Raw genomic sequence first — 69,785 nt, forward strand, 5'->3', positions numbered from 1 at the left:
TGCGGTGGGAGGGAGCTGTGGGAATAGAGCCATGCTGCCATCTGACTGGCCTCTGGGTCCCTCCCCCCGCACTCAGGATCTGGGGAACCAGAGCCATGCTGTGATGGGACCAGACCCTACCTGAGGGGTCCTGGATTGTGAGAGGGTGCAGGCTGGGCTGAGAGACACCTCCCGCCCCCAAGTGCATGAATTTCATGCACCAGGCCTCTAATATTGCATATTTCTTACTCATTTATTGTATCTGTCACCACCAGAATGGAAGTTCTATGAGGGCAGGACCACTTTTAACTGTTCATAGTTCACACTGTTCTCCCTTTGCCTAAAACTAGGGTGAGTGTCTGGGAGGGAAAATCCTGTGTACCAGCCCTTTAAAAAAGGGGCTTTGGCCCTGGGCTGTTCAGGTCTACTAGAAGCACAGATGCTGGTTGGTGCATGGTGGCTATTGCCAGTTCTGGCTGTCCAGGTTGGTGTGCCCTGCCTGGTGTCCAGGCCTCTCTCCTCTCTGGGGGAACCCTCTGCTCCCTTGGACTGCAGCTCCTGGTGCTGGGCCAGTGCCCATTGGCTCCCTGCCTTTCCTACCAGTTTTGAGGAGGTCTCTGCCCTTCCTAGTTCAAAAGTCTCCTCTTCAGCCAGTCTTCAGCTGGTATTTTAGGGTGACTATTCCCCAATTTCATTCAGTTCTAGTTAAATTCTGGGAGGAGGTGGGAGAAAGATCCACCTACTCCACTGCTATTGGTTCTGTGAGAACTGAATGGTTAATGTGATGCTCAATCAAAGTTTGTTCATGTCCCCAGATCCTCCTGTCCCAATCTGGACAGGGATCCTACTGTCCTTCACCCTCTTCCCTCCTACTGGGAAGAGTGAGCAGAGCTAGGCCAGAGCTGTGGGAGCTTGGTGGCTCAGGCCCCAGAGGAAGCACAGATGCCAGGGACTTGGGTTACGATTGAGGAAGAACTGAGAAAAGGCTCCTCTGGATCTGGGTGTGCAATGGTGGAGGCACTATCAATAATGGAAAATTCTGATGCAGGAAGTGAAAGGTTGGGTGGGGCAAAGAAGAAGCAACAAACTGTACCTATGGACCCCTCTAGGAGGGGTTCCTCTCCACAATGGCAACAATGAGGAAGTCAAGGGAGCTCAACAGAAGCTGAAAAGGACACACCCGGACGCAGATGGGGGGCGGGGGGTGGTAGTGGTGAAGTGGGGAGCAAAGCTGGCCCTATATATAGCTTCTTCACTTGCACAATCTCTGCCTGGGTTCCAATTATCATTTACTGCCAAAGTTGAGGAAAAGGGAGATCCCAGGTTACAGAATCCTGGGCTTTTAGACACAGAGACCAGCAGGACTCCAGCCACAAACCTGACTCCTCCCTCGCTCACCTCTACCCCACTCTCCAGGATTTCATTTTATCCAACTCTGCTCATTGCTGCAAGGCAAACCCAAGAATCACAGCCTCTAGACTTTGCACAGGTAACTGGGCTGGGGATGCAGGTGAGACCAAGGGGACAGGGAGGGAGTTAGAGAAAGCAGGGAGAGGGGCTGTGGGTCTCAACTGGGACTGAAAAGGAAGAGATATAAAAGGGCAGCTTGGAGATTCAATGACCTGGTGGAGATTTCAGACTCTATTCATGTAACTGGATTTGGGTTGCCCCATCTCTAGCACAGTTCCAGCCTCATCTTCAGCCTCCAGGCTAAATGCAGCCCTAACCCCATTACAAACACCAGCACCAACCCAACTCTCTTCAATTTCCAACATCAACACCAAACTTAGGCCCCACTGCATTCATGGCATCAACATCAGTATTGACCCCATTCCTAGGAGGAGACACAACCTTACTTCATCCCCAATGTAAGACCCAGTCCTAGTAATACCTTTAGCTCCAACTCTACCTTTACCTTCAATCTCACATTCAACCCATCCCTAGCCCAAAAACCAATCCTGACCTCACTTCCAACCTCTGCTGCAAATCCAGGCCCATTCCCATTCATATCCCTAACCCTGGTTCATCCTCAACCTGAAATTCTTCTCTTACCTCAACTCCAGCCCTGACTTCAGCTCCAACCTAGTCCCAGCCTTCCTTGTCTCCTATTTCCAGCCCCAGCCTGGTCACTGGCCCTGCCTCCATTTCAGCTTGGACAGCCTCAGAGTTGGTCCAAGGATGTCAATGAAGTATGAAGACCTCCAGTCCTTGGAGAGTGAGAAGAAAAGCCAGGGTTCTAGAAAGGGTAAGAGGAAAGGAATAATGGTGTCTCCTAAAATACTCTCTTAATATGTTTAGAAGGATTTCTGCTGTCAGTGTATCTGCACCTCTACCATGTGCACTGCTAGGGTCCCCCACACTGTGGGTATCAGGCTCTAGCTCCTGGTGGTTGCAATATGAAGAGGATTCGAGAAGGACAGGATCAGGGTGGACCAAAGCAGTCCTGGATGCCTATACTCTGGGGAAGGGTCTGAGCATTTGCACTGGGGGAATGAATAGTCATGCTTGGAAAGGAAACATTTGTTGACTGGACAATACAGATAAGCACAAGCCTGCTGAGGGCCTGGCTGCCCCGGCTCACTCTGTGTCCTCCTGCCCCCCCCCCCCCCGTCCCAGCCCTGATGATAAGACCTTACATATTGCCATCGTGTTGACATAGGGATGAGGGGCCCAGGTGACTGAGAACTTGTGCTGGTCCATGAGGGGTCATTAGCCTGGGCATCTCCTGCACCACAACCTCTCCCCAGCATCACTCTTCATCCCTGACAGGTCCCTGTGGCCCTCTGCTCCTCCCCCGTGTCTCTCCTGTCTTCAACCTCCATGTCCTGATGTCCTCTCCTCTTGCAGGGCTGCCTCCTCCCCCAGCCTTCCTGCAGCATCTCTGCTCTGGCCCCTGGCCCCTTCTGCTCTCTCTGGGCCTCATCCTTCTCCTGATGATTGGCATCTGCGTGATTGGATCCAAAAGTGAGTGTCCCAGGATGGGCAGGGAAGGGGGTGATAGTGGGGTACAGTAACCCAGGCACTGATGATGATCATGGTGGGTAAAGACGGCTGCTGGCTCTGTTGCTTACTCATGGGTAATGTAGTCCAAGTGCCTAACCTCTGGAAGCCTGAGTTTCCTCTCTGCAAGCTTGGATAACAACAGTGCCTGTCCCTTGAAGTGGGGTGGCTGTGAGGACCCAAAGAGCCAGTGTATGTCAAGTGCCCTGCTCAGTGCCAGCACAGAGAAGACTGAGCAATCTTAGCTCTCATTGTCCCACCTGCCTGGTCAGATGCCAGGATTCAGAGTGATGTGGAGACCCTGAGAGCAACTTTCAGCAACTTCACTTCCAACACGATGGCTGAGGTCCAGGCACTGCACTCCCAGGGTGAGCCTGGCTGGAAGGGGCTCTGGATGGGAGGGGTTGTGGTGGAGCAGGAAAGAGCTGAATCCTGAGCACTGAGTCCCCATGTCCTCCAGGTGGCAGTTTGCAAACAACAATAACATCTCTGAAAGCTGTGGTGGAAAAGCAGGAGCAGGAACTGCAAGCAGGTGAGAGGCCCTCCAGGAGTGAGAGTGCAAGGGTGGGGGCCGGGCTCTCAGGACAGAGGTGGGGTGGGCGCAGCCTGGGGTGCTGAGTGCCCTCCCCTCCAGCCCGTAGCCTGAATGACAAGGTGTTTTCTCTGAAGAGCAAGCTGGAGAAAGAGCAGCAGGAACTCAAAGCAGGTCAGGCCCCTTGTCCTCTCCCCTGGGCCTGGGGAGGGTATGGAGAGCCCTCAGTTGGGCCCCCTGCATTGTCCCCACTGCCCCTCTGTTTGTCTCAGATTATTCTGAAATGCTCCTGGGAGTCCAGCAACTGGTCAAAGACCTGAACACCCTGCATTGTCAGATGGCTGCGCTCAAGAGCAATGGTGAGTGGTGTGTAGGGTAGCGCCTTGCCCCATATCCTGCCCATGTCCCACTGGGCAGCATCTCAGAACCTCCCCACTCCCACCTCAGACTCTCAAAATACCTGCTGCCCCATTGGCTGGCTGGAGTATGAAGGCAGCTGCTACTGGTTTTCTCGCTCTGGATTGACCTGGCCCCAGGCTGAGAAGCACTGCCAGCTGGAGGACGCCCACCTGGTGGTTGTGGGCTCCTGGAAGGAGCAGGTGAGGACTGGGAGAGCTTATTTGGGAGGCTGGTTGGCCTACTTGAAGTCACTGCCCTCATCATCTCTCCCCAGAAGTTTCTTCAGCAACACATGTACCCTGTGGACACCTGGATTGGCCTTAATGACCAAAATGGTCCCTGGACATGGGTGGACGGGACAGACTATAAGACCGGCTTCCAGTGAGTGTGTGTGCTCTGTACTCTGTTCCTTTAGTCTGGATCCTTCTATCCCTACTGTGTTTTTTTGAGGCAAGAGGGACTCCTCAGCTTGGCTGAGGGTCCGGCTTCCAGGACCCACATCTTTCTGCTTTCCTTAGGAACTGGAGTCCAAGACAGCCAGACAATTGGTACCATGGGCAAGAGGACTGTGCCCACTTCAGGGCCAATGGCCAATGGAATGATAACCTGTGCGTGATGCCCTTCCACTGGATCTGCGAGACAGAGCTGAACAGATCCAGCTCCTAGCCTCCTCTCCCCTAATCTATTTCGGGAATGCTTTCACCTGCTGAGGGAACCTGGGTGGGGATTCTTTTTCTGGGGGGCCTCCTGCATCACCCCAGGGGTTTTCATCTGGGATTTGAAGGGAAGGGGGAGGACGATGTGTGAGGAATGCAGAATGATGTTCGATGGGGTGGGTAGGTGAAAAACCACGCCACTCTCTGCAATTTGCAGGTTATTATTGTCAACTTTTTTTAGAATAAAAAGAAGAGAAAGATACTAAACACTTTGTGTTGTCTGGTGATTGGGGGTTAGGAATGTGCTGCGGCTTGTTGGCACTAGGAAGCCTTGCGCAGGCAGCAGGGCATTGGGAAAACTGTGTGAGTTTTGGGTCAGGTGGTGGGATTGGTTACTTACAGGGCAAGTAGCTCTGCTCTCTGAGTCTCAGCTGTAAAACAGTATTGTTGCTGGGACCATCCTCTTTCCAGAGCCTCTCAGAACAGAGCCACCCCTGTGTGCCGGAAGCCAATTCCAGGGTGTCAGCAGGGCTGAATCAGCTGGGAATGGCTGAGGGCATTTCCCCAAACCTGAAAAGGATGCATAAATGATTGCTTGCTGCCAGACAGCTGAGGGCATTGCAATCTACATGTTATTGCCTCCTGCTGGCCAAACACCTGATCAGCCGTAGGCAGTTCCCCGAGTCTGACAATGGATTCTGTATACCAAACCTTGGCCTTTGATATGCATATCTACCTTGCTTTAGGATAATTTGTGTTAAGAAAAAGCAAGGGGTCCAGAGAGACAGGAGAACTTGATTCCTACAGCCAAGCTCCTCTGGCCCCCCAAAATGCCTTCCAAATTTATGTTTCGTCTCTGGACTGTTGATTAATTTACACACAGCGCCTTCTCCAGATTCCTGAACCCTTCTAGATGCTGGATCAAGACCCCTGGCATTACCTGTGTGTCGAGTGCTTTCAAAGCTCCAGATGAAACTTCTTGGTGTCAGTTGCTTGCATTACAGTGAAGAGAAGCAGCATCCACAGGCAACAAGTACAGCGGGGCCTTGACTTACAAGTGTCCCGACTAACGAGTTTTTTGAGATACCAGCTGTCTCTCTGCTGATTTTTTGCATTGAGTTGATAGAGTAATTTGAGTTAACGAGCTCCTTAACGAGCTCGGTCTCGGAACGAATTAAACTCTTAAGTCAAGGCCCCACTGTACAATGAATCAAAGCTGAGGCCAGTGTTGGCTCATGCTGTGGACTTTCCTAAAATCTCTCAAAGGTTACAAACCTTGAACATGCAGATCTGACCTTGGCATGCTCCATATTCTTGCTAAACAGCCCTAGTCCCAGCATTAGCAGCAGCTGGCCTTATCTTTACTAAATCTACTCTTTGCTCTGGAGGCAGACACTATTTCTATTTTCCAAGGCTGTTTGCTATACAAATATCCTTGAAAAGACAGTTGAGAATGTAGGCGGTCAGTGACTCTGCTCTTAAGATATTCACAAATGTGAGAATTTTCTTCCCAAACCCTAAAGATACAGTTCTCCTACAATTGATATATATACTAGAGGCCTGGTGCACCAAATTTGTGCGGTGGAGGGGGGTTGTCCCTCAGCCCAGCCTGCACCTTCTCCAATCTGGGACCCCTTGAGGGATGTTCGACTGCCCAGGCAGTCGGACATTTTTCTCACAATCCAGGACTGCTGGCTCCCAACCGCTTGCCTGCCTACCTGATTGTCCCCTAACCACTCCCTTGCCAGCCTGATCGACGCCTAACTGCTCCGCTGCTGGCCCAATTGCCCCAACCTGCCCTCCCCTGCTGGCCTGGTCACCCCCAACTGCCCTCCCCTGCAGGCCTGATTTCCCCCAACTGCCCTCCCCTGCAGGCCTCATTGTCCCCTAACCACTCCCCTGCCAGCCTGATTGATGCCTAACTGCTCCCCTGCTGGCCCGATTGCCCCAACCTGCCCTCCCCTACTGGCCTGGTCAGAGAGAATCATTGATTGGCTGCCTCCTGCACAACCCCTACCAGGGACTGAGCCCAAAACTCAGGCAGGTGCCCTGACTGGGAATTTAACGGTGACCTCCTGGTTCATAGGTCAACACTCACCATGGAGTCACATCAGCCGGGCTTGCTTTGATTCAGGTCTTAAAGTTAGCTAAGGATCTTGAAAATTATGTTTCAGCTGACACACCATAGAATTAAATTGTTATCAACAGAATATTTTAAAGATTATAATTCAATTTAGCTTAATACTTTTTTCAAATATTAAATGCTTATATTATACTCCACACTGATCAAATTAGGAAAAAGACATATAGCTGTTTATGAGCCAAAATATTTATTAAACCAATTTGATCTTGTGGACTTAGATTTTTATGGAGAAATGCTTTTAAGCAAATGATTTCTGTGAGAGTGATGTTTCTACAAGTTTGAACATTCAGCATATTGAAAGTTGTTTCTCTTAGAAGATTTCTAGGACAATTAGATTTATGCAAGTGTGTTAGTAATCCAGAACATCTTTTATTCTCACACAATGAGAAATAATGACTTCTCTTAATTTCAGTCGCACAAAGACTCTGTAGCTGCCTGGCCAGCAAAGCTCAGTGGTTGAGTGTTGACCTATGAACCATGAGGTCATGGCCCCATTCCCAGTCAGGTGATGTGACCAGGTTGCAGGCTCAATCTCCAGAGTGGGGGGTGCAGGAGGCAGCCTATCAATGGTTCTCTCTCATCTTTGATGTTTCTATCTCCCTCTTCCTCTCCCTTCCTCTCTGAAATCAATAAAAAAATATTTTTTATAAAGTCTGCAGCTTCCATTCTACAACTTCAGCCTTGGGTCCAAAGTAAACACAGAAATACAAGGACTCATTAATCCAAGAAAGCGAGGCAGGAACTGGTAGGAAAGTGAGGCAGGAACTGGGAGGAAAGTGAGGCAGGGACTGGGAGGAGGGCACAATGGCAGTTCAAGGTGGCACAGTAATACATAAACCAGGGTCCTGCACCTCTTGTGACTTTAAGGCTCGCTTACTATCTCGCAAGAGTACTTCATTAAGAAGTCTGTTGCTTAATTTTTGGAAACCTCCCAAACTGGCCCTCAAATTATGCAAATGAACCCTCTATAATGCAAAGGCCCTCTTCTGAAAAAAAAAAAAGGATTTGGGGCCCAAGAAGAAAGACAGCTCTGTGGGTGAGCATGTTAAAGTGTGTCTAAGTTGTCTTTGGGAAAAATGAATCTTAGCTAAGGATGAAATGAGACTGTGGAAGGAATGGTGTGGTATTTTATCTGTTTTTGTTTGAGTCTTTTACTGGTAGGGCTCCTCAGCTATAAAGTACAGACAAAACTGGAGCAAGGTTATGAATAAAAGAGCATTTGTTATAAGAATACAGAGGTGTCTCACAGAACCCAAGAGCGGGGTAGCATCTGAGGCCCTGAACAGAGTGGAAACAGGAGCGGGAACCCTTTTCTGGCTTTTTTTTTTTTTACATTATTTACTTGATTTTAATTGCTTCAAATTCATTAATGCAAAAATAGTAATAACATGCTATAGGGTTCATACAGTATTTAGAATTATAATTAGTCCTTAATTGACAACAATAACAAATAATGGGAGAGCAGAAAAGAATACATTTTTTAAAATAATTCAATGCTTTTAAATTTTTATTTATTTATTTAACTGTATCTTTATTGTTGAAGGTATTGCAGATGTCCTCTTTCCCCCCCAGTGGACGCCCTCCCTCTGCTCCACCTCCACTTCCCCCCTCGCCCCCTCCCAGGCCTTCGTGCACTATAGTCTGTGTGCATGGGCCCTGCACACATGCACATATGTTCTTTGGTTAGTCTCTTGTGGGAGCACTTCCTCCTGAGACTTTCTTGCTTTCTTGCAGTTGGTCACCACTCTGCTTCATTCTTTGCTTCACTGCGGCCATCTTTGTTTCCATGTCAATTTTTTAGTCATTTTAAAATTTTCTACGATTTTATGATGCTTTGACATCTGGCAGATAACCCCAATCTATATGAATTCTTTTCTTTTTTAAAAAAATATTTTTTTTATTGATTTCAGAGAGGAAGGGAGAGGGAGTGAGAGATAGAAATATCAATGATGAGTGAGAAATATTGATCGACTGCCTCCTGCACACAGCTTACTGGGGATCGAGCCCGCAACCCGGGCATGTGTCCTTGACCAGAATCGAACCTGAGACCCTTCAGTCTGCAGACTGACGCTCTATCTGCTGAGCCAAACTGCCTAAGGCTGAGTGCTCTTCTTGAGTGCCCCTTCACCTGGCTGGTGAAAAACCACCATGGGACCAATGCAAAAACAGAGGTAAAAATTATCTTTGAAAGAAATTTTACTTTAGAAAAATTTATTTGTATAGTCTGTCCTCAAGAAAAATGAAATAGGAGTTGGAAGACACAAAAGAAAATAGCAAAGAGTAAAACATACCTCAGTCAAAAAAAGAAATAAATAAAGAAGAAACCACAGAGAAAACTGAAGCTATAAAAATAACTTAAAATCACATAAACCCACATCTGAAGTTTGGAGTAGGGACTTGAGAAAATATACATAATGCAGAGAGAAAAGGGTGGGGGATATAAACTTAAATAACAGGAAGGTGGAGACTCTGTATGACAGAGAGTTGGAAATACAGAATTTGGGTAATAGTCTCCAACTAGAAGAAAATAACAAATGTAGTAGAAAAAGCCCCATTCAATCATATGACATAAGCCTATTAAAATGGAAATGGAAATATATGTTAGTCACGATATTTAGAAAACCTGAAATAGAGGCATTAGACATATTCGAAGAAAACCATAACCCTAGTGAAGGACATAAAGAACGATCTAAACACATAGATAATTATATTCTACTATTGGGTAGGAAGATTTAATTTAATAAAACTGTCAATTCTCCCAGTATGTAAGTATAATGCCATCCCAACTAGAACACAAACTGGGTTCTCTTTTTTAAACTTCCATTTTGAAATATAGACTCACATAGAGGTTGAAAAAACAGTAGAAAGAGTTCCCTAGCACCCTTCCCCCAGTTTCCTCCAATAGTGACACATGACATAGTCTTAGTATAATGACTGGAACCAGAAAAGTGAGATTGGCATAATAAGACTATTAACTAGAGACCTTATTTGGATTTCACCAGTTTTGAAATGCACTCTTTTGTTTGTTTGCTTGCTTTTCATGTATAGTTCTAGACATGTTATCACAGGTATAGACTAAAGTAACCACAGTCAGGGTACAGAACGCAGACCACAGGAGACCCCCTCTCCTTCCCATTTTAGTCATATGCTCCCCGCCACTCTAGCCTCTGGAAACACTGGCCTGTTGTCTATCACTGGAGTTTTGTCAGGTGGAGATGGTTATATAAGAGGAATCGCACAGGTTTAAACTTGGGATTGGCTTTCTTTTTTCACTTGGTTGGAATGTCACTACTGGCTGGATGTTGGTTGAACTCCAGAGACTCTTGGATCCACACCCAGCTGCCCTCTGAGTGGCCAGCGGCATAAGACAGTGATGAAGATGCAAGAAGCATGTTTGCTGTAGACCAGTTCCAGCATGTCATAATTTCAAGAGTTTCATCAAAAGGTTGATGAGACTTAGGGACTCAACAGGGTTGAGTCACACATGTAGTCACCTGTTGGGAATGGCTAAAGGCATTTCCCCAAACCTGAATAGGATACATTAAATTGTGGCTGCCAGACAGCTAAAAGGCATCTTAATCTACATGTTATTGCTTCCTACTGGCCAAACACCTGAACAGCCGTAGGCTAATTCCCCCATTCTGACAATGGGCTCTGTACCAAACCCTGACCCTTGGAAGTGTATATCTCTGCCTTTCCTCAGGACAAGTTGTGTTAATAAAAAGCATGTGGTCCTGGGGACAAAGAGAGAACCTAAGACCTTAGACTTAAGATCTTAGAACTTAGCTCCTTTAGCTAAGCTCCTCTGACCCCTAATGCCTTTCAAAATTATATTTTGTCTCCAGACTCCTTATTAGTCCCCGGATTCCTATGTCATCTACGCACGGCCTTCTCCAGATTCCTGAACCCTTCTCGATGCTGGGACAAGAACCCCGGCACATTTTCCAATTGGACACAGTGGATTGTTTCTCATCAGGCATCTGTTTGAAACCCCAAAGCACGAGGAGTAACTTTAAGGGTAAAGTGTGAATTTTATAATGTGAATTTAGATGATCATGCGAAGAAGAAACTTATTAAACTTGTGGGAGAGCAATACTGTAAGGCCACAGATGTGCATACTGTTAAAACAAGTACCCTTTAAGAGACAGAATCATGATTGTGCAATGTATCTGCTAATAGTTTTATACCAAGAGTCTTGGAAAACTGAAGAATGGGAGAAAAATAAGACTGAAGTAGACATGGAAGAGTATATATGGGAAAATAGCTCCTCAGAAAAAAGTATCTTGGAAACACTTCTCCAAATGAAAGCCACAGAGAAAAACCTGGGAGCAAGTAAAGAAGGTAAAGATTACAAAAAGTCTGTTGTGAGTCATAAGAACGAGGGAGACAATGAAAATACCCTTTCTCAGTTCAAAGACATCAGTGAAGAGTTAAATCTGACATGGATTATGTAGGGAAAAGATGGACAACATATGTGATGAGATCATGTGAAATGCAGATGGATTTTAAACATATAGGCAGTGAGGCCGTGGATAAAAGGGGCTTACTGTAATGAGAATTCGTTAATGTGTCTGGATACACAATAATGATGTAAAGGAGCTACGTTACACCAAGGGTTCTCGGTCTGCAGTTCATGGGATACTGAACTTGCCGGAGGCCTTTTTGGAAAAGCTATTTTCATCATAATACAAAGATGACATTTGATTTTCCACTGTGTTAAAACGGACACAGATGGTGCAAAATGCATGGTGTCGAAAACGGCTCGCAAATCGGCATGAGCCAAGACAGTGGCACCAAACTGTAGTAGTCGTTCTATTCTTTAGTGCCGTGTACTCCCAGAAAAAGCATGCCGGTTTCAATAAAGAATGTTCTTACTAAAATAGCAAATATGTTCACATGATATTATAGAACTGTAATATGTGCTCCAGAGAACATATTGGTTACAGAGAAGGGAGAAACATTTCACTTTAGCCCGACTGCCGTGGCTCAGCGGCTGAGCATCAACCTATGAACCAGGAGGTCACGGTTTGATTTCAGGTCAGGGCACATGCCCAGGTTGCGGGCTCATGGGACGTACAGGAGACAGCCGATCAATGAGTCTCTCATCGCTGATGTTTCTGTCTCTCTCTCCCTCTGCCTTCCTCTCTGAAATCAGTAAAAAATATATTTTTAAAAATAATTTCATTTTAGATGTCTGATTCCTGTGACTGCGAAACATCGAGTCTGATTCCTGTGAATAGGAGTCTGATTCCTCCTATTCCCAGACGTCACACAGTAAATTAAAAGGAGAATTAATTGGGATTGGGCACAGGCAGAGGGCTACATAGGTGGCAGTGGTTATTCTGTCAACCTCACACTCCTCCAGGGTGTGTCTCCTTCCTTTCTGCTTTTTTTGCATTCCCCCCACTTCCTCATTTTTACCATTTGGGAGAGGGGAGTTTTCCCAGCAGGGTTCACTGGTGTAGTCTTTACTTCTCCTCTGCCCCACACCCCCTTTCACTTCCTGCACCAGAATTCCCCAGTATTGTTGGTGTTGCCATCATTGTAAACCCAGGGCCAGAGAAACCTTTTTCTCTGCTCTTGCTCGGTTATGACCCAAGTCCCAGGCATCTGAGCTTCCTCTGGGGCCTGCGTATTTGATCAGTTTTTTTAAAAAATGCCTCAGTGTATTTGAAAAGCATGCATATTATGTGGGTAATGAATGCAGTGTATTAAATACGTCAATTGGATCATAATAGTACAACCTGGAGGTCAACACATCTGTTTCCTTGGTGATTTTTTTTTTGTCTGTTCAATCTGTCAATGATTAGAGAGATGTACTGTAATCTCCTACTATACATATGGATTTGTCTATTTGTTCTAGTACTTCCAGATCCAGGCAAGAGAGGATCCAATCCAAGAGAAAGGACCAGGAATTTCTCAGGATGAGTAGGAAGTTCCAAGATAACGGCTCTGCCACAGGCTTAGAAACAGCCTCTCTGGTGGGGTCTGAGGACACGAGACTGGCTGTGGGGCAGAGGGGCTGGGAGGAGGGAAGACATGGATTGACAGCGAGCCTAAGGGAGCTTGAACTCAAGGGCCTCTCTCGGGCCCCTTCAAGGGCCCTAGTGGTGTCTTTACATAATTGTAAGTTTTTGTAAATGATGAAAACAAAAGTTATTTTGACTACAATCGGTTCAGATGACCACTGCCACTTTCCACTCCAACTCCCCCTTCTTCACACGTTCCTCCGTGTCACATGGCTTTTGTTCACCTGAGTAAGAAGTTGGCTTGAGCGAGAGGGTTCCTATGTGGTCTGCAGTCACATTGTGTATTCTTAGGGTTGTCCCGCCAGCTCTGGAATGGCTTTCAGGGGCACTTCTGTCACCCACGGTGCAGGTTCCTTTAGGTGACATGAAGGTGGCACATGCGCATGCCCGAAGGACCTGACAGCAGTAACATAGAAGAACCGCATCAGAGAAAACACTCGACAATCTCTTCTCTCTGTGGACACTCACCTTACACTTGTCACATGTAAACAATGTGTGCGCAGCAAAGAAGTACAGGGAAAACAGAGTTTAGACGCGTGTTGTCAGATGATTTAAAATACTATGTCATGTTTGGGATGCTGTGACAGCTTCAGCTTTTTAAATTTGTGAGTTTTTAACTTAAGTAAATATTAAATTTTATGCTTAATTTTGTATTCTTTTGTGAGGACAGCTCCCCAAAACTGTGTACACTTCAAACTTCATAAAATCTCCATTCACCCCTGTGACTCTAGGAAAAAGGTGCAACTGAAATACCAGTTGTTCTGTGACTAGTTTACAGGAGTAGATGATTCTATTGCCAGGCTTTTTACAGGTAAGGAAGACTTGGCAATGGGTTCAGAGAACATGGAGCATCTTCTTAAATGAAATAATTATGAACTTCAGAAGAAACAAAAGTTGTGCAAGAAAGGAAATGTAATCGGATGATCCTACTGGGCTCAGCATTTACCACTGTTGACGCAGCCATACCTGACACATTCTGAATTACGATTTAAATAGAAATTGTTGTAGACTCAGTTGGAAGATTGTACCTCATGTACAGGGTAGTGACTAAATAATGTCAACAATTGGTAAGGTTTATTCGTTTATGTGCATTATCTAGAAATTCAGATGTCAGTACTGGAAGAAACAGCTAATAAACAGAGAGTGGTTTCTCTAAAGAGCAGGAGTGGCTTTTCCTAGCCTCACAAGACTTTAAGTTGCATGTATTATTGCTTCTGTAATTTATTTTACTTCATGTCAATCATGCACATTTAGAAGGAGAAATCCCAGAAAATTTTGCAACTGATAATCAGGAAGTCTTTACCGATCACAGGCTTAGAAGAAAATTCGCTTGAAATATTATGTGTGAAAATATACAAAAATCCCAACTCCTTATATACCACAGGGAGTGATTAACTAACATAGGGCCCATCTATATTTTGGAATTCTCCACCCTTGCTAAGTTCCATGGAATAGCAAAGATTGGATCAAAGTCCGCAAGGCACGGGAGAGCGGGAAAAGCTGCTGCGTAGTGAAGGGCAGTGTTGCAAATGTGCACGTACGCAGGGCACACCCACAGGAAACCTTTCATGTCCACTTGACTGGGCCACAGGAGCCTGGAATCGGGTCAGTCCTATTCTGGGTGCGCCGGGGAGGGTGTTTCCATGAGAGGAACGTTTGAGTTGGGAAAGCAGATTGCTCTCCCCAAGGGGTGGGCCTCCTCCCACCGTTGGAGCCCTGCATGGAACCAGAGGCTGAGCCTCCGGGATCCCAGAGCGGTCCTCCTGCCTGACCCACTCCGAATGGGGACATTGGCTTTTCCTGCCTTTGGACTCAGGGGAGACATCACCCCCTGGGTGTTCGGGCTGCTGCCTTTGTCATCCCACCATCGGCTCCCCTGGGCCTCCAGCTGGTCTGCTCACCGCAGGACTTGGGCCTGTCAACCTCCATAATCACAGGATCCTATTCCTTGTAATAAATCTGTGTGTGTGTGTGTGTGTGTGTGTGTGTGTGTGTGTCTTTAAAACATTTTTCACTAATTGTATATGTTACTTTTGTAATAAGAATAAAAGAGAAATGGAATTGCTTGAAGACCCTTCTAAGATTGGTTTTGGATGATCTTGGAGGATGAGGTCTGCCCGCTGTGGACATGTCGGTGGCACCCTGTGCTGGACATCCGTCTAGACCTGTTTGGGTCACAAAGAGGCCGCCACTGAAAACAGCAGGACAGGGTGCCACCAGTCCTCCCTCTCTTAGCAACATTCTTCACCGGCCTTGCGGCCCAGGCCACAGCTCCCAGGCTGAAGGGAGTGGGGTGCCCCTGCAGCCTCTTCTGGAGGAGACCCCAGCTGCAGGGAAAGTGCTTCCCCCAGGAGCCCCTCAGGCTGTGGGCAGCCCCTCTCGCTGGCCCAGCCCAGTCAGCTCCTCCCGCACCCCAGCCCCAGTGCCTTCCACTGAATGCTTCTGCTCCAAGCTCTTCCCTCCCCTCCCTGGTCCATGTCCCTCAGGATTGGGGACCCAGGAGAAGCTGTCTGGAACTAAACTTCCTCCCAGACCCTCTGCGCCCCCTCTTCTTTGCACCCTGCATTCCCAGTTCCCAATAACCAGTCCACACAGAGTGTCAATGTTGGTTTCTTCTTTTCCTTCTCCACCGAGGAGGCTGGAAATGGTAACCCTCACAGTGAGTAGCAGGAGGAGGCGGGATCTGTGTCCCGGGGTCTGAGATTCTTAAGCCATTTTGTTCCATCTTCCCTCAACTCCTCCCAATGCCTCTGCCTGTTCTTCCTTTCTTCCAAATCCCCAGTAGAGAAGCTGGGAGCAGGGTAGGAGTGGGTGCAGGTGGAGATCTGCTGGGGTCAGGGCTCCTAGCCGGTGATGTTCTGTGTCATCTCACATGCCCAGCGCTGCACCTGCAGGCAGAAATCGTCGTTCCAGCGCCCATCATCCTGGATTTCGGCACAGTCTTCATTTCCGCCCGCCTCATGCCACTGCCAGTTGTTTGGTTCACCAATGGCCCAGTTCCTAGGAATGCAGGACAGAGCTCAGACTCTGACCACCCCATCCCAGCAACCCTCACCCACTTCAGAAAAGCACAGCCTTGGAGAGTTCAGGGAGCAGAGGCTGCAGCCTGGGAGGCTGGGAGTCTGCAGGGGAGAGGGTTGGGGAATTTGGTCCCTAAGGATGGGTGAGGCGGGGAGGGGGCACTTACTTGTAGCTGTTCCCATAGTCTGTGCCGTCCACCCACTTCCAGGAGCCATCGCTCTCAGTGAGTCCTATCCAGGTGTGAAAGGGGCTCGAGTGCTGTGCAATGAATCTCTGGAAAACAGGTGGAATGGAGTGTCTAGTCCCCTGTGCTCCGTGCAGGCATTAGCTGTGGGCCCTCAGCCTGCCCAGCCTGATCTGCCCCAAGGTGAAGCATCAGCCCCCAGCAAAACTAGGTCCATCTTTTTCCTTTGTAACCTTAGCTATTGTTCCGAGATCATTTACTATGTGCTTCATGGGTATTATTTTATCTAACCCTCAGAAGCCCTCTAATGCTTCTGATTTAAGGACCTCGCGGTGGTTGGTAGAGCCCCCAAAGTCAATGCAGTGCTAAGTTTGTGACGCCCCACTTTATCCTCAACCCCTGGCTGCTACCTGGACTCTAGTCCTCTCGGGACCCTGACTCTGCCTCTGTGCCTGCTGCCCCAACGGAGCCGTCAGTGTCACTGCCCCTCAGGGGCTTCTGCCCTGCTCCTGCTTCTGTGTAGCTTCATCTCCAGAGGCTCACCAGGTCCTGGGGCTTCCATTTGGACCCACTGCCCAGAGCCCAGGATACCTTAGCTACAAGGGGACTGGCTGTCGGTGCTGAAAATAGGAGGCTGCCCTGGTATGAGGGAGAGTGTGGAGAAAGCAGATGGATGGTTGACCAACATACACACCCCACAGTTAGTTCCCTTTGGCAGCGTGTAAAGGGTCTCCAACTGCAGCTGGGGGGAAGTTCCTAACTCCACTCTCACCTCCTGGAGACACAACTAAGGTGACAGTCAGTCACCTCCTCAGAGGGCAGACACAGGAGCATCCTGGAATCCTAGAATCCTGCACATAGGACACTGTCCTGTGCAGGATGGAGCGTCCTGAGAGGCTGCGGGGGCTCTTCCCCAAATTCCGAGGAGTCAGCGGAGGTGGAGGGAAAGTGCCTGGAGACAAGACCTTCTAGTTCAGGGGTGGGCAAACTTTTTGACTCGAGGGCCACGATGGGTTCTTAAACTGGACCGGAGGGCCGGAACAAAAGCATGGATGGAGTGTTTGTGTGAACTAATATAAATTCAAAGTAAACATCATTACATAAAAGGGTACGGTCTTTTTTTTTCAAGCGGGCCGGATCCAGCCCGCGGGCCGTAGTTTGCCCACGGTTGTTCTAGTTGCTGCTGCCTGCTGGCCTAGTCCCCGCTTCCCATCACTCCAAGAAGCTAAAGAATGGAACTAAGAGAGCAAATCATCAAAACCCAAGCCTCTGTGTCAAAGACTGATGGGAGGAATCAAATAGTGCCAGGTGATCAGAGAAAACAGTCCAGGAGAATTCACCTCCCAATTCATGGTAAATAACAGGCAAGAAAGAACGGTGCCCATCCATAGAAGTGGCAGAGGTGAAAATGATCATGGAACTTATGCAAAAATAAAGAGGGGGAAGAGGAGGAGGAAAAAAGAACGGTGATATCAAAAAGAGAGGTGAAAACTATACTTTGAATGAAAGGCATGTTTTAGGACGGAGGGCGATGTTGGAGAGCAACTCCTTTACAGCCTCAAAAAAATTAAAGAGGAGATGAATGCCATGAAATATCAAGGAGGACATTTAAAAAGAAAGATCACACAATACAATAAGCAAAGAGAATAAATGCAAGAGGAAATTTTAGATTTATAAAACAACCCAGGACCTCAGCAGGAAACCAAGTCGAGAAAGGAAATACGGGCCTGAGAAAGGGACCCAGATGCAGAGGGAAGAGCAAGATGGGAAGAACGGCAGCAAGATGGGGGCCGTGGAGGCGGACAATGGGCATCCTTTTGGGTGACGTGTTCCCGAGAAAAAGAGAACAAATGGACAAGGAAAAAAATGTTCACATACATGACTCAAGAAAATCTTCTCAAAAGTGAGAAAACCTAAGTTTACACATTAAAAGGACTCTCCTGGCCTCAGAGCAAAAGTATAGAATGAGCAACCAAGTTACATATCTGGATATTTACAAAATTTAAAGATAGAAAACAGTCCAACTCTTCAGGCAGAACACTTAAGGAATCGAGGAGAGAAAAGAATGAGCATTATAAACGTCCAAGTAGCTAAGAGGCTAGATCTTCACTGTTCTCAACACAGAAAAGAAATGATAATTATGTGACAAGAGAAAGGTGATAGCTAACTCTAGTATAGTCATCATATCGCGATATGTAAACGTACCAGACCAACATGTGTAACCTCAAATTTATACAATGTTATATGTCGGTTAAATCTCAATTTTAAAAGGAAAGAATGAGGTGTGTGAATAAGTGTGCTGGTTTTCTCATCTTTCATATGGAAAGTTACATAAACTCCTTGTTTCTTTTGAAGCCAATCATTTTCAGCCCATCATTGAAAGTTATAAAAGGAATCACTTGTATAACAAAGAATAAGCTACATCTAGTTCAAAATACCACGGGGAGAGAAGACAAGAAGAACACATCTCACACAACAAATGTAAACAGAAAAACCACAGATTAAGATTAAGCATAGCTATTAGAAATTAATGAGATACACACCTGTTAAAAGACTCATTCAATTTTTTTTAATAAAAAACAAAACTTAAGCACAACGTATAGGAAAAATACCTTAAAGTTGGCTGCACAGAGGCATCAGTTGGGGTAACTTTTAAAAATCTGAATGCTCCAGAGGAACCCAATGTTAATGAAATCAGAATCTTTAAACTCGTCAAGTATAAAGGCTTATAATACAGAGCCAAGGCTGAGAAGCCTTAATCCCAAACAGAGCATTATAAGCGTCCTGAGAGGCTGCTGGGGCTCTTCCCCAAATTCAGAGTCAGCAGAGGTGGAGGGAAAGTGCCTGGAGATAAGACCTTCTAGTTGCTGCTGCCTGCTGGCCTAGTCCCCTCTTCCAATCACCCCCAGAAGCTGAAGAATGGAACTAAGAGTGCAAATCATCAAAACCCAGGCCTCTGTGTCAAAGACTGATGGGAGGAATCAAATAGTGCCAGATGAACAAAGAGAACAGTCCAGGAGAATTCACCTCCCAATTCATGGTAAATAACAGGTTGGAAATGAAAAGATGGGCAGAGATACATTCAGCCAATGCGAGGGAACAGAGATCAAGGTCCGTTCTATTTGTGTTGCATACAGATGAATTCAAGGCAAAAGCATTAAAGCCTACACTGGCATTCACTTCAGAATGATGAAGGGACAGGTCCGCCATGAAGTTGTATCATCAAGAACTTGGGCGCCAGCTCACAGAGCACTGACATCTTGGGTTGGCCCACATGAAACTGACATTTGTGTAGGTCCAAATGGATTGAAACAGGCTGCTTCAACCTGGTTGGTAAAGCCAAATGTGCTTGTAATTATTCAGGCAACATGTGGTAGTGAAAACACTGGCAGAGGAGGCAGAGTGGCTCTGAATTCGGGCTCCATCCCGACTTGCTAGCTGCCTGGCAAGTCCCTTAGCTCCCCTGTTCCTCAGTTCCCTCCTTTCTCCCTTCCTCCGAGTGGGGATGGTAAGAGTACCTACCTTGTAGGGTTGTGAGGATTAAGGGAGTGAATATATATGAAAGTGCCTGTCACATAGTAAGGACTCGGTAAATGTTACCATGAATATCCTGCGTGTGTGTGTGTGTGTGTGTGTGTGTGTGTGTGTGTTAAAGCCCCGCCTATTCTAACAGGTTGGCTCTTCCCTGTGAACGTTGGTGTTTGGGGTTGTGGTGTGGAGGTGGCAGTGGGCAGGTGAGACCTGGAGGGCCTTGGAGGGACCCAGTAACCCCATGTCCCTGGGAATCCTGCCCTCTCTGCTCCTTTCACCCAACTGCCCGCCACATCCCAGGCCGGCACACAGCGAGAAGGACTCTCAGTGCCCCTGCGCTCTGCACCCAAGTCCTGCCTTTAATTAGTTCGTCTATGTGTTCTGTCTCCTGACCTGGCCCTCACCCCCTGCTCACCTGGCTCCTGCCTCTTTGCCGGAGCTCCTGGCTGTAACCTTCCATCTCTTAGATCAGTGGCTGCTCCACTATGAACCGCCCAGCGTTCTGCCAGCCTGCTGCTTCTGGACTCTTCCCCAGGTTAAAAAATGATAAAGCACCCGATCCAGCCGCCCAGGGTTCGCATTCCAGAGGCGCCTCCTGCTGGGGAGGTGCGGCCTCACCTGCTCCTCTCTGGAGTTGATGACTACAAGGTGGGCGTTCCGCAGCTGGCAGTACTTCTCAGCCTGGGGCCAGGTCAATCGAGAGCGAGAAAACCAGTAGCAGCTGCCTTCATACTCCAGCCAGCCCATGGGGCAGCAGGTATTTTGAGAGTCTGAGGTGGGAGTGGGGAGGTTCTGAGATGCTGCCCAGTGGGACATGGGCAGGATATGGGGCTAGGCGCTGCCCTACACCACTCACCATTGCTCTTGAGCGCAGCCATCTGACAATGCAGGGAGTTCAGGGCTTTGACGAGTTGCTGGACTCCCAGGAGAATTTCAGAATAACCTGGGACACACAGAAGGGCAGTGGGGACAATGCAGGGGGCCCAGCTGAGGGCTCTCCATACCCTCCCCAGGCCCAGGGGCAGGGGACAAGGGGCCTGACCTGCTTTGAGTTCCTGCTGCTCTTTCTCCAGCTTGCTCTCCAGAGAAAACACCGTGTCATTCAGGCTACGGGCTGGAGGGGAGGGACTCAGCACCACAAGCTGTGCCCACCCCCCACCCTTGCACACTCACTCCTGGAGGGCCTCTCACCTGCTTGCAGTTTCTGCTCCTGGTTTTCCACCACAGCTTTCAGAGATGTTATTGCTGCTTGCAAACTGCCACCTGGAGGACATGGGGACTCAGTGCTCAGGATTTAGCCTCCCTCCCCCACCACGACCCCTATCATCCTGAGCCCCTTCCAGCCAGGCTCACCCTGGGAGTGCAGTGCCTGGACCTCAGCCATCGTGTTGGAAGTGAAGTTGCTGAAAGTTGCTCTCAGGGTCTCCACATCACTCTGAATCCTGGCATCTGATCAGGCAGGTGGGACAATGAGAGCTAAGATTGCTCAGTCCTCTCTGTGCTGACACTCAGCAGGGCACTTGACATACATTGGCTCATTGGGTCCTCACAGCCACCCCACTTCAAGGGACAGGCACTGTTGTTATCCAAGCTTGCAGAGGAGGAAACTCAGGCTTCCAGAGTTTAGGCACTTGGACTACATTACCCATGAGTAAGCAACAGAGCCAGCAGCCGCCTTTACCCACCATGATCATCATCAGTGCCTGGGTTACTGTACCCCACTATCGCCCCCTTCCCTGCCCATCCTGGGACACTCACTTTTGGATCCAATCACGCAGATACCAATCATCAGGAGAAGGATGAGGCCCAGAGAGAGCAGAAGGGGCCAGGGGCCAGAGCAGAGATGCTGCAGGAAGGCTGGGGGAGGAGGCAGTCCTGCAAGAGGAGAGGACATCAGGACATGGAGGTTGAGGACAGGAGAGACACGGGGGAGGGGCAGAGGACCACAAGGACCTGTCAGGGATGAAGAGTGATGCTGGGGAGAGGTTTTGGTGCAGGAGATGCCCAGACTAATGACCCCACATGGACCAGCACAAGCCCTCAGTCACCTGGGCCCCTCATCCCTATGTCAACATGATGGCAATATGTAAGGTCTTATCATCAGGGCTGGGACGGGGAGGGGGTGGGGAGGGGCAGGAGGACACAGAGTGAGCTGGGGCAGCCAGGCCCTCATCAGGCTCGTGCTTGCTGTATTGTCCAGTCAACAAATGTTTCCTTTCCAAGCATGACTATTCATTCCCCCAGTGCAAATGCTCAGACCCTTCCCCAGAGTATAGGCATCCAGGACTGCTTTGGTCCACCCTGATCCTGTTCTTCTTGAATTCTCTTCATATTGCAACCACCAGGAGCTAGAGCCTAACACCCGCAGTGTGGGGGACCCCAGCAATGCACATGGTAGAGGTGCAGATACACTGACAGCAGAAATCCTTCTAAACATATTAAGAGAGTATTTTAGGAGACACCATTTCTCCTTTCCTCTTACCCTTTCTAGAACCATGGCTTTTCTTCTCACTCTCCAAGGACTGGAGGTCTTCATACTTCATTGACATCCTTGGACCAACTCTGAGGCTGTCCGAGCTGAAATGGAGGCAGGGCCAGTGACCAGGCTGGGGCTGGAGATAGAAGACAGGGAAGGCTGGGACTAGGTTGGAGCTGAAGTCAGGGCTGGAGTTGAGGTAAGAGAAGAATTTCAGGTTGAGGATGAACCAGGGGCTAGGGCTAGGGATATGAATGGGAATGGGCCTGGATTTGCAGCAGAGGTTGGAAGTGAGGTCAGGATTGGTTTTGGGGCTGGGGTTGGGTTGAATGTGAGATTGAAGGTAAAGGTAGAGTTGGAGCTAAAGGTATTACTAGGACTGGGTCTTACATTGGGGATGCAAGTAAGGTTGTGTCTCCTCCTAGGACTGGAGTCAATACTGATGTTGATGCCATGAATGGAGTGGGGCCTCAGTTTGGTGTTGATGTTGGAAATTGAAGAGAGTTGGGTTGGTGCTGGTGTTTGTAATGGGGTTAGGGCTGCATTTAGGCTGGAACTGTGCTAGAGATGGGGCAACCCAAATCCAGTTACGTGAATAGAGTCTAAAATCTCCACCAGGTCATTGAATCTCCAAGCTGCCCTTTTATATCTCTTCCTATTCAGTCCCAGTTGAGACCCACAGCCCCTCTCCCTGCTTTCTCTAACTCCCTCCCTATCCCCCTGGTCTCACCTGCATCCCCAGCCCAGTTACCTGTGCAAAGTCTGGAGGCTGTGATTCTTGGGTTTGCCTTGCAGCAATGAGCAGAGTTGGATAAAATGAAATCCTGGAGAGTGGGGTAGAGGTGAGCGAGGGAGGAGTCAGGTCAGTGGCTGGAGTCCTGCTGGTCTCTGTGTCTAAAAGCCCAGGATTCTGTAACCTGGGATCTCCCTTTTCCTCAACTTTGGCAGTAAATGATAATTGGAACCCAGGCAGAGATTGTGCAAGTGAAGAAGCTATATATAGGGCCAGCTTTGCTCCCCCTTCACACACCGAGCCCCTCCTCCCCCCTCCCCCCCAACCCCATCTGCCTCCGGGGTGTGTCCTTTTCAGCTTCTGTTGAGCTCCCTTGACTTCCTCATTGTTGCCATTGTGGAGAGGAACCCTTCCCAGAGTGGTCCATAGGTACAGTATCTTGCTTCTTCTTTGCCCCACACCCCATTTTACTTCCTGCATCTGCATTTCCCAGAGATGATGCTGTCTCCACCATTGCACACCCAGATCCAGAGGAGCCTTTTCTCAGTTCTTCCTCAATCGTAACCCAAGTGTCTAGAACAGGAATGGGCAACTTTTTTGTGAGTGCGTGCCAAAACCAGCAAAATCTCTGACTCAAAATTCTTCTGCTTGCCAGCCCTAATTTTTTGAGAACATGTTATGCCTAGTTGATATCTCTTAAGGTGTACGTATGTGAAGAACCTTGAAAAAATAATAAAATTCATTCGAGTGACAAAAACACAGTATATGATGATGAAAAATACATTTATTTTTAAATGTATACATGTACACTGATAATCCAACAGAAAACTTTATGACTCCGTTTGATATTATCAGTGGGACTTTTGCTGCTGCATCACTGATGACAGAGATTTTACCTCAGGTTTATATTTCGTGACCTTCAGAGATATGCACGAGCTACTACTTTCATCTGTCAGGCTACTCCTATTAGGAGACTTAACAAAATTCATCACTGAGAACAAAGATTCACAAGCGTATGTGGATGAAAACATGGAGAGTAATGCTGTTGCAAAATTTTTTAAACAGAAAAAATTTTCTGGAATGGCATTCCAAGTCCTCAATAGTTAGTTTTCGACACTTCTCTCTGGTACTCCTGTCTCTAATCGCTTTTTTTTCAATGTTTTCCAAGTCAACTCTAAGGTCAATAAATTTCTGCTTCCAAATTGAGCTACTCTGAAATTCAATCAACTGCATTTCAAAGTCAGCCATGTCTAGCCATGAAAACATTTGTAAGTTTAGTTCCTCCAGTTTCATGCTGTCTGGAAACTTCATGAATTTTGCTGTCTCTTCCAGTTCTCTGAATTTCACAAATCTTGAGAAGAACTGCTCAATAGTTGACTCGATGGTGTTTAAAAACAGCTTTTGAAGGCTTTGAAAGTCTTTTCTGTCATCTTTTGGGAGGTCTTTGATGTGCCTCTTGAGGTTTAGGAAATATCTAAATCTCTCACATCCACATCCCTCTTAAAGACTTCCAGTTTCTTTTCAAAAGCCTTTATGTAACCAAACATAACATCAAGTTTCTTGCCAGTTCCTTATAATTTAACATTTAAGTCATTCAAATGTTTACAAAAATTGTAAATGGAAGATTATAAGAGAGGTTTTCGCGTGCCAGCAAAAGTTACTGGCGTGCCATATTTGGCACGCATGCCAGGGGTTGCCCACCCATAGTCTAGAATCTGAGCTTCCTCTGGGGCCTGAGCCACCAAGCTCTCCCAGCTCTGGCCTAGCTCTGCTCACTCTTCCCAGTAGGAGGGAAGAGGGTGAAGGACAGTAGGATACCTGTCCAGTTTGGAACAAGAGGATCTGGGGACATGAACAAACTTTGAGCATCACATTAACCATTCAGTTCCCACAGAACCATGGGAGGGGGAATTGGAAGATAGCAGTGGAGTAGGTGGATCTTTCTCCCACCTCCTCCCAGAATTTAACTAGAACTGAACCATACTGGGGAATAGTCACCCTAAAATACCAGCTGAAGACTGGCTGAAGAGGAGACTTTTAAACTAGGAAGGGCAGAGACCTCCTCAAAACTGGTAGGAAAGGCAAGGAGCCAATGGGCGCTGGCCCAGCACCCAGGAGCTGCAGGCCAAAGGAGCAGAGGGTTCCGCCAGAGAGGAGAGAGGCCTGGACACCAGGCAGGGCACACCAACCTGGACAGCCAGAACTGGCAATAGCCACCATGCACCAACCAGCATCCGTGCTTCTAGTAGCCAAAGACCTGAACAGCCCAGGGAGAAAGCCCCTTTTTTAAAGGGCTGGTACACAGGATTTTCCCTCCCAGACACTCACCCTAGTTTTAGGCAAAGGGAGAACAGTGTGAACTGTGAACAGATAAAAGTGGTCCTGCCCTCATAGAACTTCTATTCTGGTGGGTGACAGATACAATAAATGAGTAAGAAGGCAAGGGTAGGGACCCAGAGGCCAGTCAGATGGCAGCATGGCTCTATTCCCACATCTCCCTCCCACTGCAGTGCCACGGGCAGCCGGGGCCCACAGTTCCCTCCCACCATCACACTGCGGGCGGCCGGGACCCAACCCATGCACAGATTCATCTACTGGGCCTCTAGTTTTAAATAATAGCCTTGCTGGTTAACGTAGTCTTGGTTGTAGGTCTTTGTTTCTCATAACTTTGACTATTTCATGTAAATCCCTTCTGGCTGGAAATGTTTCTGTTGAGGAATTAGCTGACAGTCTTATGGGAGCTCCTTTTAGGTAATTAACTGTCTTTCTATTGCTGCTTTTCTTTCTTTGTCTGTAACCTTTGGCATTTTGATTATGATGTGTCTTGGTGTGAACCTCTTTGGATTCATCTCATTTGGGACTCTCTTTGCATCCTGAACTTGTGTGTCTTTTTCCTTCACCAGGTTGCCATCTTGGTTGGCAGTTAATTTGCATATCTCGCTGATTAGCCAATGGGAAGGGTAGCGGAGGTACGGTTAGTTACCATGTTTCTCTATTATTATATAGGACTAGAGGCCCAGTGGATGAATTTGTGCATGGGTTGGGTCCCAGCTGTCCGTGGTGCAATGGCGGGTGGGAACTGTGGGCCTCAGCCGCCTGCAGTGCTGCGGTGGGAGGGAGCTGTGGGAATAGAGCTATGCTGCCATCGGACTGGCCTCTGGGTCCCTCCCCCCTCCCGCAGGATCTGTGGAACCGGAGCCATGCTGTGATGGGACTGGACCCTACCTGAGGGGTCCCGGATTGTGAGAGGGTGCAGGCTGGGCTGAGAGACACCTCCCCACCCCACCCCTCAAGTGCACGAATTTTCGTGCACTGGGCCTCTAATATTATATATTTCTTACTCATTTATTGTATCTGTCACCCACCAGAATAGAAGTTCTATGAGGGCAGGACCACTTTTATCTGTTCACAGTTCACACTGTTCTCCCTTTGCCTAAAACTAGGGTGAGTGTCTGGGAGGGAAAATCCTGTGTACCAGCCCTTTAAAAAAGGGGCTTTCTCCCTGGGCTGTTCAGGTCTTTGGCTACTAGAAGCACGGATGCTGGTTGGTGTGTGGTGGCTATTGCCAGTTCTGGCTGTCCAGGTTGGTGTGCCCTGCCTGGTGTCCAGGCCTCTCTCCTCTCTGGCGGAACCCTCTGCTCCCTTGGCCCGCAGCTCCTGGGTGCTGGGCCAGCGCCCATTGGGCTCCTTGCCTTTCCTACCAGTTTTGAGGAGGTCTCTGCCCTTCCTAGTTTAAAAGTCTCCTCTTCAGCCAGTCTTCAGCTGGTATTTTAGGGTGACTATTCCCCAGTATGGTTCAGTTCTAGTTAAATTCTGTGAGGAGGTGGGAGAAAGATCCACCTACTCCACTGCTATCTTCCAATTCCCCCTCCCATGGTTCTGTGGGAACTGAATGGTTAATGTGTTGCTCAAAGTTTGTTCATGTCCCCAGATCCTCCTGTCCCAATCTGGACAGGTATCCTACTGTCCTTCACCCTCTTCCCTCCTTCTGGGAAGTTGTTTTGCTGCACACAGGTAGCTCGACCCCTATACAACTGGGCTTAGATCTGTGCCCAGCAAACTGCAGTCTACAAGTTCAATACGCACCCTCCGGTTCTCCCAACCCAACGAGGCCTCAGCCAGTCTCTGAGCCAGGCTCCCCCTCCTGTGAGCCAGCTGCTTCGCCTCGGGTCTCCCGGGGGCCCGGCCAGGGTGTCCCCCAGCAAATCCCGGAAGCTGCTGCCCTCTCGCAGTGGCATGGATTCAAGCAGGTTGTTCAGGAGCTGGGCGGTGTTGTGACTTCAGAACTGCTAACACCCCCGCCCCCCTTGTCTCAGCCCAGGCGGGTTGCTTGTCTCCCTTTAAACAATGGGCTTGCAGACAGAAAGCCTGGAGGTCACCTGAAATCAGTTACAGATGCTTTCAGAACAGCAAGTCAAACAAAACACAGTCACAGGCAGGGTCAGGGCCAGTAAATCTCTCCACCCTGTGGAGCTGTGAGACCACCCAAGAATGTCCCAATCAGTAGCAATACATTCATATTTTTAAGAGACACAAACAGAAATTTCACTAGCTAAACAATTTTAAACAACAAAGACACATATTTAAGCAATAAAGACAGATAACATTTCCCATTAAAAACTTTGAATCACAACAAGTCCCTGGACAGAGGCAGTCAAAAAATCACAAAGGTATTGACTACATTTCAAGGTTTGGAATGAGGAACCTAGTTTTCAAAAAAAAAGCAATTTACAGAAGCAGAGACAGCATGCAATCTAAATTACAGTTTTGGGTAAACACATTATCTAGAGTCCTTGGGTAACCTAGGTTAAACTTAGGCATGTTATCTAAACCACAGTTGTCACCATACCTCACTTTAGAAATTGGATTACTGCTATCAGTCCCTTTTAAAGACTTTGATATAACTTTTGTTTAGGGAGCGAACATATAACCTTTAATTGTCCTCAGTTTATTTATCTTTTTTTTTTATCCAACTTTTTTTTTAATTAAATCTTTATTGTTCAGATTATTACATTTGTTCCTCTTTTTTCCCCCCATAACTCCCCTCCTTCCAGCTCCCACCCCACCCTCCGCCCTCACTCCCCACCCACTGTGTTCATCCATAGGTGCACGATTTTTGTCCAGTCTCTTCCCGCATCTCCCACACCCCTTTTCCCCCCAAGAATAGTCAGTCCATTCCCTTTCTATGTCCCTGATTCTATTATAATCACCAGTTCATTCTGTACATCAGGTTATTTATTCACTTGATTCTTAGATTCATTTGTTGATAGATGTGTTTTTGTTGTTCATAATTTGTATCTTTACCTTTTTCTTCTTCTTCCTCTTCTTAAAGGATACCTTTCAGCATTTCATATAATACTGGTTTGGTGGTGATGAACTCCTTTAGCTTTTCCTTATCTGTGAAGCTCTTTATCTGACCTTCAATTCTGAATGATAGCTTTGCTGGATAAAGTAATCTTGGTTGTAGGTTCTTGCTATTCATGACTTTGAATATTTCTTGCCACTCCCTTCTGGCCTGCAAAGTTTCTGTTGAGAAATCAGCTGACAGTCGTATGGGTATTCCCTTGTAGGTAACTGAGTTTCTTTCTCTTGCTGCTTTTAAGATTCTCTCTTTGTCTTTTGCTCTTGGCATTTTAATTATGATGTGTCTTGGTGTGGTCCTCTTTGGATTCCTTTTGTTTGGGGTTCTCTGTGCTTCCTGGACCTGTAAGTCTATTTCTTTCACCAGGTGGGGGAAGTTTTCTGTCATTATTTCTTCAAATAGGTTTTCAATATCTTGCTCTCTCTCATCTTCTGGTACCCCTATAATTCTGATGTTGGTACGTTTGAAGCTGTCCCAGAGGCTCCTTACACTATCTTCGTATTTTTGGGTTCTTTTTTCATTTTGCTTTTCCGGTTGGGTGTTTCTCGCTTCTTTGCATTTCAAATCTTTGACTTGATTCTTGCGCTCCTCTGGTTTGCTGTTGGGAGTCTGTATAATATTCTTTATTTCAGTCAGTGTATGCTTACTTTCTAGATGGTCCTTTATCACACTATCGAGGGTCTCATTAGATTTCCTGTACAACTCATCAAGTTTATCGACAGACTCTAGAAGCCTCTTGAGAGACCTCAAAAGTGTGGTTCTGAACTCAATATCCTCCCTTGATAGTTTTGTCCTGTTTCTTTGTCTCCGCATTTTTTACGCTTTCTTGGTACACCCCCTAGTGGTCTTTGTTGTAGTTAAGCCTTGATTGTTATAGTTAATACTAGAGGGATTTGACCTCCAGGCCGACTGGCTGTGCTAATCTAGCCTTTGCCTGAGGCTATCCGGCAAATGGCTCTGTGCAGGGCTTGGGCGGGGCGGGTCCCACGGGATCAACAGGGCGGAGGAGGGAGCAGTTATGGCTGCTCTCAGTCCGTCCCCAGGGGCTCTGCCTCTCTGTCCCAGCAACAGCTGCAAACCTCGGAGGGACCGTAGCCAGACAGTCCTGCTTCTCCCGTTTGAGTCTGGGTCCCTAGAGACTCGCCCGGATCTGGAGCTCAGAGTCTGAGGCTCCCTCCGGATTGAAACAGACAACCACACCCTCAGCCACCAGCCCGCGCCGTGTGCACTCCGCACCTTAGTATTTTACTTCAGCACTGCGCCTCCTCTGATTCTCGGTTCCTCCTAGTTGTAGAACTTCCATTCAGCCAGCCTTCCTGTGGTTCTGGATGATGTCCGTTCCGTCTTTTAGTTGTATTTTTGAAGTGGTTGTTAGAGGCAGCAAACTCCGGCGTTAACCTATGCCGCCATCTTGGTTTCCTGTGCTCAGTTTAAGGAAAGCAGGGTTTTCTAGATTTAAGAGATTAGCTTAAAAATAGTATTAAATAAATCCGAGAGGCAAGCACACTTCCTGCCCCATCCACATTTCTGTAGTAAAGCTCCGCCTTAAAGCTCCACCCCTGAAATCCCAGCCTGCCTCAGTGAGCAGACACTCCTTCTGTGATTGACTAAATCAGAGGGAGGGGCCTTTGCTGTTTCAAGATGGCGGCCCCCAGGGGAGCGGCAAGACATGTTGCTGACATGGCGGCTGCCAAGTCATGCAGCCCAAAATGGTAGCTGTCTACACTGTTTTTTGCAAACCAAGATCCCTAAAAGATAGATGGCCAACATTATATTGCAGACAAACTGAAATCTCATTAGCTGTTTATACCTTTTATAATTATCTTAAAGAATATCAATTAAATTTAAACTGGTCCTTGCATCAAAAATCTTCAGTTGAGGTCACAAAATCAATCCTCCCTTCTCAATCAGACCAATAAGCAAAGGCATTTAGTTACCACAATTACACAATTTTTCCCAATTCAATCCGAACCTTAAACTTTTAGCTGGCAAGTCAAATATTCAGCATTTCTCAATCAGTAACATTTTTAAGAATAAACTTCAAAAATGCAAGACATAATCAACCACAGATTCAATTCTGTCCTCTAGCAATATTTCAGCATTATTTCACTTCAAAATACCTATACATAAGTTTTTATACAAACAAACTTTGTCCCGACCCCAAGGGAGGGGGTGACGAGAGACAGACAAGGGAGGGGGTGACCTGTTTTCACAGATCCTCACTCAGATGCCCGCCTGACCGAAGTCGTGGAGCCACACAAAAAAGAGGAGAGGGCAGGCCCCCTTCCTCCACACTCACACACTTTCACCAGACATTCATTCAGAGTTTAAACAATCCATCCAATTCCTAACAATTTCCCAATTCCTGAGGGAGCTCTATAGCCTCTCCTAATCTCTTTGAAATGATCAATCATAATACTGAAAGGAGTAGTTTGAGTCTGTCCCATAATGTCCATCCAGTAAGTCCACAGAATAAAACAGAAAAACAAAAAAACAGACAACCAAAAGGGCCCCAAAGTGCAGTCTTCCAACTCCATGGAAGCGAAAACCAAAACAGCCTTCCAACTCCATGGAAGCAAAACCGAAAGCTAGAAGATGGCCGTATGCCAACCGGCGGGAGCGACCCACCTCGTCTCCAATCCTCAAGGGGAATACACGTCCCTCCTGAAGTGAGGGGATTCCACATCCCTCCAGAGGGGGAGGGGAACGTCTTCTGACTCCCCCGGCCCGTGGTCCTTCAGCAGTGCATCCACCTAGACCGCTTCGGGCACTACAGAATTTCAGAAGTGAGCTCACACAGGACAGAACACACAACACAGGACAGAACATATAACACAGAGAACAGAATACACAACACACAGACACCTACCGCGGTCAGTCAGACTCTCCAGATCAGGGGTCCCTCGAGGGTCTTGGGGATTCCGGACGAGCCCCCAAATGTTATGCCCAGATTTCAGGATCCCCAAAACACCACACCAGGGAGCCAGCAGTGTCCGATGCAAAAGCATAAGAGTCTTTATTCGAGCTAGCTCGGCCCCCCACCTCGCCAACGCAGTGGCAGGAAGCAGAGAGAGAGACAGCTCTGTGGGGAAAGGGGTTTTATAGTAAGGGGAGGAGAGAGGACTGTGGGCCCTGCCGATTGGCCAGGCGCAAGTCGGTGTCTTGTTACACAGGATGTGGTCATATCTATGGCGCGCACTTCCCTTGATTATCATTGGTTAGTTTAAAGAAATCCTAGGTGTGGCTAGCAGAGGCTTGGGCTTCCAGGAAGTAGCTCCTTGCTGAGCACATGGCTATGGCTGCTGCCCAAAAATGGAGGATTCGGGGCAAGATGGAGGGCGTAGCCCTCACCCTTTCAAACCCAGTTTGTGTTCTAGTTGGGATGGCATTATACTTACATACTGGGAGAATTGACAGTTTTATTAAATTAAATCTTCCCACCCAATAGTAGAATATGATTATCTATGTGTTTAGATCTTTCTTTATGTCCTTCACTAGGGTTATGGTTTTCTTCGAATATGTCTAATGCCTATATTTCAGGTTTTCTAAATATTGTGACTAACATATATTCCCATTTCCATTTTAATAGGCTTATGTCATATGATTGAATGGGGGGTTTTCTACTACATTTGTTATTTTCTTCTAGTTGGAGACTATTACCCAAATTCTGTATTTCCAACTCTCTGTCATACAGAGTCTCCACCTTCCTGTTATTTAAGTTTATATCCCCCCACCCTTTTCTCTCTGCATTATGTATATTTTCTCAAGTCCCTACTCCAAACTTCAGATGTAGGTTTATGTGATTTTAAGTTATTTTTATAGCTTCAGTTTTCTCTGTGGTTTCTTCTTTATTTATTTCTTCTTTTGACTGTGGAATGTTTTACTCTTTGCTATTTTCTTTTGTGTCTTCCAACTCCTATTTCATTTTTCTTGAGGACAGACTATACAAATAAATTTTTCTAAAGTAAAATTTCTTTCAAAGATAATTTTTACCTCTGTTTTTGCATTGGTCCCATGGTGGTTTTTCACCAGCCAGGTGAAGGGGCACTCAAGAAGAGCACTCAGCCTTAGGTAGTTTGGCTCAGCAGATAGAGTGTCAGTCTGCAGACTGAAGGGTCTCAGGTTCAATTCTGGTCAAGGACACATGCCCGGGTTGCGGGCTCGATCCCCAGTAAGCTGTGTGCAGGAGGCAGTCGATCAATATTTCTCACTCATCATTGATATTTCTATCTCTCACTCCCTCTCCCTTCCTCTCTGAAATCAATAAAAAAAATTTTTTTTTAAAGAAAAGAATTCATATAGATTGGGGTTATCTGCCAGATGTCAAAGCATCATAAAAACGTAGAAAATTTTTAAATGACTAAAAAAATTGACACAGAAACAAAGATGGCTGCAGTGAAGCAAAGAATGAAGCAGAGTGGTGATCAGCTGCAAGAAAGCAAGAAAGTCTCAGGAGGAAGTGCTCCCACAAGAGACTAACCAAAGAACATATGTGCATGTGTGCAGGGCCCATGCACACAGACAATACTGCACGAAGGCCTGGGAGGGGGCGGGGGGGGGGGGAAGAGGAGGTGGAGCAGAGGGAGGGCGTCCACTGGGGGGAAAGAGGACATCTGCAATACTTTCAACAATAAAGATACAGTTAAATAAATAAATAAAAATTTTAAAGCATTGAATTATTTTTAAAAATGTATTCTTTTCTGCTCTCCCATAATTTGTTATTGTTGTCAATTAAGGACTAATTATAATTCTAAATATTGTATGAACCCCATAGTATGTTATTACTATTTTTGCATTAATGAATTTGAAGCAATTAAAATCAAGTAAATAATGTAAAAAAAAAAAAAAGCCAGAAAGGGGTTCCTGCTCCTGTTTCCACTCTGTTCAGGGCCTCAGATGCTACCCTGCTCTTGGGTTCTGTGAGACACCTCTGTATTCTTATAACAAATGCTCTTTTTTTTTTCATAACCTTGCTCCAGTTTTTTCTGTACTTTATAGCTGATGAGCCCTACCAGTAAAAGACTCAAACAAAAACAGATAAAATACCACACCATTCCTTCCACAGTCTCATTTCGTCCTTAGCTAAGATTCATTTTTCCCAAAGACAACTTAGACACACTTTAACATGCTCACCCACAGAGCTGTCTTTCTTCTTGGGCCCAAAATCCTTTTTTCAGAAGAGGACCTTTGCCATTATAGAGGGTTCATTTTCATAATTTGAGGGCCAGTTTGGGAGGTTTCCAAAAATTAAGCAACAGACTTCTTAATGAAGTACTCTTGCGAGATAGTAAGTGAGCCTTAAAGTCACAAGAGGTGCAGGACCCTGGTTTATGTATTACTGTGCCACCTTGAACTGCCATTGTGCCCTCCTCCCAGTCCTTGCTTCACTTTCTTCCCAGTTCCTGCCTCACTTTCTTGGATTAATGAGTCCTTGTATTTCTGTGTTTATTTTGGACCCAAGGCTGAAGTTGTAGAATGGAAGCTGCAGACTTTTTAAAAAATATTTTTTTTATTGATTTCAGAGAGGAAGGGAGAGGAAGAGGGAGATAGAAACTGAAAGGGCGAGGGCTACGCCCTCCATCTTGCCCCAAATCCTCCATTTTTGGGCAGCAGCCATGTGCTAATGAGACACTGACTTGTGCCTGGCCAATCGGCAGGGCCCACAGTCCTCTCTCCTCCCCTTACTATAAAACCCCTCTCCCCACAGGGCTGGCACTCTCTGCCACTTGCTCTGCGTCGGTAAGGAGGGTAGGGGAGCCAAACCCGGGTTTGAATAAAAGACTCTCTGCTTTTGCATTGGACTCGGCTGGCTCCCTGGTGGTCTTTTGGGGATCCTGAAATCTGGGCATAACAGAAACATCAATGATGAGAGAGAACCATTGATAGGCTGCCTCCTGCACCCCCCAGTTTGGAGATTGAGCCTGCAACCTGGTCATGTGACCTGCCTGGGGATGGGGCCGTGACCTCATGGTTCATAGGTCATACATCAACCACTGAGCTCTGCTGGCCAGGCAGCTACAGAGTCTTTGTGCGACTGAAATTAAGAGAAGTCATTATTTCTCATTGTGTGAGAATAAAAGATGTTCTGGATGCCGAACCCGGTTTGGCTCAGTGGATAGAGCGTCGGCCTGCGGACTGAAAGATTCCAGGTTCGATTCCGGTCAAGGGCATGTACCTGGGTTGCGGGCACATCCCCAGTAGGAGATGTGCAGGAGGCAGCTGGTCGATGTTTCTCTCTCATTGATGTTTCTAACTCCCTATCTCTCTCCCTTCCTCTCTGTAAAAAATCAATAAAATATATTAAAAAAAAAAAAAAAAAAAAGATGTTCTGGATTACTAACACACTTGCATAAATCTAATTGTCCTAGAAATTGTTAGGTCGGAGAGAGCCCAGGATCGGATACATGCAGACGTGTGATGAGATAATGGACTCCCCCTGGCATTTCTAACAGATCAGCATGCCAGACAGAGATACTGGCTTCTCCACGACCCCCACACAGATACTGACTCCTTCCTGAATACCTTGCTGACCCCCTGCAGCTGAAACTTCCTCAGCTGAATACCTCAGCTCATGTCCCCGTCCCTCACCCAACCGCAGTATAAAAAAATCGCTCCCCTCCCTGTTGGCGTGAATCCACCTGCCCTGTGCTTGGGGGTACGTGGGTCTCCCGGGGATGCAGAATAAACTTTCCTTCCTTCCTTCCTTTTCTGATCAACTCTCTTTATTTACTTCGCCGCCTCCTGAGCCACCTAACCTAACAGAAATCTTCTAATAGAAACAACTTTCAATATGCTGAATGTTCAAACTTGTAGAAACATCACTCTCACAGAAATCATTTGCTTAAAAGCATTTCTCCATAAAAATCTAAGTCCACAAGATCAAATTGGTTTAATAAATTTTTTGGCTTATAAACAGCTATATGTCTTTTTCCTAATTTGATCAGTGTGGAGTATAAGACAAGCATTTAATATTTGAAAAAAGTATTAAGCTAAATTGAATTATAATCTTTAAAATATTCTGTTGATAACAATTTAATTCTATGGTGTGTCAGCTGAAACATAATTTTCAAGATCCTTAGCTAATTTTAAGACCTGAATCAAAGCAAGCCCGGCTGTTGCGACTCCATGGTGAGTGTTGACTTATGAACCAGGAGGTCACCGTTAAATTCCCAGTCAAGGTTTGGTATACAGAATCCATTGTCAGATTGGGGGAACTGCCTACGGCTATTCAGGTGTTTGGCCAGCAGGAGGCAATAACATGTAGATTGCAATGCCCTCAGCAGTCTGGCAGCAAACAATCATTTATGCGTCCTTTTCAGGTTTGGGGAAATGCCTTCAGCCATTCCCAGCTGATTCAGCCCTGCTGACACCCTGGAGTTGGCTTCCGGCACACAGGGGTGGCTCTGTTCTGAGAGGCTCTGGAAAGAGGATGGTCCCAGCCACAATACTGTTTTACAGCTGAGACTCAGAGAGCAGAGCTACTTGCCCTGTAAGTAACCAATCCCACCATCTGACCCAGAACTCATACAGTTTTCCCAATGCCCTGCTGCCTGCACAAGGCTTCCTAGTGCCAACAAGCCACAGCACATTCCTAACCCACCAGACAACACAAAATGTTTAGTATCTTTCTCTTCTTTTTATTCTAAAAAAGTTGACAATAATAACCTGCAAATTGCAGAGAGTGGCATGGGTTTTCATCTACCCACCCCATCGAACATCATTCTGCATTCCTCACACATCGTCCTCTCCCCTTCCCTTCAAATCCTAGATGAAAACCCCTGGGGTGATGCAGGAGGCCCCCCAGAAAAAGAATCCCCACCCAGGTTCCCTCAGCAGGTGAAAGCATTCCTGAAATAGATTAGGGGAGAGGAGGCTAGGAGCTGGATCTGTTGAGCTCTGTCTCGCAGATCCAGTGGAAGGACATCATGCAAAGGTAATTCTTCCATTGGTCATCGGTCCCGAAGTGGGCACAGTACTCTTGCCCATGGTAGTGCCAATTGTCTGGCTGCGTTGGACTCCAGTTCCTAATGAGAGCAGATAGATGTGGTCCCTGGAAGCCGGACCCTCAGCCAAGCCGAGGAGTCCCTCTTGCCCTCAAAAACACCCAGCAGGAATAGCAGGACCCAGGCCAAAGGAACAGAGTACAGAGCACACACACTCACCAGAAGCTGGTATTATAGAATATCCCATTCATCCATGTCCAGGGATCATGTTGTTCAGTAAGGCCAATCCAGATGTCCATATGGTACATGTGTTGCTCAAGAAACTTCTGGGGGGAGACGATGAGGGCAGTGACTTCAAGTAGACCAACCAGCCTCCCAAACAAGCTCTCCCAGTCCTCACCTGCTCCTTCCAGGAGCTCAAAACCACCAGGTGGGAGTTCTTCAGCTGGCAGGACTTCTCCGCCTCAGGCCAGGTCGATGGAGAGTGAGAAAACCAGTAGCAGCTGCCTTCATACTCCAGCCAGCCAATGGGGCAGCAGGTATTTTGAGAGTCTGAGGTGGGAGTGGGGAGGTTCTGAGATGCTGCCCAGTGGGACATGGGCAGGATATGGGGCTAGGCCAGCCGTGGGCAAACTACGGCCCGCGGGCCGGATCCAGTCTGTTTGAAATGAATAAACTAAAAAAAAAAAAGACCGTACCCTTTTATGTAATGATGTTTACTTTGAATTTATATTAGTTCACACAAACACTCCATCCATGCTTTTTTTCCGGGGCTCCGGTCCAGTTTAAGAACCCACTGTGGCCCTCGAGTAAAAAAGTTTGCCCACTCCTGGTCTAGGCGCTGCCCTACACACCACTCACCATTGCTCTTGAGCGCAGCCATCTGACAATGCAGGGAGTTCAGGCCTTTAACGAGTTGCTGGACTCCCAGGAGCATTTCAGAATAACCTGGGACACACAGAAGGGCAGTGGGGACAATGCAGGGGGCCCAGCTGAGGGCCCTCTATACCCTCCCACCACATCAGGCCCAGGGGAGGGGACAAGGGGCCTGACCTGCTTTGAATTCCTGCTGCTCTTTCTCCAGCTTGCTCTCCAGAGAAAACACCTTGTCATTCAGGCTACGGGCTGGAGGGGAGGGCACTCAGCACCCCAGGCTGCGCCCACCTCACCTCTGTCCTGAGAGCCCGGCCCCCACCCTTCCACACTCACTCCTGGAGGGCCCCTCACCTGCTTGCAGTTCCTGCTCCTGCTTTTCCACCACAGCTTTCAGAGATGTTATTGTTGTTTGCAAACTGCCACCTGGAGGACATGGGGACTCAGTGCTCAGGATTTAGCCCCCTCTCTCCCCCACCAATACCCCTCCCATCCTGGGCCCCTTCCAGCCAGGCTCACCCTGGGAGTGCAGTGCCTGGACCTCAGCCATCGTGTTGGAAGTGAAGTTGCTGAAAGATGCTCTCAGGGTCTCCACATCACTCTGAATCCTGGCATCTGACCAGGCAGGTGGGACAATGAGAGCTAAGATTGCTCAGTCCTCTCTGTGCTGACACTCAGCAGGGCACTTGACATACACTGGCTCTTTGGGTCCTCACAGCCACCCCACTTCAAGGGACAGGCACTGTTGTTATCCAAGCTTGCAGAGAGGAAACTCAGGCTTCCAGAGTTTAGGCACTTGGACTACATTACCCATGAGTAAGCAACAGAGCCAGCAGCCGCCTTTACCCACCATGATCATCATCAGTGCCTGGGTTACTGTACCCCACTATCGCCCCCTTCCCTGCCCATCCTGGGACACTCACTTTTGGATCCAATCACGCAGATGCCAATCATCAGGAGAAGGATGAGGCCCAGAGAGAGCAGAAGGGGCCAGGGGCCAGAGCAGAGATGCTGCAGGAAGGCTGGGGGAGGAGGCAGCCCTGTAAGAGGAGAGGACATCAGGACATGGAGGTTGAGGACAGGAGAGACACAGGGGAGGAGCAGAGGGCCACAGGGACCTGTCAGGGATGAAGAGTGGTGCAGGTAAAGCTGGGGAGAGGCTGTGGTGCAGGAGATGCCCAGGCATCTGACCCCTCATGGACCAGCACAAGTTCTCAGTCACACAGACCCCCTCTCTCCCGGAAACACATGATGACGACATGTAAGGTCTTATCAGGCCTGGAACAGGGGGCAGGAGGACACAGAGGGAGCCGGGGCAGCCAGGCCCTCAGCAGGCTCGTGCTTATCTGTATTGTCAGGTTAGCCACCGTTTTTCTTGCAAACATGACTGTTCACTCTCCCAGTGTAAATGCTCATGACCTTTCCCAGGGTATAGCAGCCAGGACTGCCTTGGTCCACCCTGATCCTGTCCTTCTCGAATCCTCTTCATATTGCAACCACCAGGAGCTAGAGCCTAACACCCGCAGTGTGGGGGACCCCAACAGTACACATGGTAGAGGTGCAGATACACTGACAGCAGAAATCCTTCTAAACATATTAAGAGAGTATTTTAGGAGACACCCTTTCTCCTTTCCTCTTACCATTTCTAGAACCCTGGCTTTTCTTCTCACTCTCCAAGGACTGGAGGTCTTCATACTTCATTGACATCCTTGGACCAACTCTGAGGCTGTCCGAGCTGAAATGGAGGCAGGGCCAGTAACCAGGCTGGGGCTGGAGATAGGAGACAGGGAAGGCTGGGACTAGGTTAGAGCTGAAGTCAGGGCTGGAGTTGAGGTAAGAGAAGAAGTTCAGTTTGAGGATGAGTCAGGGGTTAGGGATACGAATGGGAATGGGCCTGGGTTTGCAGCAGAGGTTGGAAATAAGGTCAGGATTGGTCTTTGGGCTGGGGATGGGTTGAATGTGAGATTGAAGGTAAAGGTAGAGTTGGAGCTAAAGGTATTACTAGGACTGGGTCTTACATTGGGGATGAAGTAAGGTTGTGTCTCCTCCTAGGAATGGGGTCAATACTGATGTTGATGCCGTGAATGGAGTGGGGCCTAAGTTTGGTGTTGATGTTGGAAATTGAAGAGAGTTGGGTTGGTGCTGGTGTTTGTAATGGGGTTAGAGCTGCGTCTAAGCTGGAGGCTGAAGATGGGGCTGGAACTGTGCTAGAGATGGGGCAATCCAAATCCAATTAAGTGAATAGAATCTGAAATCTCCACCAGCTCATTGAATCTCCAAGCTGCCCTTTTATATCTCTTCCTATTCCGTCCCACTTCAGACCCACAGCTCTCTCTCCCTGCTTTCTCTAACTCCCTCCCTGTCCCCTTGGTCTCACCTGCATCCCCAGCCCAGTTACCTGTGCAAAGTCTGGAGGCTGTGATTCTTGGGTTTGCAGTGCAGCAATGAGCAGAGTTGGATAAAATGAAATCCTGGAGAGTGGGGTAGAGGTGAGAGAGGGAGGAGTCAGGTCAGTGGCTGGAGTCCTGCTGGTCTCTGTGTCTAAAAGCCCAGGAGTCTATAACCTGGGATCTCCCTTTTCTTCAACTTTGGTAGTAAATAATAATCAGAACCCAGGCAGAGATTGTGTGAGTGAAGAAGTTATATATAAGGCCAGCTTTGCTGCCCCCCACCTCACCCCTGCTCCTCCAGGGTGTGTCTGGTCCTTTTCAACTTCTATTGAACTCCCTTGACTTCCTCATTGTTGCCATTGTGGAGAGGAACTCCTCCTAGAGGGGTCCATAGGTACAGTTTGTTGCTTCTTCTTTGCCCCACCCAACCTTTCACTTCCTGCATCAGAATTTTCCATTATTGATAGTGCCTCCACCATTGCACACCCAGATCCAGAGGAGCCTTTTCTCAGTTCTTCCTCAATCGTAACCCAAGTCCCTGGCATCTGTGCTTCCTCTGGGGCCTGAGCCACCAAGCTCCCCCAGCTCGGGCCTAGCTCTGCTCACTCTTCCCAGTAGGAGGGAAGAGGGTGAAGGACAGTAGGATACCTGTCCAGATTGGGACAGGAGGATGCTTTGATTGAGCATCACATTAACCATTCAGTTCTCACAGAACCATGGGAGGAGGAATTGGAAGATGGCAGTGAAGTAGGTGGATCTTTCTCCCACCTCCTCCCAGAATTTAACTAGAACTGAACGAAATTGGGGAATAGTCAGCTGAAGACTGGCTGAAGAGGAGACATTTAAACTAGGAAGGGCAGAGACCTCCTCAAAACTGGTAGGAAAGGTAGGAAGCCAATGGGCACTGGCCCAGCACCAGGAGCTGCAGGCCAAGGGAGCAGAGAGTTCCCCCAGAGAGGAGAGAGGCCTGGACACCAGGCAGGGCACACCAACCTGGACAGCCAGAACTGGCAATAGCCACCATGCACCAACCAGCATCTGTGCTTCTAGTAGTCAGAGACCTGAACCGCCCAGGGACAAAGCCCCTTTTTTAAAGGGCTAGTACACAGGATTTTCCCTCCCAGACACTCACCCTAGTTTTAGGCAAAGGGAGAACAGTGTGAACTATGAACAGATAAAAGTGGTCCTGCCCTCATAGAACTTCTATTCTGGTGGGTGACAGATACAATAAATGAGTAAGAAATATATAATATTAGAGGCCCGGTGCACGAAAATTCGTGCACTTGGGGGGTGGGGTGGGGAGGTGTCTCTCATCCCAGCCTGCACCCTCTCACAATCCGGGACCCCTCAGGTAGGGTCCAGTCCCATCACAGCATGGCTCCGGTTCTACAGATCCTGCGGGCAAGGGGAGGAACCCAGAGGCCAGTCAGATGGCAGCATAGCTCTATTCCCACAGCTCCCTCCCACCGCAGCACCGCAGGCGGCCGGGGCCCACAGTTTCCACCCGCCATTGCACCTCGGGCAGCTGGGACCCAACCCATGCACAAATTCATCCACTGGGCCTCTTGTCTGTATATATAAAAGCCTAATGTGCAGAGTGTCCTCTTGGGAGTTCGACCGACTGGAAGTTCGATCGCTCGCTATGACGTGGGCTGACCACCAGGGGGCGGCACGTAGTGAAGAGAGGCCCCGGCCGGCAGCCAGCAGCCACTAGGGACCCTACCTGTGCACGAATTTCGTGCACTGGGCCTCTAGTTTTAAATAATAGCATTGCTGGTTAGAGTAGTCTTGGTTGTAGGTCTTTGTTTCTCATAACTTTGACTATTTCATGGAAATCCCTTCTGGCTGGAAATGTTTCTGTTGAGGAATTAGCTGACAGTCTTATGGGAGCTCCCTTTAGGTAATTAACTGTCTTTCTATTGCTGCTTTTAATTCTTTCTTTGTCTGTAACCTTTGACATTTTTATTATGATGTGTCTTGTTGTGAACCTCTTTGGATTCATCTCATTTGAGACTCTCTTTGCATCCTTGACTTGTGTGTCTTTTTCCTTCACCAGGTTTAGGAAGTTTTCTGTCATTATTTCTTCAAAAAGGTTCTCCATTTCTTGCTTTCTTCTCCTTTTCCTCCCCCTATGATGTGCATACTGTTATCCTTCATGGTGTCCCAGAGCTCCCTTAGACCAGTGGTTCTCAGCCTTCTGGCACTTTAAAAACAGTTCCTCATGTTGTGACCCAACCATAAAATTATTTTCGTTGCTACTTCATAACTGTAATGTTGCTACTGTTATGAATCGTAATGTAAATATCTGATATGCAGGATGGTCTTAGGCGACCCCTCTGAAAGGGTCATTCAACTGCCAAAGGGGTCACGACCCACAGGGTGAGAACCACTGCCTTAGACTATCCTTATTTTTTTAATTATTATTTTCTTTCTCTGTTCTGATTGGATGTTTCCTGCTACCTTGTCTACCAAGTCACTGATTTGATCATCTGCTTCACCTAACCCACAATTTATACCTTCCTTTGAAGTGTAATTCATTTCAGATATTGTATTCTTCACTTCTGACTGGTTCTTTATTATAGTTTCTATGTGCTCTTTTATGCTTACTATCTCTTTGTTTATGTTCTCACTGAGTTCATCCGTTCTTCCCCTAAGTTCCTCGAGCATCCTTATAATCATTGTTTTGAACTTTGTATCTGGTAGATTGCTTGCCTCCATTTCATTTCGTTCTTTTTCTGGGAATTTCTCCTGTTCTTTTATTTGGGGATGTTTCTTTGTCTCCCCATTTTTAATTTTTTGTTGGTGTTGTTAATACTCACGCAAGGATATTTTTCCCACTGATTTTTAGAGAGAGTGGAAGGGAATGGGGAGGGAAGAGAGAGAGAAAAGCACCATTGTGAGAGAGAGACATCAATTGGATGCCTCCCACATGTGCCCCTAATTGGGCCAGGATTGAATCTGCAACCCAAGTACGTGCCCTTGACCAGGAATTGAACCCACAACCCTTTAGTGTATGAGCTGAAGCTCTAACCACTGAGAAATGCTGGCAGGTCTCTCCCCATTTTGGCTGCCTCTCTGTATTTGTTTCTATGCATTAGGCAGGTCTGCTATGATTTCCAGTCTTGGTATGGTGGTCTTATGTAGTAGTTGTCCTGTGGGGCTCAGTTACACAGTCTCCCTTATAACCTGAGCAAGGTGCTCTGGGAATGTTCCTTGTGTGGGTTATGTAAGCTCTCCTGTTGTAGTTGAGTTTTGATTGCTCTTGGCCCCTCCGTGTATAAGCTTGAACCTCAGACTGGCTGACTGTGAGAATTAATCTCAACCATAGAGTATGAGATGCTGGCTGGGTGCTGACCACATTAAGTGGAATTCACCCCAGCAGCGTCTGCTGCCTGCTGAGATCTCCCTCTGAATATGCTGCTTATGGAGCTAAGTGGGTCCTGCTCTGATGTGGTCTGAAGCCCACCACTGGATGTTTCTTCTGGGACATCCTGGGAGGGACTCCAGTGCATGTTGATGTCAGATGCTGCCTGTGGCTGGCCCTGGGCTACCTGTTTAGAGAAACAAAGCAATACACCATTTGTGGCTGTCTCTGTTGGGCCTGGGTGTGCATGGCAGGGGTCAAGATGTGCACCAAAGCTGGCTTCCAACATCATCAAGGAACAGGTCAGCAAAAGGCCTAAGACACGCCAAGATGTGCTTCCACTGCCTCTGCATTCTGGCTGCCTGTTAGGTTCAGTCACTGAAAGAGCTTCTGGCAGTATGGGACTTGCATGAAGAAGGTTCTCAGTGATTCATCAGGTACCCAGTCTGATGATTTTCATGTGATGCTGGTGGGCAGGGAAAAGTGAAGATGTGCTGCCTCCAGGGGATAATTTTGTCCTTCCCATACTTTCCCTCTGATATCAACCTCTTTATTTTTTTAATATTTTTATTGATTTCAGAGAGGAAAGGAGTGGGAGAGAGAGAGAGAAACATCAATGATGAGAGAGAATCATTGATCAGCTGCCTCTTGCATCGCCTCAAACTGGGGATCGAGCCTGTAACTCAGGCATATGCCCTGACTGGGATTCGAACCATGAACTTCTGGTTCCTAGGTTGACTCTCAACCACTAAGCCATGCCAGCTGAGCCTCTGTATTGTTAATTAATTTTAATTGACACCTTTCTATATGCCAGGCAATTGTCTGGGTGCAAGTAATACCACAATGCATGGGTCCTGGCCTCTCTTAATGGGAACCCTTAGTTATGAGCTGGTTCTTTACAGGGTGTCCCAATATGCTTCCCCTGTATGCCAAATTGATTGAAAAACATAGCAATCTCCATGCCTCCCTATATCCATTCTCTCCACATTGTGACTTTGTAGCTCCTCCCATCAAAAGGTGTTCTATTTCCTGACTCCTAGAAGCGGGGCTGCCTTATGATTTACTTTGGCCAACAGGAGTTAACAGAAGTGATGCTTCAGTTCCAAAACTAAGACTGCAGAGTCCTTGCACTCTTCCAGTTACTCTTTTGGAACCCTGTCCAAAGGCAGAATGCGAATCAGCCCAGGCTAGGCTAGAATGACCCAGTCATCCCATTGTCCCAGCCTGTAGCCAGGCAAATGTCAGTCACGGAAGTGACACTGTCCTAGACCAGCTCCCAGCCAACCCACCAGCTGGCCTCAAATGCATGAACGAGACCATCTAAGGTGAGTCAAGCCTTGTCAGACCAAAAAACACCCAGTTGATCTATAGACTCATGGGCTATAACAGATGTTTATTGTTTTAAGCCGCTAATTGCGGTAGATTGTTAACAATAACTAACCAATACAACTGGGGCTGTTATCTGCTTCTCTTAGCAACTTTGGGATATTCAAAGAAGTTAAAGAATCATCTTTCATTATCACCCTAAGTTTAAACATTTTTAAGTGACAGAAAATAATGGAACTCAATCTATAGGAAAGAAAATGCTCTTTTCACTATGACATAGGACTTTCCCAGGCCTCACCTAGCTTCTTCATTCTGTTATTTTATGGTTGCTAACAATTAGTCTGTGTGTAATGCATAAGGTTTCACAAAAGAGAATATACTCTATGGTTTCATTTATATGAAATTCTGGGAGTTTTTTGAGATGAAGGAAATTTTCTACACCTTGTTGGAGTGGTAGTTACGTAGGTATTTATATTTCTCAAAAGTCATCTCTACTCTTTCAATGAGTTCATTTTACTATGTAAGAATTGTATCTCAATAAAGTTTATTTTTAAGGTTACAAATCTGGGTTGGCAAAGCAAAAGGGAACTCTTATGTACTACTGGTGGGAATGTAAATTGGGGCAACCACTATGAAAAATAATATGGAGCTTTCTGCAAAAATTAAAAATAGAACTACCATATGATCCAGCAATCCCACATCTGGGAATATATGCAAATGAAGTGAAAATGGTTTATCTGCATCCCATGTTCATTGTAGCATTATTAACAATAGCCTAGATATGGGAACAACCTAAGTGTTCATCAGTGGATGAATAGATAGAGAAGATGTGGTATATATGAGCAATGAAATATTATTCATTCACGAGGTAGAAGGAAATCCTGCCATTTGCCACAACATGAGTGGGCTTTGAGGGCATTATACCAAGTGAAATAAGCCAGACCAAGAAAGACAGATACTGCATGGCATCACTTATATGTGGAATCTGAAAATATCATATTCATAGTAAGAAATAGTAGAAAAGTGGTTGCCTGGGTGGTGGGGGTATAAAATATGGAGAGGTTGGTAAAAGGGTACAAACTTTTAGTTATAAAATGAATAGGTCTGAGGCTCTAATGTAAAACTTGGTGACTATAGTTGATAACACTCTATAGTATAAGTGACATTTGCGAAGAAAATAGGACTTAAGTATTCATACAAAAAATTAATATGTAAAATTATAGATGTGTTCATTAACTAGATGGGGTCTTTCCTTTACTATATATGTCAAATCACAACCATGTATACTTTAAATAACTTAAAGTTTTATATGTCAATTATACCTCAATCAAGCTGAAATTTAATTTTTAAAAACACCTTAGGAACTCTATACAATCTTTGAAAGTTAAGGAGAAAAATATTCAAAATGATGGCAGTGCTCCAATCTCCCAGGGCTCATTTCTCTCCCACAGAGATCTTGTTAGGGGTGTCTGGGGAAGAATCCCTCCCCCATCCCTGCCATGTCCATGGCTCAATGGTCCACAGGAAGCAGCTCTAAGACACTCCTATGCTGGCCTCACAGATCCAGCGGTAGAGCCTCTGGCAGACGTCGTCATTCCATTTGCCATCCGGGTGGAAGTGGGCACAGTCCTCACCTCCACCCAGCCCATGCCCCTGCCAGTCGTCTGGCTGGCCCGGCTTCCAGTTCCTGAGGGGGAAGGGCAACAGCAAGTTGGGAAAGTCAGATGGAACAGAGTGGGGGTGGGGAGAAGAGGCTGTAGGTCAGATCCTCGAGGAGCAGAGCTGAAGGGGAAGGAAGAGCACAGAAAGCAAATGTACTCACTTGAAGTTGGTCTCATAGTCTGTTCCATCCACCCATTTCCAGGCTCCTTCAGGATCACTGAGGCCCATCCAGGTGTATGAGGAGCCTATGTGCTTCTGGACAAAAGTCTGGGACGACAGAATGACAATAATGTCCTCCCCAACTCCTTGGACGAGGAGTTCTGAACTTTACACGTTCATTATATCAGTTGAGGGGATTTGGGATGTTTATCCCAATGCCCAGGCCAATTGCCATCAAACTCAGCTTTAACAACAGAGACTGGCGATTCCATCATTGTGCGAACATCATAGGGCAGTGATGGCGAACCTTTTGAGCTCGGTGTGTCAGCATTTTGAAAAACCCTAACTTAACTCTGGTGCCGTGTCACATATAGAAATTTTTTGATATTTGCAACCATAGTAAAACAAAGATTTAGGTTTTTGATATTTATTTTATATATTTAAATGCCATTTAACAAAGAAAAATCAACCAAAAAAATGAGTTCACGTGTCACCTCTGACCCGCGTGTCATAGGTTCGCCATCACTGTCATAGAGTGCACTTAACAAGCTGGATGGGATAGCCTACCGCACACCTAGGCCATGGCCTATTGCTCCTAGGTTATCAGCCTGTGTGGTGTGTTACTCTACAAAACCACAAGAGATGATAAAATCAAACACAAAAGGAAAGGATGCACAAAAGAGACACAGTAAACACAAGGTATATGATATGAGGCTGCTGCCAGCAAAACAAAGCATACGTTTAAACAACAAACTTTTTTTTATAAGTAGAAAGAATACACTCTAGCATAATAATAGTTTCCTATCTAATAAAGCAGGAAAATGCAAATTGACCATCACAACATCACAAAGGTGGTGGCACCCACAGTGGAGGAGGGGTTTCTGTAATACAAGATGGCTGCACCCACAGCGGAGGCCAGCTCCCCTAATGAGCCTTAACAAGCAATCAGCAGGGACCTGAGGCAGTGCCCCCCACCCAGTGGGGCTTGACCGGGTACCTCAGGTCATGCCTCCCACCCTGGCACCAGGGTGGGGGATCTCAGGCCGTGCCCCACGCCTGGCATGGCTTGATGAGGAACCTGAGGCCACACACCCCACCTGGCACCAGGCCAGGGGACCTGAGGCTGCGCCCCTTGCCCAGCGGGGCTTGACAAGGGTGGGGCCAGCCAGGTCTGGATCTCGCCCAACGGGGGTGGGGCCAGCTGGGTCTGGGTCTTGTGCGATTTTGAGGTGCCATGGGTGGGCAGCGACTTGTCTCTGGGTCCTGCGGTGCACCCCAGGCTCTGACAGGAGGAAGATTTTCATATACATTTTAATAATTTTCTTACATCTCTGATACTTCTATTATAGAAAAAGGACAAATAGCAATATTACAATATTTCCTCTAATCAATCCCCTTTTCATGTGCATGAATCTTCATGCATCGGGCCTCTAGTAGTATCATAAATGCATAAATCAGTAACAGTTGTTTATTACCATTTGCAAGTACACTGTACTGTGCATAATTGTAAGTGCTGTGCTTTTATACATATGACTGGCAGTGAGGTAGGTCTGTTCACACCAGCATCAGCACACACACCTGAGCAATGTGCTACGCTACATCATGACAGCTACTGCCCACTAGGTGAAAGGAATTTTTGGCTCTAATCTAATCTTATGAGACGACTGTTATCTCTTTGGTCCATCTTTGCTGAAATGTCATTGTGTGGCCCATGATTATAAATCCCTCAGGTGTGGCTCACATTGCCATGGTCTTAAAGCTCCCTGGTGATACCAGTGTGCAGCAAGAGTGGAGAACCGTTTCTTTAGTGGGGCCAGTTTTCAGGACCTGAGCTCAGACCTGAGCCCTCACCTGCTCCTCTCTGGAGTTGATGACAACCAGGTGGGCATTCTGCAGCTGGCAGTACTTCTCGGCTTCGGGCCAGGGCTTCCCAGTACCAGAGACCCAGTAGCAGCTGCCTTCATGCTTCAGCCAGTTAATGGGACAGCAGGTATTCTGAGAGTCTGAGGTGGAAAGGGAGGATGATCTGATATGCTGCCCAACATGGGCAGAATATAGGGCTAGGCACTGCCCTCCACCACTCACCATTGCTCTTGAGCGCAGCCATCTGACAATTCAGGGAGTTCAGGCCTTTGACGAGTTGCTGGACTTGCAGGAGCATTTCAGAATGACCTGGGGCACACAGAAGGGCAGTGGGGACAATGCAGGGGGGCCGGCTCAGGGCCCTCCATGCTCTCCCACCACATCAGGCCCAGGGGAGGGGAGAAGGGGCCTGACCTGCTTTGAGTTCCTGCTGCTCTTTCTCCAGCTTGCTCTCCAGAGAAAACACCTTGTCATTCAGGCTACGGGCTGGAGGGGAGGGCACTCAGCACCCCAGCCTGCGCCCACCCCACCTCTGTCCTGAGAGCCGGGCCCCCACCCTTCCACACTCACTCCTGGAGGGCCTCTCACCTGCTTGCAGTTCCTGCTCCTGCTTTTCCACCACAGCTTTCAGAGATGTTATTGTTGTTTGCATACTGCCACCTGGAGGACATGGGGACTCAGTGCTCAGGATCCAGCTCCCCCTCCCCCACCACAACCCCAACCATCCTGAGCCCCTTCCAGCCAGGCTCACCCTGGGAGTGCAGTGCCTGGACCTCAGCCATCGTGTTGGAGGTGAAGTTGCTGAAAGTTGCTCTCAGGGTCTCCAGGTCCCTCCGCATGTTGGCATCTGACCAGGCAGGTGGGACAATGAGAGCTAAGATTGCTCAGTCCTGTCTGTGCTGACACTCAGCAGGGCACTTGACATACATTGGCTCATTGGGTCCTCACAGCCACCCCACTTCAAGGGACAGGCGCTGTTGTTATCCAAGCTTGCAGAGAGGAAACTCAGGCTTCCAGAGGTTAGGCACTTGGACTACATTACCCATGAGTAAGCAACAGAGCCAGCAGCCGCCTTTACCCACCATGATCATCATCAGTGCCTGGGTTACTGTGCCCCACTATCGCCCCCTTCCCTGCCCATCCTGGGACACTCACTTTTGGATCCAATCACGCAGATGCCAATCATCAGGAGAAGGATGAGGCCCAGAGAGAGCAGAAGGGGCCAGGGGCCAGAGCAGAGATGCTGCAGGAAGGCTGGGGGAGGAGGCAGCCCTGCAAGAGGAGAGGACATCAGGACATGGAGGTTGAGGACAGGAGAGACACGGGGGAGGAGCAGGGGCCACAGGGACCTGTCAGGGATGAAGAGTGGTGCAGGTAAAGCTGGGGAGAGGCTGTGGTGCAGGGGATGCCCAGGCATCTCACCCCTCATGGACCAGCACAAGTTCTCAGTCACACAGACCCCCTCTCCTCCAGAAACACATGATGATGACATGTAAGGTCTTATCATCAGGCCTGGAACAGGGGGCAGGAGGACACAGAGGGAGCCGGGGCAGCCAGGCCCTCAGCAGGCTCGTGCTTATCTGTATTGTCAGGTTAGCCACCGTTTTTCTTCCAAGCATGACTGTTCACTATCCCAGTGTAAATGCTCATGACCTTCCCCAGGGTATAGCAGCCAGGACTGCTTTGGTCCACCCTGATCCTGTCCTTCAGAGGATTGTGAATCCTCTTCATACAGGTGACCCCTCAGAGTGGGAGAGCCCAGCAGTGGACATGGTAGAGGTGCAGATATACCATGACAACAGATATCCTTCTAAACATATTAAGAAAAGTATTTTAGAAGACACCATTTCTCCTTTCCTCTTACCATTTCTAGAACCCTGGCTTTTCTTCTCACTCTCCAAGGACTGGAGGTCTTCATACTTCACTGACATCCTTGAACCAACTCTGAAATGGAGGCAGGGCCAGAGACCAGGCTAGGGATGGAGTTAGGCCAGTGGTCGGCAAACTCATTAGTCAACAGAGCCAAATATCAACAGTACAACGATTGAAATTACTTTTGAGAGCCAAATTTTTTAAACTTAAGCTATATAGGTAGGTACATTGTTATTAACTTAATTAGGGTACTCCTAAGGCTTAGGAAGAGCCACACTCAAGGGGCCAAAGAGCCACGTGTGGCTCGCGAGCCGCAGTTTGCCAACCACGGAGTTAGGGGATGGAGGAGGTTGGAGCTGAAGTCAGGGATGATGTCGAGGTAAGAGAAGTTCAGGTTGAGGATGAGCCAAGGGTTAGGGAGAGGAATGGGAATGGGCCTAGGTTTGCAGCAGAGGTTGGGAGTGGGGTCAGGATTGGTCTCTGGGCTGGGGTCAGATTGAGTGTGGAATGAAGGTGAAGGTAAAGTTGGAGCTAAATATGGGACTAGGATTGGGTCTAACATTGGGGATGCAATTGAGTTTGCATCTCCTTCTTTGATCTTGGTTAATACTTCAGCTTGGACCTGAAGCTGGAAACAGAAGAGAGTCAATTTGGGGCTTGTGTTAAGATTCATGTTGACTTTGGGGCTGAAGCTACGTTTGGGGGTTAAAGGAGAAGATGGTGTTTCTAATGAGGTTAGGACTGAGGCTAGGCTGGGGCTAGAGATGGGGCTGGAGATGGGGCGGAGTGAGTCTCAGTTTGTGACCGAGGTTTGGCTGTCATATTTCAACCTGAATCCAGTTAAGTGAACAGAGTCTAAAATTCCCACTTGGCCACTAAATCTCCAAGCTGCCCTTTTATATCTCTTTCTATTCCATCTCTCTTGAGACCCACAGCCCCCTCTCCCTGCTTTCTCTAACTCCCTCCCTGTCCCCTTGGTCTCACCTGCATCCCCAGCCCAGTTACCTGTGCAAAGTCTGGAGGCTGTGATTCTTGGGTTTGCAGTGCAGCAATGAGCAGAGTTGGTTAAAATGAAATCCTGGAGAGTGGGGTAGAGGTGCCTGGGGGAGGAGTCGAATAAATGACTGGAGTCCTGCTGGTCTCTGTGTCTGAAAGCCCAGGAGTCTATACTCTGGGATCTCTCATTTCCTTGACTTTGGGCACTAAATAATAATCAGATCACAGGCTGAGACTGCGTGTTTGGGGTGTTAGCTATCAAGCCAGTTTTGCTCTCCTCCTCCTGTGTATGCCTCCTCCCTTTCCGCTTCTTTCAGCCTTCCTAACTTCCTCATTTTTATGATTGTGAAATGAGTCCTGACCAGAAGGGATAAGTGGTCATTGGGCATCATAGTGACTGGTTGACCAGTCGTAACGATTGCTTAGGCTTTTATATAGATAGATAGATTTGGTGTTGTATTGTTTTAAATATATGACCATGGCTTATAAACAGCTTCTTACTGGATTTTTTTTTTTACCCAACCTAAGATTTTCTGTTTATTTATTAGTAGAATTAAACCTATTTACTATTCACATTTATTATATTATTAATACTACTAGAGGCCTGGTGCATGACATTCATGCACTGGGGTGGGGGACCCTCAGCCCGGCCTGTGCCTTCTCACAGTCTGGGACCCCTCAGGTGATGTCCGCTGAGGGGTTCTTAGTGCTGCCACAGAGGCAAGAGAAGCTCCTGCCACCGCTGCTGCACTTGCCAGTTGTGAGCCTGGCTTCTGGCTGAGCAGTGTTCCCCCTGTGGGAGCACACTGACCATCAGGGGGCAGCTCCTGCTTTGAGCATATGCCCCTTGATGGTCAGTGCACGTCATACCTACTGGCCATTCTGCCATTTGGTCAATTTGCATATTAGCCTTTTATTATATAGGACTAGAGGCCTGGTGCATGAAAATTCATGCACTGGAGGGGGGTCCTCAGGCCAGCCTGCCCCCTCTGACAGTCCGGGAGCCCTCAGGGCAGCAGATGACTTGGCGATCAGGAGAAAGCGATGCCCCCATCACACCTCTGCTGCTGCCACTGCCGGCAGCACAAGCCTCAGCCGGCCCTGGTTACCAGAGCCTTGGGCAGCCCTGGGCGGCTGGGCAGCCACCATCCGAGGCTTGCCTTCACCTTGGGCTGGCCCTGGGTGGCTGGGCAGCCGCCATCTGAGGCTTGCCTGTGCCTCAGGCCAGCCCTGGGTGGCTGGGAGGCAGGGGGGACTGGGGAACTCAGGAGGCAGGCACCCGGTGGGGCTGAAGGGATTGGGCACCATCATCTTGTGGCTGTGGGTGCCGCCATCTTTGAGGGTGGGGCAGTCAATTAGCATAGTCCCTCCTTATTGGCTGTGGGCACTGCCATCTTTGTGATGGCATGAGGGTCAATTAGCATATCCCCTCTTTATTAGATAGGATAATTTATTTTTGCTATATAATTTTATGGGGGGGGGGGTGTTTGTTTTTAACCCTCATCCAAGGATATTTTCCATTGATTTTTTTCCCAAATTATAAGAGAAAGTTTATTTAGAAAGTTACAAGGTAGTAGAAGTGAGCCAGCTGGACTGCATAGGCTCAGGAAACAAGTTACAGAGGCAAAAGAAGAACCCTTGGAGCTTAGGAGAGGGAAAGGCAAAGGTATCATGCTGGGGGGGGAGGGACCAAAAATGCCTTTCTCCACCCCTCCACTCCTCCACCCCCAGCTTTTCTCCCGCGCAGAAGCTCTTCCCAGCAGCAGACCCCTTGGTGGGCAGAGACCACCACAGGGCTCCGAGTGATCCCTCTTAGGAGGCTGGAGTCTAGCACGCATGGAGCAGGTAAAATAAGGAATTTTGAGTTTTTCCCATTGATTTTTAGAGAGAGTGGAAGGGAGGGGGAGAGACACAGAGAGAGGAACATCGATATGAGAGTAACACATCAATTGAGTGCTTCCCGCACATGCCCCAACCAGGGCTGGAGGATCCAGCCTACAACAAAGGTACATGCCCTTAACCGGAATGGAGTCTAGGACCCTTCAGTCTGTAGACCAATGCTCTATTCACTGAACCAAACTGACCAGGACTATAATTTTATGTTTTGATCTGCCATATTTTCTTGCCTTTTTTTTCCTGACTTTGACAGGTTGTTGTTGTTTTGTTATTGTTGTTTTTGCATTTTCTTTCTTAAAATGGTTTTGAAAATTTCTTGCTTCTATTTTTCAGTGTTTCCCTTCAAAATTTTCTCACTAGGTTGTCGTAAATGTTTCCCTCCATGTCCCGCATGGTTCAGGGTTCAATATCTGGAAGAGGAGCCACACACAAATGAAATAGAAAAGACAAGAGATAATTTGGAAATATTGGGGGACCAGGCAGGTAAGTCCAACTCAAGAGGAAGGACTTCCACCCGTGCTCAGTCCGCACCGACCTTTTATAGTCTGAGGTAAACAATGCAGTGGTTACCATAGTTACAGTTCTTGTGAGTTTCGCCTGTTTTGATCATGTTTACACTCCCTGCACTTCCCTCAGCCCATTAGCTTCCCAGGTAAGATCTGGGGAGTGTTATAAGGTCAAGCCTAATTATGCTTAGAGGACTGAGCCTTCTCAGCTGGGACTTGTTTGTGACTTTGCCAGCAAGTCAATCGGAGGCTCAACCCTATATCAGTTTCCCACATCTCACCCTTTTTTTTTTTATTAGCTACTATAATGAAAAACTTAAACATCAAGAACAAAACTCTGGCTATTAAAACAGTAACAAAACAATGCCAATCCATAGCCCAAAACATTTTAAAACTTAAACATAACATTTTAAGCCCATCTGAGCTATAAACTGCTGTCCTTTGCCAGTAATAATACAAGCTTGTAAACCTTCTAAGACATCTCGGCCCCAAAAATTGACTGCAATTCCAGAGACAATGTAGAGCCGAAACCATCCTGTCTGTCCTTCCTCATCTTGCCACCTTAAGACTGCAGCACTACGTTGTGTGTTATCAGGAACTCCCACCCCCCCTAATTGAGTCCATAGCTTCTACCACGGACCAACTTGGAGGCTAGAATTCTTTGCTGATAACGCTGACATCTGCCCCAGTGTCTACTAAGCCCTTAAACACTTTTCCTTCTATTCTCAAATTAATCATAGGACGGGTTTTGCTAATTTCCTGTATCCAATAGATGTCTGAGCTTCCAAACCCTTGGGCCCCTCTCCTCCTGTTAATAGCCTCGCCTTGCTGAACATAAGGTAAAAGTAGTAACCGAGCAATCCTTTGTCCTGGAGTAATTCGCATAATATGATTACATTCTAATATAACTTTAATCTCTCCCTGATAATTTGAATCTATGACCCCAGGAAAAAGAGTTAATCCTTTCAGAGTGTTTCCACTTCTCCCTAAAATTAATCCTAAAGTTCCCGGTGGCACAGGTCCCCAGATTCCTGTAGGAACAGCTTGCCAAGCCATATCGGGGGTCAAAGTGACCGCTATAGTACTGTTAAGATCTAGGCCTGTGCTCCCTGGAGTGGTCCGGATCAGAGAGTCCACTGTGGGCTTTGCAGGGCAGATCTCCCCTTTTAATGACGGGGCTAGGGGCAGCCCCTCTGGCCGTTTCCCTGCGATTGGCCATACCCTGTGTCTTGATACAATGGCTGCCTATTTTTATGGAATCTCATTTACAACGGCTGGCGCAATGGTAGCCCTTCTGACACCTATTACACCGAGAGGTTGGATTTGTGTTGATCGGCTCAAGAGGCGGGATGTTCGTGCCTTTCCCTAGAGCGCCTCCTTGTGTCCTTCTTAATTGCCTACATTCTTTTCTAAAATGTCCTGTTTTCCCACCATTATAACACTTATTATTCTTTACAGTTACAGCTGCAGCGAGTACATTTGCTAGAAAAGTGCCTGACCCCACATTCTGACATGCTCGAATCATTTCTGTAATGGTACTACCTTTTCTCAGAGGCATCAGGCTTTTCTTACAATCCTCATTGGTGTTTTTATAAACTAATTGCTAAATTAAAATATCTCCTGCTATCTCATGTTGAATCTGTCATCTCACTGCTCGAGTGAGACGAGCCACAAAATCAGAAAATGATTCTAAAGGCCCCTGCATGCATTTACTTAAAGCTCCCTCAGAGTCCCCTTTTGCTGGTAAAGCCCACCAAGCTTTCTTTCCACAAACTCTAATTTGCTCATATGCCAGCTGCACATCATTTAACTGAGTTTGCATGTCATTATATTGTCCCAGTCCTGCTAGCATTTCATAAGTTATTTGAGCATTCAGTCCACGGTTTGTATGGGCTTGCTCCTGGCATTTCTCCAAAAATTCTCCCCTCCATAGTAAATAATCTCCTCCATCCAGAGTTGCACGAGTTAGAGAATACCAATCATAAGGAATTAAGAATGCTTCAGAAATATTATTCATAATTTCTCCTGTAAAAGAAGCGGTTGGACCATTTTGAACTACACTTTCACGTAAGGCCTTTATCATTTTAAAGTCAATTTTTTCATGGTGTCTTGTTATCTGATTCGGGAGCTGTGGGTCAGCTACCTGTATGATAGGAAATGCAAACCTTTCTTCCACCGGCATGTCCTTCAATCCTTCTCTGATGACTTTTTGCACAGGTGATTCTATTAACGGTGAGTTAATCATTTCAGGATTAGGACAAGGAGGTGGAGGTGGAGGGTGCCATGAAGGCCAGTCCTCCAATTTTTCTTCCTGCTCCTCTCTAGGAGGAGCAGAGGGAACCAGGAGAGGAGGCTCCTTCTCAGCCTCTCTAAAAGGCTCTAGCAAATGCAATATTGTGTTCCTCATGGAAAAACAGTTTTGGTTTTTTTTGTGTGTGTGTTTTTGTTTGTTTTTTGTTTTTTAAGATAAGTTTTTCTCTGCTTGCTGAACTTTTTTCAAGTTCTGACTTACTTTTTGGCAAACTTTCAAGATCAAATGTACCTTCTTCTTACTTTTTAAAGCCGAATCTTTTTTTTTTTTTAAGCCGAATCCTGCCCCATTAGCCTGGTTGAGAAAACGTTCCCACACCGCCTACAGCTCCGGGCTACTGTAGCTGATTGTGGCCGTTTGTGTGCGGTGAAATAACCCCTCACCTTTACGGTGAATTTTCCTACCTTTACGGTGAATTCTTTGTTCCTCACTTTGCCAGTGAAACGTCGTGTTTTCGCTCTAGCAAAACCTTCACTTCCAGAGTTCCCCTCGGGCGCCAGATGTCATAAATGTTTCCCTCCACGTCCCACGTGGTTTCAGGGTTCAATATCTGGGAAGAGGAGCCGCACACAAATGAAATAGAAAAGACAAGAGATAATTTGGAAATAATGGGGGACCAGGCAGGTAAGTCCAACTCAAGAGGAAGGACTTCCACCCGTGCTCAGTCCGCACCGACCTTTTATAGTCTGAGGTAAACAATGCAGTGGTTACCATAGTTACAGTTCTTGTGAGTTTCACCTGTTTTGATCATGTTTACACTCCCTGCACTTCCCTCAGCCCATTAGCTTCCCAGGTAAGATCTGGGGAGTGTTATAAGGTCAAGCCTAATTATGCTTAGAGGACTGAGCCCTCTAAGCTGGGGCTTGTTTGTGACTTTGCCAGCAGGTCAGTCGGAGGCTCAACCCTATATCAGTTTCCCACACTGGGTATCTTTTATTGTTCTATTGAATAGTAAAGTTATTTTATCCTGTTCCCAAAAAGTTAATTGGCATTCAGATCACACTTGCATTGTGTTTATATGTAATTTCTCTGACATTTATAGACCATAAATGCCACCTTCAAACAGCAGAATACACATTAATTGTAAGTACTACATAGAACTTAACTTGAAGATATATCATATCATGGATCATACAACAAACTTTAACAAACGTGAACAAATTAAAATTTTATAACATATGTACTCAGATCATAATGGAATTTAACTAGAAATCAATAACAGCAATGTAATTTAAAAATCACCAGAACCCAGGAATTAAGCAACCTGTTTCTAAATAATCCATGGATCATAGACAAAGTTTCAAGAGAAACAAGGAACTAATTTTGAACTCAACTACAATTAAAATACAGCATATCAAATTTGTTTTAAAAAGGAACACAAGGAAAAGAGGCCCGTGACCTGGTGCTATTGTGGTGATCAACATGTTCTTCACAGCAGGCATCCAACACCAGCCTCTCATTGGATCCTCTGGTGCCTTCGAGACCTCCTAGGGCAGTGATGGCGAACCTTTTGAGCTCCGCGTGTCAGCATTTTGAAAAGCCCTAACTTAACTCTGGTGCCGTGTCACACATAGAAATTTTTTGATATTTGCAACCATAGTAAAACAAAGATTTATGTTTTTGATATTTATTTTATATATTTAAATGCCATTTAACAAAGAAAATCAACCCAAAAAATGAGTTTGCGTGTCACCTCTGACACGCGTGTCATAGGTTCGCCAACACTGCCCTAGGGGACCCTCTCACCATGGAAGTTCCTCATGAGGACCATGAACTCTCTGGCTTCCCTCTGTGATGGTCACCATGGTTCCTGCCCCAGATGGCAGCTGTGCACCCACAGCCTCTTTCAGCCTCACTTCCTATATGGCTCAGGCCTGACATCCATGGAGTCCACGAGGCCTCCTTGTCCTGGCAGATGGCCAAGTATAGCCTGATTAGCTGATGAATGGGCAGCTCCAGCCCAGGTTTACATCTGAAATTTCCTTGAAATAATCTCCTCAACTCCCTCCTCTCTTACAGAGGCTGGGAAGAGTGGTGGTTGCTTGTTTTCCCCTCTGCCTACATGGGTTCAACTCCTGTTTTAATGTCTGGGCTTTTACCAATAATCATTTTCAGCTTCAGAAACCCAGCAAAATTGCTATGAAAACAGGAAAAGTGTCATTAACTTCCTATTTGGTGTGGCTGTCACTTTTCTGTTCCTTAACTGAGATTGCCAAGATTGTATTTATCACATTAATCTTTTCGGAAATGGATCTTTGTTACGAAGATAGAAAGACAAGCTGCGCACTTGGAGAAAATATTCGCAAACTACATAGCCAACAAAAAACTGACATCAAGAATATATAAGGAATTCTCAAAACTCAACAGTGAAAAAACAAAACACAAGTAATCCAATTGGAAATTGGCAAACACACACACACACACACACACACACACACTCACATGAAAAGACATTTCTTCAAAGAGAATTACAGATGGAAAATAAGCACATGAGCCCGACTGGCATGACTCAGTGATTGAGTGTCAACCTATGAACCAGGAGGTCATGGTTCGATTCCCCAACAGGGCAACTGCTTGGGTTTCTGGCTCGATCCCCAGTGGGGGTTGTGCAGGAGGCAACTGATCAGTTATTCTCTCTCATCATTAATATTTCTATCTCTCTCTCCTCCCTTCCTCTCTGAAATCAATATATATATATATTTTTAATATATTTTATTGATTTTTTACAGAGAGGAAAGGAGAGGGATAGAGAGTTAGAAACATTGATGATAGAGAAACATCGATCAGCTGCCTCCTGCACAACCCCACTGGGAATGTGCCCACAACCAAGGTACATGCCCTTGACTGGAATCAAACTCGGGACCCTTCAGTCCACAGGCCGACACTCTATCCACTGAGCCAAACCAGTCAGGGCTAAAAATATATTTTTAAAAAGAAAATAAGCACAAGAAAATTGTACAAATGATTAGCCATCAGGGAAATGCAAATTAAAAACACAGTATTATTTCATTACACACTCACCAAGATGGCTAAAATTTTAAAATAGTGTTAGCAACCAAATGCAGGTGAAGATGTGAGCAATCTGGATCATTCATACACTGGAGATCCTCCTATATAATAAAACGCTAATATGCAAATTGACTAAACAGCAGAATGACCGGTCACTATGAAGCTCACTGACCACCAGGGGGCAGATGCTCAATGCAGGAGCTGCCCCCTGGTGGTCATGCACTCCCACAGAGGGAGCACTGCTCAGCCACAAGCTAGGCTCATAGCTGGCAAGCACAGCGGTGGTGGCAGGAGCCTTTCTTGCCTCTGCAGCAGCACTAAGGATTCTGACTGATGGCTTAGGCCCAAAGCAGGCCTAAGCCATCAGTTGGACATCCCCCGAGGGCTCCTGGACTATGAGAGGGCACAGGCCGGGCTGAGGGACTCTCTCCCCCAGAGTGCACAAATTTTGTGCACCAGTCCTCTAGTAGGCATATAAGATGGTACAACCACTCTGGAAAACAGTTTGGCAGCTTCTTCTGAAACTAAACATCCAACCACTACATGACCCAGCAATTGTAGTCTTGGGCTTTTTCCCAGAGAAATGAAAGTTTATGTTCATAGCAAAATTTGTACATGAATGCTCATAGAAGCTTTATTTGTAATAATTAAAACTGGAAACAACCCAGCTGACCTTCAGCAGGTACATAGCTAAACAAACTGGTACATCTATCCCATGGAACACTACTCAGTGATAAAAAAGAATGAATGATTGACACATGCAACAGTTTTAATGAGTCTACAGGGAATTGCGGTGAGTGAAAAAGGCCAATCCCAAAGGGTTACATGCTTCATGTTTTCACTGAAAGACATTGTTGAAATTACAAAATTATAGAAATAGAGAACAGATTAGTGGTTATCAAGGGTTAGGAATTGGGCCAAAACCGGTTTGGCTCAGTGGATAGAGCGTCGGCCTGCAGACTGAAAGGTCCCAGGTTCGATTCCGGTCAAGGGCATGTACCTGGGTTGCGGGCCTTGGGGAGGTGGGCCCATGAGTGTGGCGGTAATGAAGGAAGTTAGGCCCCTCCTCCTTTCCTCTTTCAACACCAGTGAGCTGTGTGTGTGTCTGTGTGTGTGTGTGTGTGTGTGTGTGTGTGTGTGTGTGTGTGATCAGTTTGGTCAGGGGATAAGAGTTCTATGAAGACCCCTAACCAGTTTGGCTCAGTGGATAGAGCATTGGCCTGCGGACTGAAGAGTCCCAGGTTCGATTCCGGTCAAGGGCATGTACCTTGTTTGCAGGCACATCCCCAGTAGGAGGTGTGCAGGAGGCAGCTCATCGATGTTTCTCTCTCGTCGATGTTTCTAACTCTCTATCTCTCTCCCTTCCTCTCTGTAAAAAATCAATAAAATATATTTAAAAGAAAAAGAAAAATGTATTTTAAAAAAAAAGGGTTAGGAATTGGGTGGGCAGTGGAGGTGGGTGTGGCTATAACAGAGCAACAGGGGGGATACTTGTAGTGATGCGAATGTTCTGTATCTTCACTTGTATCTTGACTGGATCAATGTTAATATCCTGGTGATGATATTATACAATATTTTTTGCAGGATGTTATGATTGGGAGAAATAAGTAAAGGTTACATGTGATCTCTCTGTATTATTTCATACACCTGCAGGTGAATCTCCAGTTATCAAAAAATAAAGCTTTAACTTTTAAAATAGTTTTTAGCCTTCTTCATTCTATTATATTTGGAATCTTCTAATATTAACTTTATTCATTCCCTCTTTCCACTATATTTTAGGTTGTTTTGTAGTTAAATTTTCTAATTTTTAAGTAGAATATTTGGCTATTTACTTTCAACCTTTAATTTTGAGTTATAAAAACATGAGACTGTATATTTTCCTAAGGTCCAGCTTTAGCGTCATCAAATAGGTTTTGATATATTTGATTCTTTTCTAGATAATTTTCACTTTGAGTCATGGTAATATGGGACAGTATTTCTTTATGAAGACATTTTGGTTCTCTTTTTATTATTTATATATAATTTAAATTAATCTATAATAATAAAAGGGTAATATGCTAATTAGACCAGACTTCCTTCCGGACAAAGCCGGGGTCAGAGGGAAGCTGGTGCTGGCAGCCGGGGGAAGGAAGGCCTACTCTTTCACAAATTTTCCTGCATCGGATCTCTAGTTATATTATAATACTAGAATGCAACATAATAAATATCTCCTTTTTGCATTTATTAAGGTCCTTCTTTGATAGATTTCGGTGACAAAATTATTTCTAAAAGGACAGTATAAACAATGTTTGTTTCATTTATTATTACTACCAGTGGCCCTGCGCACGAATCCATGCACGAGTAGCTCGCTGCCTCTTGCCTCAGCTAGCCACCCCGCCCACTGCCACTCCGCCCTCCCGTAGCTCTCTGCCCACTGCCCCGCCCTCCTGTAGCTCTCCACCGCTTGTAGATCGGTTGTGATGTTACGACGTCCCGGCTAATTTTCGTCCCGGCTAATTTTCATATTCCTCTATTATCATATTAGATTATTATAGGAAGCTATTGGCTCCCACCAGCTGTTCATTTATCAGATGTTCTGTTTACAACTATAGAACACACAAGTTTACTACCTTCTTCCCTGAGTCATACCAATAACTCAAAAGAACAGAAAATTATGTTTATTGTGATTTCTATTTTATTCTTCCTTTCCTTTATTGTTTCATCTTGCATTAGTGTGGTACATATTATATAACTGATAAGCCGATATTGAAACATCATTGGTATCTAAAGTTCATAGTTTACATTAGGGTTCAGTCTTTGTGTTGTACATTCTATGGGTTTTGACAAATGTATAATGCCATTATTCACTTCTACAGTATCATACGGAATAGTTTCACTGCCCTAGAATCCCCTTTGGTCCACCTATTCATCCCTTCCTCTCCCCAAACTCCTACCAATCACTTCCTTTTACTGTCTCCATAGTTTTGCCTTTTCCAGAATGTCACGTAGTTGGAATCACACAGAATGTAGCCTTTTCAGATTGGCTTCTTTCACTTAGCAATACTTGGCACTTACTTTCAATGTAATAATTTTTAAATTATATTTTCAATTCAGAATATGGATCACTGATTGAAAAGAGTACGTTTGGAGCATACAAGCCTAAAATCCAAGATTCAGAGGAAAATATGAACAACAATGTGATGTTACTGCTGTCTGTTAGACACAAGTCTCCTGAGGTTTCCATGACAACCCTGGGGGCACTAAGCAGGGAGGAAGGCAGGGCCTGATACAGCACTTTTCCCACAAGTAGCAGCAGAATCCTCACCATGCCCAACAGACCAACCACCTGGTTCTCAGCCACTTCTCTCAGATCACCTTCCACTCTCCAAAATTAAAACAACCTGGTGGGATCCTGGTCTAACAACTGAAAGGCTCCCACCAAAGCACAGCAGCGGTGATTTTCACACACAGGCTTAAGGTAACATCCTAAAGAGGCGGGAGGATTCACATACAAAGGGTCAGGCCTAGAGTAGGGTCAGGTCTTTCAACAGCACATTAAAAGCTAGAAAACATGGAGTGAGGATCACCAAACCTTGAGAGATTATTTTCAAGCTATAATTCTGTATCCCCACCAATGAGTAATCAATCTGTCAAAGGAAGTCCCTCCCAGACACACTTTTACAGAAAGCTACTGGAGAGGATGGTTCAATAAAACAAGTGGAAAAGAAGAACAAAGACAGAAGAACAGATCCAGGCAAGAGGATCCAACCCAAGAGAAAGAGAAAGGTCCAGGAATTTCTCAGGATGGGTAGGAAATTTCAAGATAGCTGCTCCACCACAAGCTTAGAAACAGCCTCTCTGGTGGGGTCTGAGGACACAAGACTGGCTGTGAACAAAGGGTGTGGGGGGAGGGAAGACATGGATTGACAGCGAGCCTAAGGGAGCTTGAACTCAAGGGCCTCTCTCGGGCCCCTTCAAGGTCCCCAAGGGCCCTTGCAGTGTCATCACATAATCATAAGTTTTTGTAAATGATGAAAACAAAAGTTATTTTGACTACAGTCGGTTCAGATGACCACTGTCATGTTCACTCCAACTCTCCTTCACTTTTTCCTCTGTGTCAGGTGACTTTGGTTCATCTGAGTAAGAAGTTGGTTTGAGTGACAGGGTTGATATTCGATTTGCAGTCACATCATGTAATCTGAGGGTCCACCCACCAGCTCTGGAATTGCTGTCAGGGGACCTTTCATCACCCACGGTGCAAACTTATTTGGGGTGACATGAAGGTGACACATGCACATGCCCTGAAGGACCTGATGGCAGTAACATAGAAGAACCGCACCAGAGAAAACACTTGACAATCTCTTCTCTCTGTGGACACTCACCTTACAACACCTTTGTCACATGTAAACAATGAGTGCGCAGCAAAGAAGTACAGGGAAAACAGAGTTTAGAAGTTTGTTGGGGGATTATTTAAAATACTAGTGGCCTGGTGCATGAATTCATGCACATTGAAAGGAAATTAATTAGAAGAAATATTTTAATGTCACTATCTTTCTCTATAGTAGATGTATCAACCAAATTCACGATCAACAATGACAGATCAGCCAAACCGGTTTGGCTCAGTGGATAGAGCGTCAGCCTGCAGACTCAAGGGTCCCCGGTTCGATTCCGGTCAAGGGCATGTACCTTGGTTGTGGGCACATCCCCACTGGGGGGCGTGCAGGAGGCAGCTGATCGATCTCTCTCATTGATGTTTCTAACTCTCTATCCCTCTCCCTTCTTCTCTGTAAAAAAAAAAAAAAAAATCAATAAAATATATAAAAAAAAACAACAATGACAGATTGAAACACATGCATGCAATTGGCACCAGAGAGAGCTTTATATGTATTGTGCATGCACAAGTCAACTTAGCCTTTTACAGATATAGAATAAACTTGCTTAATTAGACCTGCTTTCTGATTTAGTTAAACTTTTTCCAGCCCAGTGAAGCTCCCCAGCTTCTCTTTCAGGTAATTGTCAGCAACACAGCAGTAAATATCAACACAAAGCAAATTATTATTGTAGATCACAAAGGAAGAACAAAGGGTGAAATATTTAACTGCGGGAGTGACTATATTCTGCGCAGTGAGAAAACCTGAAGTCATTTTTAAGGTCCACCATTTCTTACTTCTTTTCAGTCGGGTCAAGTTTCTAAGGTTTCTAAATCTCTGTTTTCCAGCTAATGAAAAGAAAATAGGATTCCACTGACTCTCCTATGTACCTGCTCCAGGACTTCTGTGAGGATCAAATGAGACGAGGCACGGGAAAACCCTTCACAGACATTTGGTTAAAGTGTAAAATGTTTCCACCTGGCTATAAAGCAAGTCATGTTCCCAGGCTGAAGAAACTGCAAGGAGGCTAGTCGCTAGGGAGAGGAAGCCGGGCGTTGCTACATGGCATCATTACCCAGCACCCACAGCCACCGTTTCCAGGCTGGGCTGGGCTGTGGGCCGCATTTGGGTCTCGGCAGCATTAGCTGCAATTTGGTGGGCTGTAACTCCAGGGCCTGTGTCCCACTTGGGGGAAACCAAGCATTGCTTTGTAGGCGCCAGGTCCACAGTGACATTTCTCTGTAAATGGCCAGTGGGCATCCCGGCAGCTCCTGCATTGACCCTCTGCCCCCTGGTGGTCAGTGCACATTATAGCGGTCGGGCAGTCGGACACTTAGCATATTAGCCTTTTACTATATATACATAGATTATATCATTTTTGTGATGCTTATGGTAGCTTCAGCCTTTTTAATTTCTGAGTTTTTTGAGATAGGTACATATTAACTTTGAAGCTTAATTTTGTATTCTTTCTTAAGGGCTCCCCAAAATTGTGTACACTTCAAGTTTCATAAAATTTCCATTCACCCCTGTGACTCTAGGAAAAAAGTGCAACTGAAATACCAGTTCTATGACCAGTTTGCACGTGTAGATGATTATACTGCCAGACTTCTACAGTTAAGGAAGATTTCACAATAGGTTCAAAGAATATGGAGCATGTTCTTTTAAATAATTATAAACTTCAGAAGAAACAAAAGTTGTGCAAGAAAGGAAATGTAATCAGCTGATCCTACTTGGCTCAGCAGTTACCACTATTGACGCAGCCATAGCTGATACACATTCTGAATTACGATGTAAATAGCAATTATTGTAAACTCAGTTGAAAGATTGTACCTTATCTACAGGGTAGAACTAAATAATGTCAACAATTGGTATATAAAGATATACCTGTTTATGTGCATTATCTAGAAATTGAGATGTCACTGGAAGAAACAGCTAAAAAGCACGGAGTGGTTTCTCTAAACAGCAGAAATGGCTTTTTCTAGCCTCACAAGACTTTACTTGTATGTATTATTACTTACATAATTTTTAAATATATTTTTATTGATTTCAGAGAAGAAGGGAGAGAGAGATGAAAACATCAATGATGAGAGAGAATCATTGATCAGCTGCCTCTTGCACCCCCCCTACTGGGGATCGAGCCCAGAACCCGGGCATGTGCCCTTGACCAGAATCAAACCCAGGACCCTTCAGTCCGTAGGCTGATGCTCTATCCAATGTGCCAAACCAGCTAGGGCTCCATGATTCCTTTTTACCTCATGCCAATCATATACATTTGGAAGGAGAAGTCCTAGAAAATTTTGCAACTCAAAATCAGGAAGTCTTTACCTATCATAGGCTTAGAAGAAAATTCGCTTGAAATATTATGTGTGAAAACATACAAAAATGCCAACTGCTTATATACCAAGGGGAGCAATTAACTAACATAGGGCACATCCTATTTTGGAATTCTCCACTCTTGCTAAGTTTCACGTGAATAGCAAAGATTGGATCAAAGTCCACAAGGCACGGGAGAGCGGGAAAGCCGCTGTGTAGTGAAGGGCAGTGTTGCAAATGTGCACGTACACAGGGCACACCCACAGGAAACCTTTCATGTCCACTTGACTGGGCCACAGGTGCCTGGAATCGGGTCAGTCCTACTGGGTGCGCCTGGGAGGGTGTTTCCACGAGAGGAACGTTTGAGTTGGGAAAGCAGATTGCTCTCCCCAAGGGTTGGGCCTCCTCCCACCGTTGGAGCCCTGCATGGACCAGGGGCTGAGCCTCCGGGATCCCAGAGGGGTCCTCCTGCCTGACCCGCTCCGAATGGGGACATTGGCTTTTCCTGCCTGTGACTCAGGGGAGACATCACCCCCTGGGCGTTCGGGCTGCTGCCTTTGTCATCCCACCATGGGCTCCCCTGGGCCTCCAGCTGGCCTGCTCACCGCAGGACTTGGGCCTGTCAACCTCCATAATCACAGGAGCCAATTCCTTGTAATAAATCTGTGTGTGTGTGTGTGTGTGTGTCTTTAAAACATTTTTCACTAATTGTAAATGTTACTTTTGTAATAAGAATAAAAGAGAAATGGAATTGCTTGAAGACCCTTCTAAGATTGGTTTTGGATGGTGTTGTAGGATGAGGTCAGCCCGCTGTGGACATGTCGGTGACGCCCTGTGCTGGACATCCGTCTATACCTGTTTGGGTCACAAGGAGGCCGCCACTGAAAACAGCAGGACAGGGTGCCACCAGTCCTCCCTCTCTTAGCAACATTCTTCACCGGCCTTGTGGCCCAGGCCACAGCTCCCAGGCTGAGGGGAGTGGGTGCCCCTGCAGCCTCTTCTGGAGGAGACCCCAGCTGCAGGGAAAGTGCTTCCCCCAGGAGCCACTCAGGCTGTGGGCGGCCCCTCCCACCCACCAGGCCCAGCCAGCTCCTCCCTCAGCCCCAGCCCCGGTGCCTTCCACTGAATGCTTCTGCTCCAAGCTCTTCCCTCCCCTCCCTGGTCCATGTCCCTCAGGATTGGGGACCCAGGAGAAGCTGTCTGGAACTAAACTTCCTCCCAGACCCTCTGCGCCCCCTCTTCTTTGCACCCTGCATTCCCAGTTCCCAATAACCAGTCCACACAGAGTGTCAAGTGATTCGTTTAGTTTTTTTCCTTCTCCACCGAGGAGGCTGGAAATGGTAACCCTCACAGTGAGTAGCAGGAGGAGGCGGGATCTGTGTCCTGGGGTCTGAGATTCTGAAACCATTTTGTTTCATCTTCCCTCAACTCCTCCCAATGCCTCTGCCTGTTCTTCCTTTCTTCCAAATCCCCAGTAGAGAAGCTGGGAGCAGGGTAGGGGTGGGTGCAGGTGGAGATCTGCTGGGGTCAGGGCTCCTAGCCGGTGATGTTCCGAGTCATCTCGCACGCCCAGCGCTGCACCTGCAGGCAGAAATCGTCGTTCCAGCGCCCATCATCCTGGACTTCGGCACAGTCTTCATTTCCGCCCTCCTCATGCCCCTGCCAGTTGTTTGGTTCACCAAAGGCCCAGTTCCTAGGAATGCAGGACAGAGCTCAGACTCTGACCACCCCACCCCAGCAACCCTCACCCACCTCAGAAAAGCACAGCATTGCCCAGTCGTGTGGCTCTATGGTTGAGCATTGACCTATGAACCAGAAGGTCACGGTTTGATTCCCGGTCAGGGCACATGCCCGGGTTGCAGGCTGGGTCCCCAGTGTGGGACGTGCAGGAGGCAGCTGATCAATGATTCTCATCATTGACGTTTCTATCTCTCTCTCCCTTTCCCTTACTCTCTGAAATAAAAAATAAAAAAGTACAGCCTCGGACAGTTCAGGGAACAGAAAGGAGCAGGTGGGAGTCTGCAGGGGAGAGGGTTGGGGAACTTGGTCCCTAAGGAGGGGTGGGGTGGGAAGGGGGCACTTACCTGTAGCTGTTCCCATAGTCTGTGCCGTCCACCCACTTCCAGGAGCCATCGCTCTCCGTGAGTCCTATCCAGGTGTGAAAGGGGCTCGAGTGCTGTGCAATGAATCTCTGGAAAACAGGTGGAATGGAGAGTCTAGTCCAGTGACGGCGAACCTTTTGAGCTCGGCGTGTCAGCATCTTGAAAAACCCTAACTTAACTCTGGTGCCGTGTCACATATAGAAGTTTTTTGATATTTGCAACCATAGTAAAACAAAGACTGATATTTTTGATATTTATTTTATATATTTAAATGCCATTTAACAAAGAAAAATCAACCAAAAAAATCACCTCTGACATGCGTGTCATAGGTTCGCCATCACTGTCCCCTGTGCTCCGTGCAGGCATTAGCTGTGGGCCCTCAGCCTGCCCAGCCTGATCTGCCCCAAGGTGAAGCATCAGCCCCCAGCAAAACTAGGTCCTCGCTTTTTCCTATTGTTCCGAGATAATTTACTATGTGCTTCATGGGTATTATTTTATCTAACCCTCAGAAGCCCTCTAATGCTTCTGATTTAAGGACCTCGGGGTGGTTGGTAGAGCCCCCAAAGTCAATGCAGTGCTAAGTTTGTGATGCCCGCACTTCATCCTCAACCCCTGGCTGATACCTGGACTTAGTCCTCCCGGGACCCTGACTCTGGCCCCTGTGCCTGCTGCCCCCACGGAGCTGTCAGTGTCACTGCCCCTCAGGGGCTTCTGCCCTGCTCCTGCTTCTGTGTAGCTGTCATCTCCAGAGGCTCACCGGGTCCTGGGCCTTCCAATTGGACCCACTGCTCAGAGCCCCGGATGGCGCTGCCGGTCTCCCCTGCCCACTGCCACCACCACACCACAACCCAAGCACCAACGTTCACAGGGAAGAGCCAGCTGTTAGAAGAGGCGGGGCCGTTGTTTCAGGAGGATCTTCATGGTAACATTTGCTGAGTCTTTACTATGTGATGGGCATCCTGCCCTCTCTGCTCCTTTCACCCAACTGCCCGCCACATCCCAGGCCGGCACACAGCGAGAAGGGCTCTCAGTGCCCCTGCGCTCTGCACCCGAGTCCTGCCTTTAATTAGTTTGTCTTTGTGTTCTGTCTCCTGACCTGCCCCTCACCCCCAGCTCACCTGGCTCCTGCCCCTTTGCCCGAGCTCCTGGCTGTAATCTTCCACCTCTTAGATCAGTGGCTGCTCCACTATGAACCGCCCAGCGTTCTGCCAGCCTGCTGCTTCTGGACTCTTCCCCAGGTTAAAAAAATTTTTTAAAGTGGCCCTAGCTGGTTTGGCTCAGTTGATAGAGCATCAGCCTGTGGACTGAAGGGTCTCAGGTTCAATTCAGTCAAGGGCACATGCCCAGGTTGCAGGCTGGATCCCCAGCAGAGGGTGTGCAGCAGGCAACTGGTCAATGATTTTCTCTCATCATTGATGTTTCTATCTCTCTCTCCTTCTCCCTCTCTGAAATCAATAAAAATATTTTAAAATAATAATAAAAAAAACACCTGGCCGATGTGGGTCAGTGGTTGAGTGATGACCTATGAACCAGAAGATCACAGTTCAATTCCCGGTCAGGGCACATGTCCAGGATGTGGGCACGATCCCCAGTGTGGGGTGTGCAGGAGGCAGCCGATCAATGATTCTCTCTCATCATTGATGTTTCTGTCTCTCTCTACCTCTTTTTTCCTCTCTGAAATCAATACAAATATCCTATATAATAAAAGCCTAATGTGCTAAGTGTCCGGTCATCCAGTCGGCCATTCAACCAATCAAAGTGTAATATGCTAATAATATGCTAAGGCCGCTCAACTGCTTGCTATGACATGCACTGACCACCAGGGGGCAGACAGTTGACTGGTCGACCAGTCGCTATGACATGCACTGACCACCAGGGGGCAGACACTCCAACCAGTAGGTTAGCTTGCTTCTGGGGTCCGGCCGTTTGGGACTGAGCAAGACAGGCTGGACATGCCCTGGAGCCTGCCCATGGTCCCTCCAGCCTGCCCACGCATCCCTCCCCAGCCCCGATTTGTGCACCTGTGGGGTCCCTCAGCCTGGCCTGTGCTCTCTCACAATCCAGGACCCCTTGGAGGATGTTGGAGAGCCGGTTTCAGCCCGTTGGCAGAACAACCTGTTTCTATGACGTGCACTAACCACCAGGCAGAAGACACTCAATGCAGGAGCTGCCTCCTGGTGGTCAGTGCACTCCCACAGGGGGAGCGCTACTCAGCCAGAAGCTGATGCACTGCTGGCAAGTGCATCAGCAGTGACGGGAGCCTCCGCGACAGCGCTAAGGATGTCCGACTGATGGCTTAGGCCCGCTCCCTGATGCACTTAAGCCATCAGTCGGACATCCCCTGAGGGCTCCCGGACTGCGAGAGGGCGCAGGCTGGGCTGAGGGACGCCCCCCCAAGTGCATGAATTTCATGCACTGGGCCTCTAGTATTTTTATAATAATAATAAAGCGCTGATCCAGCCACCCAGGGTTCGAATTCCAGAGGCGCCTCCTGCTGGGGAGGTGCGGCCTCACCTGCTCCTCTCTGGAGTTGATGACAACCAGGTGGGCGTTCTCCAGCTGGCAGTACTTCTCAGCCTGGGGCCAGGTCAATCCAGAGCGAGAAAACCAGTAGCAGCTGCCATCATGCTCCAGCCAGTTAACCGGGCAGCATTCCGTGCCTGCAGGGCAGGAGGGGGCAGGGAGGTGAGGTCCCGCTGGAGGGGCAGGCGCACTGGGCCTGGAGGCTCCCATCCCTACCGTTGCTTCGCAGGAAGGCTATCTGACAGGACAGGATGCGCACGTCGGCTGGGAAGTGCTTCAGGTG

General features: G+C 47.0%; 4 protein-coding genes across 6 annotated transcripts in view; 1 reads left to right on the forward strand and 3 right to left on the reverse strand.

The window, feature by feature from the left end:
* The window catches only part of LOC102434048 (asialoglycoprotein receptor 1-like), a 16,008-nt gene extending 11,315 nt beyond the window's left edge, over positions 1-4,693 (forward strand). Inside the window, 9 exon segments of the mRNA XM_014447295.2 lie at positions 2,095-2,224; positions 2,827-2,943; positions 3,252-3,347; positions 3,440-3,511; positions 3,614-3,685; positions 3,784-3,870; positions 3,959-4,110; positions 4,185-4,291; positions 4,429-4,693. Coding sequence (XP_014302781.1) covers positions 2,158-2,224; positions 2,827-2,943; positions 3,252-3,347; positions 3,440-3,511; positions 3,614-3,685; positions 3,784-3,870; positions 3,959-4,110; positions 4,185-4,291; positions 4,429-4,591 — 933 coding nt within the window. The 5' untranslated portion in view covers positions 2,095-2,157 and the 3' untranslated portion in view covers positions 4,592-4,693.
* A 10,639-nt stretch (positions 4,694-15,332) lies between these two features.
* Positions 15,333-38,609, reverse strand: LOC102434363 (C-type lectin domain family 10 member A-like). 3 transcript variants are annotated; one of them, XM_023746196.1, is made up of 9 exons: positions 38,502-38,609; positions 37,785-37,901; positions 20,828-20,923; positions 20,666-20,737; positions 20,517-20,588; positions 20,331-20,417; positions 20,093-20,244; positions 15,926-16,032; positions 15,333-15,738 (listed from the first exon to the last, which is right to left on the reverse strand). In XM_023746196.1, exons 1-9 carry the CDS (start codon positions 38,566-38,568, stop codon positions 15,582-15,584), a joined length of 927 nt encoding a protein of 308 aa, XP_023601964.1. In that variant the 5' UTR covers positions 38,569-38,609; the 3' UTR covers positions 15,333-15,581. The 3 variants fall into 3 exon arrangements, with proteins under 3 accessions (XP_023601964.1, XP_023601963.1, XP_023601965.1); XM_023746195.1 differs by lacking the exons at positions 20,666-20,737; positions 20,828-20,923 and adding exons at positions 37,216-37,287; positions 37,381-37,476; XM_023746197.1 differs by lacking the exons at positions 15,333-15,738; positions 15,926-16,032; positions 20,093-20,244; ... (2 more) ...; positions 20,666-20,737; positions 20,828-20,923 and adding exons at positions 36,220-36,540; positions 36,850-36,936; positions 37,042-37,113; positions 37,216-37,287; positions 37,381-37,476.
* A 5,906-nt stretch (positions 38,610-44,515) lies between these two features.
* On the reverse strand, positions 44,516-50,715 carry LOC102434987 (C-type lectin domain family 10 member A-like). The gene is made up of 10 exons (XM_023746198.1): positions 50,503-50,715; positions 49,490-49,569; positions 48,781-48,897; positions 48,377-48,472; positions 48,214-48,285; positions 48,040-48,111; positions 47,848-47,934; positions 47,614-47,765; positions 45,764-45,870; positions 44,516-45,628 (listed from the first exon to the last, which is right to left on the reverse strand). The coding sequence occupies exons 2-10, from the start codon at positions 49,554-49,556 to the stop codon at positions 45,475-45,477; spliced, it is 924 nt and encodes a 307-aa protein (XP_023601966.1). The 5' UTR covers positions 49,557-49,569; positions 50,503-50,715; the 3' UTR covers positions 44,516-45,474.
* A 15,468-nt stretch (positions 50,716-66,183) lies between these two features.
* Positions 66,184-69,785, reverse strand: part of ASGR2 (asialoglycoprotein receptor 2) — an 8,961-nt gene continuing 5,359 nt past the window's right edge. Inside the window, exons 6-9 of the mRNA XM_006105089.3 lie at positions 69,719-69,785; positions 69,494-69,639; positions 66,962-67,068; positions 66,184-66,570 (exon numbers count right to left, since the gene is read on the reverse strand). The exon at positions 69,719-69,785 is cut by the window's right edge and continues 20 nt beyond it. Coding sequence (XP_006105151.1) covers positions 66,414-66,570; positions 66,962-67,068; positions 69,494-69,639; positions 69,719-69,785 — 477 coding nt within the window. The 3' untranslated portion in view covers positions 66,184-66,413. The remainder of the gene's footprint in view (positions 66,571-66,961; positions 67,069-69,493; positions 69,640-69,718) is intronic.

This window comes from Myotis lucifugus, unplaced genomic scaffold (genome assembly GCF_000147115.1).
Source record: "Myotis lucifugus unplaced genomic scaffold, Myoluc2.0 scaffold_634, whole genome shotgun sequence".
NCBI lineage: Eukaryota > Metazoa > Chordata > Mammalia > Chiroptera > Vespertilionidae > Myotis > Myotis lucifugus.

Bases quoted from the DNA above. Each gene is read 5' to 3' on its own strand.
- LOC102434363 (XM_023746196.1), bottom strand. From the start codon at position 38,568: ATGTCAATGAAGTATGAAGACCTCCAGTCCTTGGAGAGTGAGAAGAAA. The intron at 20,924-37,784 runs GTGAGTGTCCCA...CTGCCTGATCAG, and splicing joins CTGCGTGATTGGATCCAAAA to ATGCCAGGATTCAGAGTGAT. The intron at 20,738-20,827 runs GTGAGCCTGGCT...CATGTCCTCCAG, and splicing joins CCAGGCACTGCACTCCCAGG to GTGGCAGTTTGCAAGCAGCA.
- LOC102434987 (XM_023746198.1), bottom strand. From the start codon at position 49,556: ATGTCAGTGAAGTATGAAGACCTCCAGTCCTTGGAGAGTGAGAAGAAA. The intron at 47,935-48,039 runs GTCAGGCCCCTT...TGTGTGCCCCAG, and splicing joins GCAGCAGGAACTCAAAGCAG to GTCATTCTGAAATGCTCCTG. The intron at 45,871-47,613 runs GTGAGGGCTCAG...CTGTCGTCCCAG, and splicing joins TCAACTCCAGAGAGGAGCAG to ACTTTTGTCCAGAAGCACAT.